The sequence below is a fragment of the Vulpes lagopus genome, chromosome 3, assembly GCF_018345385.1.
Source record: "Vulpes lagopus strain Blue_001 chromosome 3, ASM1834538v1, whole genome shotgun sequence".
Taxonomy (NCBI): Eukaryota; Metazoa; Chordata; class Mammalia; order Carnivora; family Canidae; genus Vulpes; species Vulpes lagopus.
In genome coordinates this window covers 160,585,611-160,657,189 of record NC_054826.1, presented here as the reverse complement: position 1 = coordinate 160,657,189, position 71,579 = coordinate 160,585,611, and the positions used below count along the sequence as shown (strand labels likewise).

The 71,579-nt window shown below is 44.5% G+C and overlaps 2 protein-coding genes across 3 annotated transcripts; one reads left to right on the top strand and one right to left on the bottom strand.

Moving 5' to 3' along the window:
• Positions 1-15,760: 15,760 nt before the first annotated feature.
• Positions 15,761-41,901, bottom strand: CRYZ (crystallin zeta). Of its 2 annotated transcripts, none has more exons than XM_041748784.1 (9): positions 41,774-41,901; positions 35,884-36,000; positions 34,354-34,506; positions 30,445-30,608; positions 25,819-25,870; positions 21,712-21,861; positions 17,719-17,820; positions 17,523-17,618; positions 15,761-16,894 (listed from the first exon to the last, which is right to left on the bottom strand). In XM_041748784.1, exons 2-9 carry the CDS (start codon positions 35,992-35,994, stop codon positions 16,730-16,732), a joined length of 993 nt encoding a protein of 330 aa, XP_041604718.1. In that variant the 5' UTR covers positions 35,995-36,000; positions 41,774-41,901; the 3' UTR covers positions 15,761-16,729. The 2 variants fall into 2 exon arrangements, with proteins under 2 accessions (XP_041604718.1, XP_041604719.1); XM_041748785.1 differs by lacking the exon at positions 41,774-41,901 and adding an exon at positions 37,043-37,150.
• Positions 41,902-41,932: 31 nt separating this feature from the next.
• Positions 41,933-58,714, top strand: TYW3 (tRNA-yW synthesizing protein 3 homolog). Its single transcript, XM_041748786.1, has 6 exons — positions 41,933-42,169; positions 45,624-45,704; positions 47,346-47,444; positions 47,662-47,733; positions 50,007-50,140; positions 58,261-58,714. The coding sequence occupies exons 1-6, from the start codon at positions 41,933-41,935 to the stop codon at positions 58,478-58,480; spliced, it is 843 nt and encodes a 280-aa protein (XP_041604720.1). The 3' UTR covers positions 58,481-58,714.
• Positions 58,715-71,579: the final 12,865 nt, after the last annotated feature.

Below are 71,579 nucleotides of genomic sequence, written 5' to 3'. Positions count from 1 at the left end.
CTTTTCCCTTCAAAAGGAAGCTTCCACCCGGCGTCTACTGGTGGGCAAACACACCCAGAGCTCCCCTAGAAGAACTCATTCAACTCCGCGCCGTCGCAGGGCATCTAGAAGCTGAGACCCACCAGTTCTGAGGAAGCCCACCCCTTGCGAAGATCCTTCAGGGTTAGGGACGGTACCTACAACCCTGCTGCCCGTTCTCTAGGGCATGTTTACTGGAACGCGGTGGCAGGCCCACGAAAGAAAGGGGACACGGGTAGGCGGAGGCCGTGGCTGCAGTTCATTGACTGGGGGAGAGTCCGGCCCCACTGGATGGAATCCGAGGTGTGTATTCTTTTTTTTTTTTTTAAGATTTTATGTATTTGGGGATCCCTGGGTGGCTCGGTTTAGCGTCTGCCTTTGGCCCAGGGCGTGATCCTGGAGTCCCAGGATGGAGTCCCGGGATCGAGTCCCACATTGGGCTCCCTGCATGGAGCCTGCATCTCCCTCCTCCTGTGTCTCTGCCTCTCTCTCTCTCTCTCTCTCTATGTCTATCATAAATAAATAAATAAATAAATAATAAATAAATAATAAATAAATAAATAAATAATTAAGAAAAAAGATGTTTTTTTTATCTTTTTTTTAATAAATAAATAAATAAATCTTTAAGAAAAAAAGATTTTATGTATTTATTCATGAGAGACACAGGCAGAGGGAGAAGCAGGCCCCCCGGGGGGGGACCCAGACATGGGACTCGATCCTGGGCCTCCAGGATCATGCCCTAAGCCGCCCAGGCATCCCCAGAGGCATGACTTGGTGTCGAGTCCCGCGCTCACCTGCCCCAGCGAGATGTTCAATGCTTGTCCCCCCCACTTCCCTCCTGCTTTATGTGAATGTAGCATTTTAATCCTGTTTACACACGTCCTCTTATTTGGTGCTCAGGCGCTGGAGATAAGCTCTATCTTCTGTTTGGCGACACGGATGGCCTGAGAGGTCAGGTCTACGCGGCCCTAGGTCCCACGGCCAGCGCGTTTTAGGGTCCGTAACCTTCTGGCCTGGAAGGCCTTCTCACCTTGGAGACCGTGTGACTCCAAGGACGCTCGCCCCCCGCTAGCGCTCTGAGCACCTGGCCCCTCTCTGGCTTGAAGCTCTCTTCACTGTGTCCTCGCACCCTCAAGGCGCTGATCTTCCCTCTTCCGCTTGCTTCCCCTTCGTGGCTGATGTTCACCGAGCCATGGGCAAGGGTTCCCCACGCAGCACCTCGAGCTCTTCCAAGTCAAAGAAACCCGGCAAACAAGGCGCCTTCCATTCCGGGCCTCAGTTTCCCTTTCAGCACTTCTGCTCAAACACCAAACACGATTTGCGTTTTGCTAGAGGTGGAAAGGATCCGTGGTGTAGCCGAAGCCGTGATGGGGCCATCACCCTGCCGGGGTGTGGGCTTCGTGCTTCGCATTTTTCCTGTGTTCTTCACTTGATTCCCTAGCTTGAATTTTTACCTAGAATTTCATTCTGATCATTATATATATATAATATATATTATATAATGTATATAATATATGTGGAGATATATATAAATATATTAGCAGACTTCCTTTTTTACTTTGGCAATTTCAGTTGGAACGCTGGGCTTGGAAAAAAAATGTTCACGGAAAAACTGAAGGTTAAATCAGTTTTATTCTGTAAACAGTGCCTAAATTATCATCTCCTTCCCATAACAACCCAATTAATACGTTAGAGCGAAGCTGGAAAAGCCAAAACCGGTGCTGAAAACGTAGAGTTAGTGTGACACCGTCTGGTGAGGAACATACTGCATTTCATCAACAGCAGCAAAACCTGATTCAGATGAGGGTCCCCCAGAGAGCTTTTATTCCAACAAATCCACCTTTAGTGAGTACCTGGTGTTGTCTCAGGCCCTGGGGCGACGGACAGGGGACGGTATGAGTCATACACCCAACCATCTAACCACCCCTTGGGGGAGAAAGATCTCTTATCTACACACTTATCCTTGATTACAGTCAAGGATGTCAGCTCTTACAGTTAGGCTGGGTGTTCCTAAGGTGCTATGGGGACGGGGCGCCTGGGGGGGCCCAGGGGTTGAGCATCTGCCTCTGGCTCAGGGCAGGACCCTGGGGTCCTGGGATCGAGTCTCCCGTCGGGCTCCCTGCATGGAGCCTGCTTCTCCCTCTGCCTGTGTCTCTGCCTCTCTCTCTCTCTCTCTGTGTCTCTCAGGAATAAATAAATAAAATCTTTAAACACACACACACACACACACACACACACACACACACACAAGATGCTAGGGGGGCCCGCAGAGCAAGCCGGGCCTCATAGATCAAGGACAGCCTCACAGAGGCGGTGACCCCGAAGTCTTGAAGGATGAACCGTTTTCGTGAGGCGACAAGGTAGGAGGTGAGCATGCAGTGGGGAAAGTGTCCCCCAGGGTAACGGGGGCAGCACACGGGCAAGGCTGAGAGGCTGGCAAGTGTGTGTGCACCGCCCAGAAGTTATTTCAGGCTCCCGGGGAAGACAGAGCATGGGCATGGGGAGAGCTGTGGCTAAGACCAGACAAGGGCCTCAACCCCAAAAGCTCTGGAAGCTTAGGTTAAGAAGTGGGGTTCCACGATCCAGGCTGCGGGGACCCCCTGGAGATGTCAGCACGACAAGGAGAGGATCAGATTTTCCCACTAGAGCAGTCAGCCTGGCTCCCCGGAGAGGGGGAGGGGGAGGACTAGTCCACGTGCTGGCCAGGTAGGAAGCTGTTAACATTGAAGAGAGGTTGACCTGGGCCCGGAAGGCGGGTGGGGGGGTGCACAGTGCTTTAGGAAGGGGCATCGGCAGGCCCGTGTGAGAGCACGTTGACATGCAGGCTCTGAGAAAAAAAGAAGGATTATGGGTTTATGCTTATATAGCCCCAAATGAAAGGGATATTTCTTTTCCTTAAACAAAGAGAGAAAGCCCCACCTTTTAATGCAGATGTCTTCCTTCTCTTTGTGTGTGGCCTTTGGAAAGAGTTAAAATATTTCTCATCATATGAGAGGATAATTGCTCCACAATCCAAGCATGCAATTTTACAAACTAAATTTGGAGACTTTCAAAAAAATATTGATCGCACCTGAAAACATTTAATGAATGCAATTTGGAAACAAGGGCCCAGAGACACCAATTTGAATCAACAGTGCTTAAATACTCCCATAAAAAAAAAAAAAAAAAAAAACACACCCAGGGCCTTGGGAAATTTGGAATAAAACTATAATGTGTTTTCAAAGAAAGATTTGAAATTTTTAGGTGAACAGCTATAATTATAAATTGAAATTAAATATAATGCAAAGGAGGCCACGACTTCCCTTGCTGTCAGAACAAATCTAAGGAATATGTTGTGTCCTGGGATGCCTGGGTGGCTTCCTTGTTAGGTGTCAGCCTTCAGCTCAGGTCATGATCCCCAGGTCCCGGGATCCAGCCCCACATGAGGCTCGCTGCTCACGGGGAGCCTGCTTCTCCCTCTCCTCCCGGCTCGTGCTCTCTCACTCTCTCTCCCTCAAATAAATAAATAAAATCTTTTTTTTTTTTTTTTTTATAAAAAAGCATCCCTTGTGTCCACCGAGTATCAGACAAGGGCATACGCTTATTCCCTACATAAACCACTTTCTGCTTATGTAGCAGAGGTTTTTACCTCCGTATCCAAATGCTAATGGATACATTTTTTTTTTCATCTAACTCAGATTTCAAATCTAAACATTTCCACTGATCTGAAAGGCTCCCTATGACCCTGCTGGTGTTATCTTCTGTTACCCTCCCACCCCCTCACTCCACCCTGGTCAGAGCACCTCGGCCCTCCCGAAATGCACCATAGATGTTCCTCAGGGCTTTTGCACCTGCTATTCCTTCTCCCTGGAAAGCTCTGTGTCCAGCTATCTATCTGCACAGCTGACCTCCTCCTTTCCTTTAGGTCCCTCATGTGAACATCACCTTCATCGGAAGGTTCCCCTGACCACACCACCTAAAGCAGCCCCTGCTCTCAACATTCTCTTGCCCTTTACTCCTCATGACTTCTCTGTGTGGCTCTTACCATCCCTCGACACCCCATGTACTTCACCTGTTGGTTTATCATTGCCTCTTTCCACCCAAATCCAAATGCTACGAAGCCACAGCTGCTGATGTATAACTCAGGGTAGAGAACAGTGGCTGGTTCAGAGGAGGGGCTTAACAAATATGTTAAATGAATGATGTTTATTTGAAGAATTTATTAAGTCTTTAGTCCAATGGGCGAGCTAGAGGTTTTCCATCAATTTACCAACCACCTGCTATGCGGCAGGTACTGTTCTCTACCTTTCATGAGACAAAAGACCACCCGTGGATCCCTGGATAAACAGAGCCGTGGGAGTCAGACAAGTCGGTTGATAAATATTGTCAATTATACTATGAAAAAGCCAGGAAAAGAAAAAAACAACCAGATAACTGCAATCATGTGCTCAACATATATTTATTGAGTGCCTAATGGAAGAGAGCTAAGTTTCTTTGCAGGCTTTTTTGGTGCCAACATTGTATGAAGGCATAGAAAGGTGCATCTAATAGATTTTTTATAGAACAACCAATAAGATAACTAGTATCCCTGACTGAGAACCATGAAACTTGAAACTCCTAAAGGCCCAAGGTTGCCACACTAGGGAAAGATGAAGGCTAGACCAGGTCTGGGTTTGTCTCACTCCATAGTGGTTGTTCTGCTAAAGGAACCAAGAGAAAAACATCTAACCTATTAGTGGGGTCAGAAGAGCCTTCCAAGGTACTTGCATCCAAGCAATGTAGTAGAATTGGGCAAGAGGGCAGGGGAGGGTGTGCTGAGCTGGGTGGACAGCACGTGTGGAGGATCGCGACATCGCACTTCCCATAGAGAAAGAAACTTCTGGGCCTTTGTTTTCACTAATAAAGTAGGTTAAAATTTTGGCTTTCTGAATTACCGAAATATAACAATACAACACACACACGCTCCCCGTTATACACAATAGCAAAATCAATTTAATATGTGATGTAACTCAATCCTGCAATGCAAATAATCAGCATGAAGGAATAATATCAACACAAGATTGAGGGAGATCTAGTATTCCAGATTTTAACAAAAGGGATGTGATTGCCTATAAACAACATTTTCCATTTATAGCATATAATTAAGTAACTTATGTGGCAATTAAATTACATGCCAATTAAATAGAATTGCAAGCTTTAATAAAACAAGTTAAAAACAAGTGGAAGTTATTACTGAAGCACATCAATTGCCTTTTTTCCTACGAAGTTGAATTGACATTTAAAAATTAATACTTACCTGTGTTAGGCACTTTGTATATTTAGAATATAAGTTTAAGAATTAGGCTGTCCAAGGTTTTCAAGCTAAAATTAAATAAGGTTAAGAGGTCTGGATGCTTGTTTCATTCAAATAAAATAATAAAGGAAAGTAAATGTTTTAATGGATCGATTTTACTTTTATTTTCTTTTAAAAAAAAATCCCTTTTCTTTTTTTTTTCCCTCTCTTCATCATCCAAAGTGAGATTTTCTTTGAAGCAAGATGGCAAGTACCCAGAGCTGAGCTTTGACAGTATATAAAGCCAGTTTTTTTGTACTTGATCCAAATGTTAAATCTGCAATTTACAGTTAATGTACCAATATGTTTACATATCTCTGTGGGTTCTTCTGCAATACAGTTTAAACTTCATTATATACATATATATACATAATATGCACTACATATACGTGCGTGTGTGTGTGTGCGTGTGTGTGTAATACTCGGGATACAGCATTATTTGTAATAACACTTGATAAACAAGTATTATTTCCGGGAGATGTGCTTCCCCCTTGTCTGTGGTTGCCCAGGGTTCTGTTGCGTACCTGGGACTTCATATGCTTCAAAGCGTTTAGATAAACACTGGCCAGGATGACTGGGAGCTAAATACACACCCACACACACGTAGGCACATATAAATATATATATATAAATATATATATATATAAATATATAAATACATAAATACATAAATATATAAATATATATAAATACATAAATATATATAAATATATAAATACATATATATATATATATGATCTCAAGGATGGAAAAGCCTGCACACAGAGCACTTGAACCTCCTTTGTACCTATCCGGAGCAAAAAATATCAATAGCGTACTAAACCTAACTGAGGCTATTACTTCTTTTTTAATATATTTTATTTATTTACTCATGAGAGACCCAGAGAGAGAGAGGCAGAGCCACAGGCAGAGGGAGAAGCAGGCTCCCTGCAGGGAGCCCGACGCGGGGACTCGATCCCAGGACCCTGGGGTCATGCCCTGAGCTGAGCACAGATGCTTAACCACTGGGCCCCCAGGCGTCCCCTACCTCAGGCTATTACAGTTGGTTGTTTGAAGCACCCTTTTCCCCTCCTCCTGTCTTTTTTGTTCCCACTTTCCAATCTACTCAAGAAAATGGGAAAATTGCCATGGATCAATTTAAAATATTTTATTTCCTAAGAGCCCTTTTCTTTCGGGCCTGTGGTAGGGTGCAGAGCACTTCCCCTTTGACAAGGGACAGGCAGTTCTCCGGATCCCGTCGAAAAAGTCGTGTAAAAGAGAAATTGTCATAAAAGGGATGCTCTGCTTTCCAGATCCTTGCTGTGTCTTCATCTAGGCGAGGCAGAGCCAAAGTAGACAGGTAAAGAACAGGAAAAAAAAAAAGTTGTCTTTATGGGAAAAATTGAAAAAGCTTAAAAAATACATATCTATATATTCACAACAAATGTAAATGGTGCGACAGGGAGACCAAGGCAGAGCAGCTGACCCGCTGTCGCTCCCCAGAGGCTTCGACCGGGCCTGGGCCGCCCGCGGGCAGCTTTGGATTCCTCACCTCCAGCAGCTTAAATTCTATTTAGGGCAAAAAGGGTCCGATCAGGTGGTGCGACTGCTCAGTGCCCGCGGGCGGCAGTGTCCCCCGAGCTCGGCCGCCCCGTCGCGGCATCGCGGCCACCTGCCCTCATCACCGGCCCGGCGGCCCCCACGTACCTTGCGGGGGGAGAGGCCTCACCCACCTCCTGGCGCTTCCCACGGGGACACGGAAGCAGCGTGGTGTCTTCCACCAGCCCCTCGGCCTCTCGGCGTGTCCGGAGCAGGGACGACAGGCCAGACGGCCGTGGCTCGCAGGACGCGGGCAGAAGGTTCTGGGCTCGGAAGGCAAGCGACAGGAGGCGCTCGGCAGCAGGTGCCACACCTGACTGGCCACACCGGGGGACGGAGTGAGGAGGCGACAGTGAGCTGGGGGGCGGGAAGCTCGGAGAGCGACTCGGGCCAGGAAAGCGGATGGGGCCACGCGACAGCAAGGACAGCCCTTCGGCTAGTTGGGTGGGACCAGTGTCCGGCCCCGACGTCGCTGGCCACATGCCTGGGGCCCGGGGGCAGCAGCCGGCCTCACGGTGCTGAGACAGTAAGGTGGCACACGGGCGCGGGACACAGTCGTCACCGCCAGCCTGGTCCCGTCAGGGCAGGGAGGCTACTCTGGCAGGTGTGACTGCAGAGCTTGGAGGGCGCCTTCGTCTCCAGTAGGCACTGAGCCGGGCTCTGCACCCACGTTTCCTGCCCCCCGGCTCCTGCCCCTGGCTCCTGTCCTCAGCTCCTGCCCTCGGATCCTGCCCCCTGGCTCCTGCCCCCCCTCAGCTCCTGCCCTCGGCTCTTGCCCCCCCAGCTCCTGCCCCCTCCCCTGGCTCCTGCCCCCCAGCTCCTGCCCTGGGCCTGGGCTCCATCCCGGCCCCGCACCCCCAGCCCGCGACCTCCCAGCGGGGCACAGCACTGGCCAAGGCCCGGGGGTCGGGCCGGGGCCGCACACATCCTCGGCAGGAGGCAAGGTCCATTCCAGAAGTCAGTGCACGTACAGGTTCATTAGCCGAGTCGCTAACCGTCTGCCGAGTCCCTCCCACCCTGCGGCACCGAGACAGCCCTAGGACACGGGACAGTCCCCGCAGAGAACCGCTCAGCCGGGACGTGCGGCAGTGCCAGGTGGCCGGTGCGCCCCGCGTACCCGTGCTCTTCTAAAGGGACGGCAGTGGCCCTGAGCAGGTGGCAAGCGTTCAGGTCCGTCCAAGGAGCCGGGAGGAGGGGAGCCTCCTGCCCCCCAGGGGGCCGAGTGGAGCAGCTTTCAGTGCCCGGCGGCCTCCAGGCCTGAAGGCTCAGCTGCGGGCCCCCTGTCCCCACAGCCTCATCCGGTGCCAAAGGCTCCCTGGCCGCCCAGCGGGCTCCTCTGTCCCCACCCGATGGCTTGTCCCTCTCCTCCAGCCTGTGAGGCTTTTCAAACCAATCGCATTCCCCGGGGGCACCGGGGGCTCCCCTGCCCACCTGTTACTGCGGGGCCTGCCCCCACAAGGCCCCCTTGGGTCGACTGGGCTCCCAGGTGCAGCCCCCGTGCGGCCCTGCACGGCTCTCAGCGCCCTCCTCCCTGGGCCCTGGGGGGTGACTAAGAACTCCTGCCCCCTCCTGTGATGAGCTTGGGGGCTGCACGTTTGGTGTCTCACACTATTTAGGGTGGGGGATCCCCCCTTCATCAATGAGGTGCAAATGGGGGGAGCCGCACAGTCGTGGTCATCGAGTCCTGAAGGACGAGCATGTGGGTAGGGGGGGACGTGGAGAGAAGCCCAGTGCAGGACAGAAGGGCCGGGTGGGTTCAAGGAAGGCCGAGCGGGCCGGCAGGATGGAGGTGCGGGGGGGCCAGGGAGGCAGGGCCCTGGGGAAAAGCTGGGCAGTTCATGGGGTCCTGATTTTGTTTCCTGAGCACAGTTACGGGATTTTAATCCGAGATTTCACAAAGGTCGCTCTGGCACTTTGTGGCCACTGGAGCCCGGGACAGCAAGAGGAGGCTGAGCCACCGCCGGGGCCTGGGCCCGAGGCGGGGTGTGTGGGCGCCGAGGCCAGAAGGCAGAGGGCAGCGGGGGGCGCGGGAGGGCCTGCTGGGCCTGGGCAGCTGGGAACAAGCTGTCCCCACGCACCCAGCGGGGGCAGGGGTCAACTCCGGACACGCTGATTCCCACCGGTTTGTGCAACACCCGAGCCCCGTGCCCACAGGGGCCTCAGAGCAGGCCGGGGAGCAAGGGGGGAGTGCACGGGGGGGACAGTGATGCCAGTCGGGGGTAGTGTATAGGGGGGAAGGCCGCAAAGCAAGGCACCAGGCACGCCAGCGTGTACAGCGGTGAGTGGAGGAGAGAGGCCTACGCGGGCAGCTGAGACGGGAGCAGGGGTATAGGAGGACGGTGGTCTAGAGGTCAGGGCAGGAAGGAGTGCGAGGTGTTCATGCGTCCGGGGACATGACGAAGCCCCAGGGTTCGGGGAAGACTTGAGGGCGAAGTTCCTGAAGAGGCCAGAGCAATGGGATTCAGGGAAACGAATGCTTCGGAAGCGGGATGGGCACCCGAACCAGGGGATGGAGACAAAAGGGGCAAAGGCATTTCCAAGTGTAAATAGCTTAGTGCTTTCTTCGTCGTGAAATAAAAATTCCAGAGAAATGAGTCCATCGGAGAAGGACAAACATTATATGGTCTCATTCATTTGGGGAATATAAAAAATAGTGAAAGGTAATAAAGGGGAAAGGAGAAAAAATGAGTGGGAAATACCAGAAAGGGAGACAGACCATGAGAGACTCCTAACTCTGGGAAATGAGCTAAGGGTGGGGGAAGGGGAGGTGGACAGGGGTGGGGGTGACTGAGTGGCGGGCACTGAGGGGGGCACTTGACGGGATGAGCACTGGGTGTTATTCTGTATGTTGGCAAATTGAACACCAATAAAAATAAATTTATTATAAAAATTTAAAAATTTAAAATTAAATTAAAAAAATTCCAGAGAAATTGCCTACCGCTGGGGGGGAGCAAAACGGGAAAACAGCACCCCTCACTTAGTTCCCCAGCGGGCTGCCCATAAGCAGGCAAAGGGTTCTTCATTTGCGTGGAAATGTAGTTTGATAGACATAAAAAAAGGAAGATAATCTGAGAAGCACTTAGAAGCTACAGCGATAGGTCTATAAACAAGACTATGTGAAACCAGCTAATAAACTCAAACCTACTTTAGGATAAAAGAAACTGCAAGACACGTAAAAAACCCAAATTACATGGATACACTGAGAAAGAGAATGACTGTTAATTCCTAAGCAAAATAGTATTTCACCCAATAATACGTGGCTACAATTTTGCTAAAATGCATCTGTCACACCTCCTACAAGTGCCTTTGATTACAAGTGATGCTTACAGTTGGATTTCAAACGTGATGCTGCAACCAAAACAAATATCCAAGACACAACCGATAAGCCCAAGTTCATCCAGGGTTTTTTATTAACCGTAAGTTAAATCTGAAAGTTCAAGTGTACACACAAAGTTCTTCCAAGAACAGATTATTTCTCACCCTCTGAAGAGTCTACATTTTTAAGACAAAAGTGGAGTATTTTCTGAGGACAATTTTATGATTTCAAAAACAAGCATGAGACTAATCATTACAATCCACTTAATACAAATTGAACACACGCCCTGCAATAATGTTTTACAGAGCATGTCATAAGAATAAAATACCAACATAGATAAAAAATAAATTACCAACACAGATAACATTAATTCTGAATATGCCGACATACAGCTGCGGAAGATTCAAAATAAGACATATATATGTACTCTGAAACTTCATAAGTCATTATTTTGATGTTTGATATTAAACTCTTTAGATCCTAACATTTATTATTTAGGGAAGCAGTTCTTTTAAATAGAATTTTGTGGGGCGCCCAGGTGGCTCAGTGGTTGAGAGTCTGCCTTCAGCTCAGGGCGTGATCCTGGGGTCCTGGGATCAAGTCCTTCATCAGGCTCCCTGCAGGGAGCCTGCTTCTCCCTCTGCTTATGTCTCTGCCTCTCTCTCTGAGTCTCTCATGAATAAATTTTAAAAATCTTTAAAAAAAATAGAATTTTGCTGCTGATTTGTTAGAAAATAACTTTGGCTAAAAAAATTTTTTTGAAAATGTTGAAAAAATGAAAGTATGAGGAGGGAATCTTGATGACTCTACTACTATATCAAAACCTTCTGCTAGGGATCCCTGGGTGGCTCAGTGGTTTAGCGTCTGCCTTTGGCCCAGGGCGTGATCCTGGAGACCCGGGATCGAGTCCCACGTCGGGCTCCCTGCACGGAGCCTGCTTCTCCCTCTGCCTGCGTCTCTGCCTCTCTTTTCTCTCTGTGTGTCTCTCATGAATAAATAAAATCTTAAAAAAAAAAAAAACCTTCTGCTAAATAGCTAAGGGGCATCTCTTGAAATGCATAGGTAAACCCAATGAAATAGAACCGTAATTATACATATTTTGTATCTTCTTTTTAAACTTAATATTCTTAATTCTGTGCCCTGCACGTCTTCCCATGTCAGCAGCTACATATCTCCACGATCGTTCTAACAGCTACATCATATTGCACTGTACAAATATATCAGCTTTTTAATCTCTTGAGGAAAATCTGGGTCATTTCCAGTATTTTACTATGACGAGCTAGGCCGCAGTGAACACATCTCGACACACGCCTCCACAGACACGTTCAGCTCGTTAGGATAAATTCCTGTAGTGGAATTTGTGAGTCAAAGGAGAGCCATATTTTAAACTTAAAGACACTGTCTATTCTCCAGAACAGAAGCAACTGTATGCTCCCAACAATAGTCCCCGAGTGCCCATTTCCTGTATCACTAATGAGGTGAACGACCCTTTCCCCGAGTTCGCCTGCCGTCTGCATCTATCCTTGCATGGATTATCAATTCATTTCCATGTCTCTTGTGGGGGGTGTTCCCCATTTACTAGTTTGAAGAACATTCTTTTTTAAAGAAGCTTGATTTTTTGTTACCACAGATCTTTCTCTACTTTTTCTATTTTGCTCTTTCTTTGATAGTTTGGGTTTCTGAGCAATGATATAAGGGGCTACTCACCTCTCAAGACTATCAAAAGGTATTCATACATCAGATTTTTGTTTTATACAATTTTGTTATTTTAAAAATTTTGAACTATCTCAAAGTTTATTGATGTTATATGTGAAGGAAGATGCTACTTTTTATTATTTTTTCCCAAATGGGTAGCCAGGTCTCTCTCTCTCTCTCTCTCTCTTTTTTTTTTTAAGATTTTATTTATTTATTCATGAGACACACAGAGAGAGGCAGAGACACAGGCAGAGGGAGAAGCAGGCCCCATGCAGGGAGCCCGATGTGGGACTCGATCCCGGGACCCCGAGGTCACGCCCTGGGCTGAAGGCTCAACCGCTGAGCCACCCGGGCGCCTGGTAGCCAGGTCTCTTAATAACTTTCTCCCCACTCAAAAGCCATATTTATCACCCCCCAAAGTGAGAAACATTTCTAGACTGTCTTGTTCCACTGAGCTTGGACTAATATTTTAGCAATTCTACCTTGGGAAAAAAATTTTTGTAACTGTTGAGACTTCTTCCCACCTTTTCTTTTTTGCCCTTTCTGAATTGTCTGGCTATTTGCCCACCTTTCTTTTTTTTCTTTTTTTTTCCCACAAAAGAAGCTTTAGAAACATTTTTTTTCAAGTTTCTAAAAAGCCCTATTGAGATTTTGATATGAATTACTTTTTGAATTTCCAGAGTATGAGGGGAAAATCTGTACGTGAACCTGACCAAGGTATCTTTGAGTATTACGTCCCCCGGGAGTTCTGCAATTCTTTTTGAGGATCCTATATGTTTCCTGTAAATTTGGTCACTTATATTTCACTACTTTTTAAATTGGTAATAGTACTTCTATTGTGAATAGACCATTCTTCCATTTTATTTTCTAACTGATCAACAGGTTTATATTAATCTTTGTATATTTGTTGTGCAATTAGCTACCTTTCTGAACTTAGTAGTCTTTCCATTTGTTCTCTTGCATTCTCTGGGTCTTGCACTGGAGATGATTCTTGTGTACGCTCCCCTCCAAGATCTGTGTGACTTTAAAATTTTTTAAAGGATATGTCTTATTACTAGTAGTTTCCATTAATTTAGTACAGACCCAATAAAAACTATCAGTAAATAAACTCAGCTCTTTGGGTTAGTTCAGGAAATCTTCTCAAGTCTTCTTTTTCTGTTTTCTTTGGGATGGCGCATGTATAATTCAATTTTTTTTCTTTTTCTTTCTTTTGTTTGCTATATCTTGATTTTTTCTCATCTTTTTTTCTTTTCTTTTTTTTTTTTTTTTTGAGTGATCAAATTTACCCATATGACCTATGAAGTTTTCAGTCGTGTCACTTGCGCTGACTCGTTCCTCCTACAGGAATTTGATTTTGGGGTTTCCTTTTATTTTTTTCGTATTTCAGGATACTCCTTTTGATTTCTTCTCTTTTTCTCAATTTATTCCTTCTTTAGGGCTAATTAAGATGAAAGTAATAATTTGAACACTTGTTTGTGCAAGCCAGAGCACTATGTACTTCACAGACTTTAACTTGCTTACTTCCTACAAATGCTTGAGGTAGATACCAGTCCCATGTTATGTGTGAGGAAATGGAAACTCAGGATGACTAGATAATTTGCGCAGGACTCTACTCTGGTCAGGAGGAGAGCCAGGACTTAAAGCCAGGTCTTCTACCCCTTAACTCATTCTTTTACCAACCCTACGAGAGGGTTTCACATGCCCTCGGGCCTCCTCCCTGTTCAAAGAGGAGTCCAGTTCCTTTTGAATCTGTATCTGGAATGAGGTGGCCTCCTCAGTGCCTGTGTCCATTCCAGTGCCTGCTGGACTAAGGCGTGAGCACCTTCTGCTCCAGTTCTCAGGTGATCTACCATCGCTACAGTCAGACCAATGTTCCTGGTACAAGTGCTATACTCCCCAGTATTTGCTACAATCTAGGGATCCCCCACTCTCCATCCAACCATCCATCCTCTATCTATTTGCAAAACTTCTTTGTGGTGACTGGTATATCCAGGGGTGCAAAGTCCCCCTCACTCCTGAATCTGTAGTTGTACCAAAAATTTAAATTTGTAGTTTCTATAATGCCGGTGAGAGAAAGGGGCTGAGGAATGCTGTTTGGGGGGCGCGGGGGTTGGGTTGGGCACAGATCTCAATTCTAGCTGCAGCTCCAATGATGTCCGGGCAACAGGGACTTGGTTTTCCAGGTGGTGTAGCTTCTGTGCCCTGAGTTAGGGATTGAGTTGGCTTTTTCATAACTTCTATCCAGCTAGTTTGGATCAGTGAATAAAAAGATGGACTCTAGAGCTGATGTAAATTCCCAGAGGATTTCGGCACCGGGTTTCCTCTTTGGTTTGTAGTATTGTTACAATCGTCGTGGGTGTTTATGCATGAAGCTCAGGAAGGATAAGCAGGGATTGCCAACCTCTGGCATGTTTAACACATTTAACAAGGATTTGTATCACACAGTAGGTTTGGAATTTAGACTCACTTTTTTTTAAGATTTTACTTGAGAGACAGAGTGAGCGAGTGAGAGAAAAATAAGAGGCAGACAGCACAAGCCAGAAGAAGAGGGAGACAGAGAGAGAGGGAGTAGACTTCCCACTGAGCAGGGAGCCTGATGTGGGGCTCTACCCCAGGACCCTGGGATCATGACCTGAGCCAAAGGCAGACATTTAACTGCCTGAATCCCCCCATGCGCCCCCTGGACTCATTCTTAAAGAGCACATGTGGGCTGTCACCATCAATGCCTCAGTCTGACTCTAGACCAAAGTGCATCTGGATTCCTTTTTTTAAAAATTTTTTTAAGATTGCTTTTTTATTTATTCATGAGAGACGCACACAGAGAGAGACAGAGGCAGAGACGCAGGCAGAGGGAGAAGCAGGCTCCATGCAGGGAGCGCGATGTGGGACTCGATCCTGGGACTCCAGGATCACGCTCTGGGACAAAGGCAGACGCTCAACCTCTAAGCCACCCAGGCGCCCCCAGATTCCTTTTCATGATATAACATTTCTGGGCTCTTTTCATGGATGTAGAAAGTTCCCAAAATATGAGTTATTCCTAAAGCCCTATGGTTTAGTCCGATTAGCCTAAGACAATTTTCAAATGATTTATTTTTTAAAAAATCCTTATACTAAAAAATGGTACTGTTGCAAAAAAATTAAGGTTTCAGCTGAGGTGTTTTCCTGTCTGTGAGATGTGGCTGAGGCGGCAGAGAGAGCCAGGTCAAAGCGACCCAGTAGGTTTTGCTATTCTTGAGCGATATTTTGCACAGAAAAAAAAGCTCTTGACACTGAGAATTGTGGAAGCCCCTTGGCACACACAGAATTCTCACTTCCGTAAAGTTAAGGACATTATAAAATGTTACCTCGCCCCCCCTCCATTTTTTTTTCCCTGTTCAGAAGCATGCAAGTTATTTTGTACTTCAATAGCCAAAACTACTCTGGATGGAGACAGCTAACAAATGCATCAAAAATATTAAATGTGTAATTGGAAATCCCAAGCTACAGTAAGGGCCCCTCATCCGTGTTCCTATGTCACCTTCTTGTGATGATTGGTTTTATATATCAACATAATGTCACCACATTTTGTTTACGTGTTTACAAAAAGTCACTGGGTGATTTTAGGTAGATTATCCTCAGTAATGCAAGTGGGCCTCAATGGGTTGAAAGCCTTCAGAATGGAAACTGAGGTTTCCTAGAGAAAGAATTCTGCAATGTAAAAACCCTGCTGGCCCACCCTATAGATCTAGGCTTATCAGCCCCCATAACTGTATGAGAAAATGCCTTAAATCTCTTTATACATACGTGTATGTGTTTGTACATATATGAGGCTATGCTCATATAAAGAAAAACAAGAACAAAAATAACAATCAAACTTTATTTCCTTGTACATAACATAGATTAACAGCAAGATTTCTAAGTAATCATCCCTTTATTTAGTTTAGATAAAGACTTCCAGCACAGAACTCTGTTAGAAATTAACCATTAGGAACCATGTAAAAGAGATGTAAGGCACGTACCATATAATGACCAAACAGCAGCTTTAATTTTTCTACAGAATTTACTGCAAGTTACCACATAATGAAAACAAAAGCAGGTTACTCTAAATGTGTTGAATTTGTTTAGTAATTTAAATAAAAACATATGACTCCCATTATACAGATAATTCTAAATCCTCTCTGAAAAACAAATCAAGAAATATCTATCGGGAGATGACATACCTATCCTAGCAAACCAAAAATTAGGCTGTTCTCTTCACAGAATATATGGAGAATGAGTAACTATCAACACAGTGAATGTTTTAATATTTGGGGGAATATTGGAAACCTATTTGTTAAAAAACAAATTTCTCTGGACATTGTTTATCTCGTCCTTGTAGATCCAGATGAGATTAGTTCAGAAAAGCAGTCTTCTTGAGTCTAGAAAATCTTCAGTCCAGGACAGTTCTGGGCTAATCAAAGAATCTTTACAAACAGGCTTGGATATCACATAGTAGTATTTTAAATTAGCTTGCTTAGCCAAAGGTATGGAATTAATGATCAAGTACCAGGATTTTCTGTTAAAGCACCCAATGCCAAACCACTACGGGCTGACATTCTACTTCCTACCATGATGAGTCTGATTAGAGGTAGATGGGAGGCATAAAGAATATGGTGAACTATAAATAAATTGTGCTCCAATGCCCATATCTCTAAAGATAAATCTTGTTTTTTTTTTTGTTTTAATATAAGAAATTCACTAAATCAAATGAATGCTGATTAGAGCAAAGGTAGTGTAAGTAAAACTGGGGGTAGGAGACCTCTATTTGCATTTGAAGTATATGAAAGAATGAATCATTCTAAGAGAAGAATCATTTTCCCAATAGTCCCACTGCTGTGGATGATATTTTCGTGAGCCTGGACCACCTTCTCCAGTGAATACTGAGAACCTATCACAGGTTTCAACCAACCGATTTCCATTCCAGCTTGAAGGGCCATTGCAAATTTCCTAAATTCCTCCTAAGTGGAAGAAAAAGGTCTTTTTGTTGAACATGTAAATTAATTTTCAGAAACATTAAATTTTTCAGATTCTAAGAGTTAGAACATAAACAGTTCCCTGCAAATATGTGGCTTTTGTCACTTATCCAGAACTACAGAAAAAGTAGTTTTCTACAGAGTAACCATAAGTCCAATTTGTCTGAGGCAGTGTCTGTTTACAAAAAAAGTACTGTCCTGAAATAATTTGTAATACTATCTCCTTTCTCACTCAAGAGTGTCTTGACTCGAAAACAAAACAAAACAAAAGGGACGCCTGGGTGGCTCAGCAGTTGAGTGTCTGCCTTCGGCTTAGGGCCTGATCCCGGATTCCCAGGATCAAGTCCCGCATCGGGCTCCCTGCATGGAGCCTGCTTCTCCCTCTGCCTGTGTCTCTCATGAATAAATAAATAGAATCTTAAAAAAAAAAAAAAAAAAAGAGTGGCTTGACTTGGAAAATTACATCCTCACCCTCGTTATCGTGTAGTGACTAATCCTTAACATACCCATCCTCTCAGATACCTTAAGTTTAACATCTACTTAAACTTTCCATCTGCCCGACTAGGCAAATTGTCTCCATGTTTCAGTTACCAAAATCAGACTCACTTCCTACCTTAGTTGATGAATAAAGAGCAGTTCCAATTATACTGGTTTCCTTTGGGATGGTGTCCCGTGGGTTTATTTCAATAGGACCTCTGCTGCCAACAACCTATTACGAAAAACAACTTGTCCATGGTGAAAGATTACTGCAAAATAGTGTTAAATTATGGTAAAGCCTCAAAGTGGTAGAAAGAAACCAAAATACTTACTATTACTCGTCCTCCATACGACAGAAGATCCAAATCATTACTAAGATTTACATTAGCTAGCATTTCAATGATCACGTCAATGCCTTTTTCACCAACAGATTTCTACATAATAAAAAAAAAAATGCAGAGTGAAGTAAGAAAACAAGGAAGAATCTGGTAAATAGTTATCATGGTCCCATATATTACAGAAACGTGTTTCAAAAGACATAAAATGCTACATTTTTAAGACGAATCATACACATTTTAAGTGATCTAATTATATAGTGATGATGTAATTCCAAGGTACCAGTCACAACACCTAAAGTGTTGATGAAGATTCATACTAAACAAATTTCAAGTGCTTCGACTCAACTTGACTATAAAATATTTTTTCCAAAAAAAAAAAAAATAAAAAAAAAAAAAATAAAATATTTTTTCCTTGGTTGAAATTTTTCTGTCTTCAAAATGTATTTTCACAGAGAAACCAACAACAAATCCCAAATCCCAAAAAGGCTTCTACTTTTGTTAAGACTCAAAAAACAAAGGAAGAAAATCATTGGCTGCTTGGTGTTGCAGCATTTTTTGGTGCGCACTCAGTTTCGTTCCAAGGGGTTCCCACTCAGCGTGGTGTACTTCTGGGTTTTCAGAGACGTTGGTTTGCAACATCCAAAACTGGCTCTTAAATAAGGCACACATATCTACCTGCTACCTGCTATATTTTATGACAAAATGAATACCCGGGTCAGGCATTGTGAAGTACTGGGAATTCACAGGTGGACACGGGGACTCCAAACAAAACTAGGGAGGAGGAGGAGGGGAACGGCGCAGTCACAGCTGCGGGATGGGCTAATGTGGCGGTTAGAGGTCAGAGGAATTAGACTATAGGTTATAGGGAAAGACGGGGCTCTAACTCTGATCACCTGTAAGGAGCAGAGGAAGCTCCAGAGAGATGAGGACCTGGGCTCTGAGGAATGAACGGGAGATCCTTAAGCAAAAAGGAAGGAGGAGAAACAACCAGAAGTTACCCTGGAGGTGGAGTCGCTAGGGCAGGAGAAACAGAAAAGGGAAGAGTGAGGGGCTGGGAGTCCAAGTGGAGATTGGGGCTGAGGCTCCGTCTGGGAAGGCGGGGGGTGGGGAAGAGGAAGAGGAAGAGCGGTGAGGCAGCTGGTGTGGCCTGGGAGCGTGCAGCCAACGCTCTGCTAAAGGACAGACCTCTGGGGGGCAGGTGCTTGTTAATTAATTTTTGTGCCAGACCCTACTTTAGATGCGGGAGGTGCAGCAGGGAACAGGAGACAAAAATTCCTATCCTCATGCAGCTCCCATTTTAGTTATTGCTGAAGGCTTTTTTTTTTTTCTTTTAAAGGAAACCCGGGAACTCTGGGGACTGAGGATAGAAGTGGTGTCACATCGGTTATAAAGGGCAGCCAAAGCTGGAGAAGACGACGATTAAATAAGCCACAGCAGGGAAGGGAGCAAAAAGGGAGATGTATGTGAACGGCATGTCAGAGGACAGTGACACAGGGAGGTGTCCTGACGGGAAGGAGAATGGGGGTTTAAGGACAGGAGTAAAAAAAAAAAATGCAAGGGAGTCTCGGTGAGCAGATGCGACAATGGCAGGCTGATGGCATGAAGGAGGGGAACTCGGGCCACAGACGGTGCTGGGAACCAGCAGGATGTGGGCATGAACGGGAGTCATGGGCGTGGAGGAGACCCGTGAGGAGGGCGGTCCAGCACCGGGGAAGGTTTGAGACTAAGGGGGAAAGGCTAAGGGATGGCAACATCCAAGTAACACCAGGAGAAAGGGGGCGGAAAATGCAGTGAGGGAGGTAGGAAGAGAACCGGCTTCCAGGAGATGTGGTCAGGGTCAGTGGCTGCCAAGAAATCACCCGGGCTGAAGGCTAAGCCCAAAGCAGCAGATGGGCCCCTAGGGGCTCATGGGTGGCCGCTGACGAGCAAGATGCAGTGGGAGGCGGTGGGAGGCGAGGAGGTAAGAGTAGGTACTACTGCTTTTTCAACAAGCGTGGTGGCAGAGGGGGTGGAGGGTTTGACAAAAGGGGAAGGGAAAGATCTGGGGAAATGAGAGACGGAAGCGGGAGGAACCAGTAGGAGAGAAAGAAGCCACAAGACCTCAGGGTCTCGGAGTGAGATTTCTGCAAAACAAAAACATATTTTTTTAAAAGATTTTATTTATTTATTCATGAAAGATGCAGAGAGAGAGAGAGAGAGGCAGAGACACAAGCAGAGGGAGAAGCAGGCTCCATGCAGGGAGCCCAACGTGGGACTGGATCCAGGGTCTCCAGGATCATGTCCTGGGCTGAAGGCGGCACTAAACCGCTGAGCCACCCGGGCTGCCCCAGAAACCTATTCTTAAAATAACTGGCCATTTCTGATCATGGTAAATAAATACTCTTGGATGATGGCCTCAGGAGAGAATATTCGATGGATTTTAGGTTTCCTAGGCCTGTTTAGTGGTAATAAACTCTCACTCGTATTTTCCTCAATTTGTAATGATGAGTACCTGGAAAATTCTAAGTCTTTCTCAACATAAGCAAGTAAGGTTTAGCAAAGTAATCAGAGTTTGGTGAATTGTTACTACAGTACAAACGGAGACCTTCAGAACCTGCTCGAATTTGTTTGACGATGGGATGGAATATATGCAACTAACTAAAGCCGACCTCACCCTCCGGGTAAGGCAATGATTATCTCTCCATGGCATCCAATTAACAAATAAACTTTGTTCCTTACACCAGACAGATCCAGTCTGTAATCTGTAGATACCTCAACCTTCGATCTGAAAGGTTACACCAACAGAAATTATATTAAGAAAACCTCGTGGTTGGGGCCCCTGGGTGGCTCAGTGGTTGAGTATCTGCCTTGGGCTCGGGGCATGATCCCAGGGTCCCGGGATCGAGTCCCACATCGGACTCCCCGCAGGGAGCCTGCTTCTCCTTCTGCCTATATCTCTGCTTCTCTGTGTGTCTCATGAACAAATAAAACCTTAAAAAAAGGAAAGAAAGAAAGAAAGAAAGAAAGAAAGAAAGAAAGAAAGAAAGAAAGAAAGAAAGAAAGAAAGAAAGAAAGAAAGAAAAGAAAGAAAAGAAAGAAAGAAAGAAAGAAAGAAAGAAAGAAAGAAAGAAAGAAAAAAAGAAAAAGAAAAAGAAAAAGAAAAAGAAAAAGAAAAAGAGAAAAAGAAAAAAAAGAAAGAAAAGAAAGAAAACCTCATGGTTGCCAGAGGCAGGGAGTGGGAAACAGGTAAAATGCGTCAGTGTGGTCAAAATGTACAAATTTCCAGTTATAAAAAAAAATAATAATAAGTCACAGGGATATAAAGTACAGCAGGGCAGCCACAGTTAATAATACTGTGTCACAGATCTAAAAGTTGCTAAGAGTAGATCTTGAAAGTTCTCATCAGAAGAAGAAAAAGGTTTTGTAACTATGTATGGTGACGGATGTTGAGGAGACTCACTGTGCTGATCATTTCACAATATCTACAAATATCAAAAAGGAAGGGGTGTCTGGCTGGTGCAGTTAAGTGTCTGACTCTTGACTGCAGCTCAAGTCATGATCTCAGGGTCATGAGATCAAGCCCCATGTGAGTGGCCCTGTCCCTCTCCCTCTGCTCCTCCCCCATCACCTCTGCCACACTCACTCTGTCCCTAAAATAAATAAATAGGTCTTGAATATTTAAAAAAAAAAAAAAAAGAACACCCCCAGGGCTCTAAATACAAATCTGTGACTTTACTTAAAATGTGACTACATTAAAAAGTACCAATTGTTATAGGCTAGATTCTATGTGATAAGACAAATCAGAGTGAAGGCTCGGAAATTAGGCATCTCTTTTTTTTTAATCTGTTAAAACTGTAAAACACATATAGGCATAAAAAGAGAAAAAAAAAAAAAGAAAGAAGCAAACAATGTTAAGAGAGTGGTTGGTAAGAAAAAAAGAATTTACCAAAAAAAGTAAGTCTCCCAAGAAATAAAATCTACTTCTATGAAATTGTGGAATAATTTTACCTTGATTTTATCAATATAATTAAGTTCTCTGTGATTAAACACTTCATGGGCTCCATTCTGCAAGACAATGTTTTGTCCTTCCTCGGTACCAGCCGTACCCAAAACTTTTAGGCCGTAAGCCCTGGCAATCTGGCACGCTGCTATTCCAACCTGAAAACCAAAATATAAAACCATAGTTTTAGATTCTTTGCATCCTTCCAAGTATTTATTAAATATAGGTAATACACTTAAGGTTCTCCTGGGTCCTACCCAATCCTTCAGGAATTTCAAGTCTGAATCAAGAAATAAGAACAACAATCGCTAACTTTTATTGAGCATTTATAATGTACCAGGTGCCACACCAAACACTTTCTATGCGTTGCTTTATTTTATCCTCACAGTAAGCCTATAACATAGATATTATTATTGTCCATATTCCAGAGATGAGGAAACTGAGGCTGATAAAGATGTAAGTTGCTGAGGTCACAGAGATGGGAACGGGGCCAGATCACACAGGGCTGGATCAATTCGGTCTGTAGAGCTTGAGCTTTTAACCACTGTATCAAAATGTTTACTCAGCATCGGCTTTGTGCAGAAGGTGAGGGGTTTAAGGATAATCAAAACTCACTGAGTTCATACTTCAACTGTACACATAAAATACTAAATAACAAATGTGACACCGTTTAAGTGGGAGAGATGGGTATAGGAGCAAATTAATTTATCCATCCATACGATGACCGTTTATTGAGTGTTTATTATGTGCTAGACGTGGTACTTCACATAAGAAAATGCTGCTCTGAGAAAAGAGAAAAATAATAAACCCACAAACAAATAAATGAGTAAAGTAAATTCAGAGAATAAAAAGTGCTAGGAACAAACCCAGCCTATTGGGTTACAAGGAGACAGGGAGAGGGGCTGGTTCGGTCATCGGGAAAGGCCACAGAGGAGACTGCGTGAAGAGAGGGACAAGCCACGCAAAGATCTCGACAGCCTGGTGGAGAACGTTGTAGGCAGAATGGTCAGGGCTCACCTGGTGACATGGGAATGACCCTGGGGCATTAAAGGACAGAAAGACGGTCACCGTGGCTCTCAGCAGGGCTCTCGGCAGACGGTGCCAGATGCAGGCAGAGGGGCACCCAGGGCCCTGCAGGTAAAGGCTTTGGGTTGTATTTAAGAGCTCTTCAGAACGGTGAGAGCTTCAGCAGGAGAGTCATACGATCCAACTTAGGCTTTAAGAAGAACACTAATTAGATGGGGGACACAAATGGGAGGCAACGGGAGTAGGAGGGGCCTTCAACATAGACTGAATGTGAGAGGCGAGCAGAGAAAAATCAAGGATGTCTCCTGGGGCTCCGGCCGGGGTAACCGGGTAGACGAACAGGGCTGCAGATTAGAGGGTCAAGCTTGTGAGAGTATCAAGAATTTACTTCGAACGGGCTGGGCTGTATTTGCTCACTTAGGATGTGCAGCGATTAGGCGACTCTGCATACGGCCTTGGGAGAGTCCAGGGTGCGAAACATAAATCTGAGACTCGTCAGTTCATAGATGGTATTTAAAGCCACGGATTGGATGAGGTCACTACATGAACGTGCTTAGGATAAGGGAGAAAGAAAAGCATGTGAGGAATACAGAGAGGAGCGCGGATTTGATCGCGACACCAGGGAACCGGTGCTCTGTGAGCGGGCCGGGCAGGTGGCACACCAGGTGGCACACCGCAGGGCGGGGCACTTCCGACATCTGGGGCTGGACAGCTGTTGTGGGGCTGCCCTGTGCTTCGGAGGGTGCTCGCGGCATGTCTGCTACCTACCCCGTCACCCAACGCCCCAGACGCTGGCCCGGGTGTTCACGGGGAGAGGAGGGACACAGACCACCCCTCACTGACAACCAACGATTCAGAAGAAGGGAAACTCGGTACGTACGGATCGGGCATGAGAGAAGAGAACCGAAGCGAAAACTATGATGAAAAACGGACTAAAACTGCAACAGAATCACAGACTCCCAGGCCTGAAATAGGCTTTAAAGACTGTTCGGCATATGGGAGCCACGAGCCCGCAGTCCGTTGGGTTTTGCAGGGATTTGTTGGATTGAACCGAAACAAACAGACGCGTGGAGCTCGCGGTCTCATGACTCAGAGAGACGTTCAATTCCGTGGAATGCAAGATACTGTGGACTTCCCGATTTTTGTTACTTTAAATTAAAAAAAACAAAAACAAAAACAGGCCTCTAATAAAACGATACCCGAAGACTTAATGTAAATATACCTTCTAAAAAAAATAAAAATAAAATAAAATAAAATAAAAATAAATAAATATATCTCCTTCTGCTCCACTTTAAAGAGGCATTTAATAGCTATTTTGAAGGTGCTGTTTATGCTGTTCTTGTCAACAATTACACCAGCCACAGTACTTCGGATTATATATCATTATGCGTCAATCGTTTTTCTTCTATGGACTCTGCCGATACTAAAATGGGGCGCTCCCCACCAGCATATCTGGGTAACAGCTGTGTTCATAAATTCCACCCCATTTCAAATACACAACATAATCCCAAAGGAACTTGAATTAAATGAGGACAGAAAGTACAAACAGAAGCAAGACAAAACCCAGTACTATTTCCCTCTGGTAGGGCAGGGAGGATCAGAAGCGCTGCTCACACCAGGCTGCCAGCCTATCCCTGCCAGCCAAGGATTTAACAAACTCAGCCAGCTCAGAGGACAGTGTGGATTTTGCCTTAAAAAAAAAAAAAAAATATCATGGTGAAGTGACTGGGCTTTTCACGAGAGGGTAAATGGAATAAAAGGAGATTCTCTTTAGATTCTTCTCTCCCCTTCCTACTGAAACCTCTCCGTTTTATACAGAGCACCAGGTTAGCTCTCTGGAAGCCAAAACAATTTAAATAAATGCATGTTGGACAGATCCTCCTGTAGTTCTGGGTTACACTTAATTTAACCCCAAAATAGCCTCTTTGGTGGAGCTAAGCAATGGGAGTTTTGGACGAGGTGTATCTGGCATGTTTTCTCAAGCCCCCCAAAAGACAATCTTAGGCTTTTTAGTAAAAACTCTGATTTGTGAGATGGAGGCTAAGCGTGGAAGTTTGTGCTTCATCTATTTCATGTAACGGAAACACAACGGGCTGAACGCTCTGTGTTACCTGGCACCGTTAGAGGTAAATTCGCATTTTCAGGGTGCCACTCCTCACTCCAGGAACAATGTGCCCTTTAACAGGGGACTTCTTTCGACGACTGTGGCATCACGATGCTCTGCAAGGGTTAACCGGCTCCCTCAAGGTGAGCCATCTCGCCCCAGGGCCTGTATTTTAAGAATGTTGAAATCTCATCCCCAAAATTTCTAAAGCCTCTACACGCAGGATAGAGGTCATGCGGATTTCTTGTTAAATTCCAACCTCAGAGCTCTAACTCTTCCTCTAAGCTCCTCGGAGGCAGAGTGACAGCCAGTTTCTTGAAGAAGCTTCTGACAGCCCTGTGTTGGGTTATTTCACTGAAGGGCTTATTTTAAAGTTCCCAGTCCTCTCCCACCCCAGCCCCCACGCCTCACATTAGCATTTTAAGCCATGGGTTGTGGTGTTAAGGACACAGCTGTACACTGTGCATTCCACGAATGTCATCAAAGCGCAGCAGGCCAGCCGTGGAAGGGGGTAGAAGGGGCTGAGAATTCACAGTGTGGCTTTGCAGTGCTGTCTGGGGCAACACAGGTAAAGCTTTAATGAGCCTTAGTTTCCTTATCTAAGGGAATATGGAATCATGTTAACTTTAAGAAACTGTTTAAAATTCCAAATAAATATTCTAACTACATATGCTACTTGAAGGCGAAAACAAAGCCAGTTTATTTTGGCCCACACCCAACACAGGTGGAAAACGTAATACATACATTTTTAATGGGGTCATCTGTTGAATCTATTAACCAAAAAATGCTAATGACAAGGAATTAGCTTCAGAAGACAGCATTTAAAGAAGCTTTACTACAGAAGGGAATACATGTACCGACTATGAATATTGACTGTATTTCTTCATTTGGCTTTTAAAAATGACTTAAATATAACGTGAAACCCACAAACACGAGCTCATTTAAACGTACCCTTAAAAACGACAACGACAAAAAAAATACTTACTCCTCCACTAGCCCCATGAACCAGAACACTTTCTCCGGCTTTCGCGCGGGCACTGCAAAAGAAGGCAGGGTTCATCGTCTTACTTTGAAGCTGATGAAGCTCAGGTGTTTTGTCATTCTCGAGGAAACTCCTACCCCCCTGGTTCGGCCATCACGTCCCCAAACAGGAAATGCACTCTGCTTTACAGCCCAAAATACTCTCCAAGATTCACAGGGTCAAACGAGGGTTCTTCGAAGCCACAGGCAGAAGAAAACATTAAATTCACTTGTTCATTCAACAAATGTTTAACGGGAACCTACTGGGTGCCGGGCACCGTGAGGGCTGCTGGTGGCCCATCATGGTGCTACCTTCCTTCTGGAAGGCTACATACAGTCTTTGGAGGGATGTAGGGTGAGAGAGCTCAAGCTAGAGGACCCGAGTCTCATGCATTCCCACAGAAAGGGTCTCAAAACAGGCTTATTGTCACCCCGTCTTTATTCTGTGACCCAGGGTGATCCCCAATGGAAACACAGAAGTTAAATGATGGAAGAAAACCTTTTTCCTTGGAACATGAGGCCGCGCAGCCTCTAAGCCCACATTTCAGAGAGCAATGCTAAATCAGCAAGTGGTAAGAAATACAATAAATCCTGTCACAGAGGTTTCCATGTCACACCAAGAAATGTCTAGATCCTCTGGAGAAACGACATCTTCTTTTGGCTTCTGGTTCATCCCACTACTTGTCCGTTATACCAAAAATAAGGCACGTGCAGCAAGATAGACGGGAGATGCCTTCTGAGTCCAGACGGACAAGTGCTAACGTCACAGGCCGGCAGGTGTTCTGTGATCCAGAGCTGACTCTCAGGGAGGATCTCTCACTCCCCAGAACAACAGGGGAGGCCACGCTGCACAGACACATGTTCAATCTGGGAGTAAGCACCCAATGTGACCCAGAGTCCTGCTCAAGGCGGTGCGCCGACAGCTGACAAATGGCAATTATGAGCAGTAAGCAGAGCTCTTGCCTACATTCTTGCTTAGAGATAAGGGGACTAAGGGCAGGGAGTTAAATGGAGAGTCTGAAATGATAAACTAAGGTAACTATTACCAAAACTCTTTGGCATTTTAAACAGTAAAATATAAATGTGAGGGAACAGGATTACTAACATCATTCTATGGGATTTGACCTACTTTCCCCAATGATGTTGCTTTTAAAAATCTTACCAACGACCCCTCCAACACAGAGTGCCTTCTCCTAAACCACTGGGCCGGGGGTGGGTGGGGCGTAAACAAGCGAGCTAACCCTCCCCAGGATCCCACTGCTATGATCCTTCTACTCTTGCACAGTCATCGTGACACTTCATTTTATGTGTCAACTTGGGCATGGGGCCAGATAGCTGGTTAAACATTATTCTGGATGAATCTGTGAAGGGCCTTATCCAAGTGGCTGGAGGCCTTAAAAGAACCAAAACTGACTTTTGGAATAAGAACAGATTCAGCTAGATGACCTTTGAACTTGAACCGCAACTCTTTCCTGACCTACAACAGCCAGCTTACCCTCTCAGGCTTTAAACTCCCCAAGCCTCCACATCCAATGTCTCTCTCTCTCTCTCTCTCTCTCTCTCTCTGTGCGTCTATGTAAATAATAGGTACATATGCACGCACACTTTCTGCTGTTCTGTTCCCCTGGGCGGCCCCAATTAATACAGCCACGTCCCCCGGGGGCTCGCGGCAGGGGCTCAAGCCTTGGCCTGGCCTTCCGCGCTGCTGTGGCTGAAGCCACTGAGGGTTTTCTCTCCCACCCCAAATCTAAAAGATTTCAATACTCCCTGGGAAGGAAACCTTGAGCCCAATTCCTGAACTCTCCACTGTAGCCCATCTCTCCCAAGGCTGAACCTGGTAACCTGCCCCGACCACCCTACTTGAGAAGTATCGGACCCTAATGCCTCCTGCTATGGCAGTGATCTCCCGTCCCGATCCTGTAAGCCTACATTCTCTCAAAATCGCTTCTTCAACCTCCCAGAGATTGCGGCCTCTGGATGACTCAGATTCTGCCCACGTGTTGCTCCTGGCCCTGTTGCATCACTAGCCAGGGGGACCCCGTGTAGGTTGCCCCAACTCCTCTCTCTTCCTCTCTTGTGCTCTCATTTCCTTCTAGTCCATTCTGCTGCTAATTCTCCAGCCCTGGATTAATGTTAAAATCTAACTTCCTTGATAATCTATCCAAATGGCTAAAAACTATAAAAAAGAAAAAAACTGAAAACTATAAAAAAGGGAAAAAAAATCAAGTCACCATGCATCTTGGTGCCACTTCAGTTCTGATTCTCAGAAGATCACTTGGCCTCCTATTTAATTATGAAAAGTGAGGCAATCCCACGAGTTCCCTCAGCAGTCCACCTCCCTACCCACAAACCCTTCCACGATTATACCACGTTTACCTCTCCTAGGTTTAGCAGACGAGCTGGCCCTTTGATACCAGAGGCCAATCTCTCCACACATGTCCTAAGTCCTTTCCATCCAGCCACCTGACACTCCACCATCTCTCCCAAACCTTCCATCGCTTTCTCTCTGCTGGATCTTTTCTCAGCCATAAACATGTTCAACTCCCGTCCAGCCTTCTGTCCCCACACTCTCAGGTACCCTTCTCCTCTCCCCTCCCTGACCACCTCCATTCCAGGAACCAAATTCCGCCTCCTTGCTCAGCGCTCAATCAAGCTTCTGTCCTACCACGCTACTGAAAGTGACCTGACTCAAGTCACCAATCACCTCTCAACGGCTAGGCCCGACTGTTTGTTTGTTTGTTTGTTTTTCCCAAACACACCACATTGCTGCATCTGACAGCTAGCTTCCTCTCTTGGTAGCAACACCAACTACCACCCCTAACACTACCCACACCGCCGGAGTACTGACTCCGCGCCAGACTCTGTACTAAGCTTCACAGGTATTACCTCCCTGAGTTCTCACCACACCCCTAGGAGGTAGGTGCTACTAGTATTCAGGTTTTTCTAACCAGTAAACTGCAGCTGAGACAGGGAGGTAACTGGACCACAGTCGTACAGCTGGTAGAAGAGAGCAGTGTAAGCCGAGTCTTCCTGTCTTCCTGAAAGACCACGAACTTAACAGGTGTTTAACAGACACCGTGACCTCTCGACTCCCTTGGCCTTGACATGTGGCCTCTTAGCACTCTGTGCCCACCCTGACTACACCCTACATGCTGATGTTTTCTGGTGTTCTATCCTCGCTCCACTGTCTTCACTCCCTGGACACTTCCAGTCACTTCCATCTTGTCAACTCCCACCCACAGGCTGATAGCCCCGTGTTGACATCTTTAGCCTTCAGGCTTCAGATTCATTCACCCAGCAGGTTGCTGGTCTTCTCTGTCACGATGCCTATCTTGCTTTCCATGCCTAAACTGGACTAAGTTTCCCTGTGAAACTTCTTCCTTCTTCTCTTTGTCACAGTTAAACATAATCCAAATGAAAGAGCTAAAAGTCACCAAATAGACCTGATTTTACCCTCTAAAAGTTGTCTTTTCCCTTCCACCTATTCTACCATGACCCTTGCTCTGGCCCCTGAGTGTTCTGCCTAAAGGATACTCGTAGAAGACCCTCCCATCTCTTTCTCCATTCCTGTCATCAAATCCATCCTTCACACAGCTGGTAGGTGATCTTAATGAAACACTCATATAACAGTATCACTCTTCTGAATAAAACATTTCACGACCCCTAATCCCTGAAGGAACAGTGCACGAGCCCTATCATCTTGCTTTTTACAACCTGAAACCTACCTATTTCGTGTGACAGCTAACAGTTGTTAAAAGATTACTATACTCCAACCTGATTCTGTGCCACTCTTTGCCTTGAAATCTTCTATCCAACAAAACCAGATTGCTATAACTCTCCTTAAATATCATGGTTTTTTCCCCCTGACACCAGGATATTCCCATTGCCTAGAATTTCCTCTCCCCTCCAACGTATCCTTCCTTAAGATAACTCCCTGACTGAAATATAGATTCTCAGAGGGGCACCTGGCTGGCTCAGTTGGTGGAGCATGTGACTTTCGATTTTGGAGTTGTGAAGGAGCCCCACGTTGGGTGTAGAGATTACTTAAAAATAAAATGTTAAAAAAATACATATATATAGAGATAGATAGATAGATAGATACAGATATATGGATTCTCAGATCCCAGCCATGGTAGCTGACCAGTGGGTCTAAGGTAGGGCCCTACACTGTATTTCTAAATTGCAGCAATTAGTTTCTAGGGCTGGGTAATAAGATTTCTGAACCATGACTTTAAAATAATCCAAGCTTTACATCTTGGCAGGAAGCCCTATCCCATCACCACTGTTACATCCCTTATGATCCCATAAACCCCTATGCGCATCCATACCACTGCACTTTCCACGTTATACATCAATATTATTACTCTTATGTCTCTCTTTTACTAGACTGTCAGCATCTTAAAGACAAAGACGGCGTTTTGCTCTTCTTTGTATCCCCAGTGATTAAAATAATTTCCCAAATTAGCACAGTTTCTACTCCATAAATGCTTAATGGTAACTAAATGGTAACCAAATATGAGAGATGGATATGTGTACGAGAGGCAGGAAGGCACGTAATACTGGCTGTGTACCCGACCGTGTCTGTCATTACCTGTGGAGCAGAGCTCGGTACGCGGTAAAATACGGGATGCCGATGGCAGCTCCTTGTTTCAAGTCCAGTTTCTCCGGCAGTATGTACACAGTGTGATCTGAAGCAAGGGCATACTCAGCATAGCCCCCAGAGATGGTGGCGGTAGTGAAAACTCTGTCACCTTTCTGGGGAAAGCAATAAATTAATAAATATGCCAGGGATTAAAAAGGATGTCAAATGGGTATAATCCTTTTATAATGCAACTTTTATAACAACAAATAAGTATGTATTGTTTACTAGGTTGGAGGGTCTTATCGAAATAACTTCAGAATACTGAACATTTTTAAATGTTTTAGTAAGGGAAACCAAAAAGAAAACTTAAGGGAAATAGGGGGGAGAAAAAAGGAAAGAGAACCTCCAGAATGGTATAATGAGGAAACCATGGGGAGCTCACTGCACAAGACACTGGATCAGGTGTCTGACAAGTACTACCTAATTTGATCTTCTCCAGAGCCGATGAGATAAGTACTTTTCTTATCACCACTTTGGATTAGTTCCACTATACACATGAGGAGATTGGGGGACAAAGAAGTTCAATAATTTGCTCATGTGAAGCAGTTAGTAAGCAGCAGTTAATACAATCATTTTTTTTCTCCGAAATACTAGGAAAAAGAAACAAGTAAGATGTAAGGTTTCCTCTAAACACCAAATACCTGCCCTAAGTCCTTTCCATAGGTGCTTCACCCCTGCATTTGTTCCCTCATTTTTTATACATACACCAGGAGCAGGAAACTATGCCCAGGTCCTGACAGCAAGATGAGCCAGGACAGGCTTCCTCCCTTGTTACAGTTCGAGAAACACAGTAAACTCTCAGCAAACTCTGCTGGGCCCTTGCTATTGAAAAGGCAAGTGAAAGTGAAGGTGAGGTAAGGTGCTACACAAGCGTTCACACCTGCCCAGTATGACCTGCACACTAGGGATGGCAGACCATCTACTACAAACACCTGCCTGAGCATTAAAAAAAAAAAAAAAGTAAACATTCTTTGGAATAAGTGAAACACTAAGGCAATAACTCTCAATCTACTTAAATTTGTCCTATAAAAAAAAAAGAAACAAAGAAAAAAGATTCAAAAGGCACCCAGCAGTCAAAGACAAGCATCACTGCTTACCAGTGCCACTTGCAAATGGTCAAATATGACCATGTTATGATTAGTCCTGTTTTTAGGGCTTAAAAAGATGTCGCACAGATTGCAATATAATTCAAACGTGTTCTAAGAATTCACTATGGAAAGCAGTACTTGGGAGTTCTGGGATAGATAATCAATAACAAAACATCTTCCACCATCGAAAGAACCTTAAAGTCTAGGAAGAGAGAAAAGGATAGGAATAACTACAATGCAAGCAAACATGATGAACCCACAAAGGCAAGTGCCAAAAAGAGAAAGGAATTGTTTCTAAGTTGAAGGAATCAAAAATAGCTTCGTTGAGGTGCTAAAATTTAAGGAAGGTCTTGGAGAATCCAACAAGATTTTGAAAACTAGGACTGAGATGAGTCTTGATGAGTGAGGAACACTCAAAATAAGTAAAGGAACAGTGGCAGGAATAAATTCTGAGAAAGTGCTAGCATTTGTGCCCAATAAGTAAGTAGTCCAATGCATGGAAGGTAATCGTTACAGAGGTACGAAGAAAAGGAACCAAGGCCGGGGATCCCTGGGTGGCTCAGCGGTTAAGCATCTGCCTTGGGCCCAGGGCATGATCCTGGAGACCTGGGATCGAGTCCCACATCGGGCTCCCTGCATGGAGCCTGCTTCTCCCTCTGCCTGTGTCTCTGCCTCTCTCCCTCTCTGTGTCTCTCATAAAGAAAATCTTAAAAAAAAAAAAAAAAAAAAAAGGAACCAAGGCCAGAAGGTAAAAGTCCCCGCACCTATGTTCATAAATTTCATTTTAATTCTGCCAAGCAGAAGAACTAATGTGAGCAAAGAGAAGAGGGAAGCAAGCATGGGGCGCGCGGGAAAGGAGAGCTTTACCAACATACGGACCGAAAAGCAAGGAGGAATAGAGCCCAGAATGGAAGGATGGTGGGAAGAGCAGGAACAGAAGCACTCGGCGACCCTGACATCTACGGGGAACTAAGGCAGGCATTAGACTGTAGGACCACCACGACATTTTAGAAAACACCCCTTGTCGACCCAGGATAGATTCGGGGAGGAAGGAGGGCAGGTGTTAAGGATCCGCTACAGACCTCCAGGTAAGGACCTCACGGAGTAACCTGCCCTGGGCACGGACGGAGGAGAGGGAAGCCCGTTCTAGCTAGGGAAAGCTGCAAGAGGGGGGGACTGAAGCCACAGGAGTCCCAGGGACAGTCGCACCAGGGAGGAGATCTGATGTGACAAGAGATGAGCTCGGTTTTAGACGCACTGAGTAAGAGGGGACCGGGGTTGGCTGGGTGGCTCCAGGGCTCTCCCAGGACTTTCGCTGATGATGCCAATGGTGCACAGCAGCACCGTCCAGAAGGGTGGCCGCGGAAACGGGCCTACTCGGCCTCTGAAGGGTCATTGGTGTGACTGGGGAACCGACTTTCTTTATTTTGCTTTACGTTCACAGGAATCTTAAATCGGCACATGTGGCGAGCGGCTACCTTGCTGGATAGCACGGGTCCAGGGCCTCGTAGAAAATTCTAAGCTAACGCCATCACGGACGATCACGAAACTGTGGGCGGGCATGAGCTCGTGGGGAAGAAGGTAGAGAACACAAAGAGCGAGGTCAAAGGAGGGACGGAGAACCAGAGAACAGTGGGCAACACTAGAACCTGAGGAGCCTCCCAAGAAGATGCTTGAGAAACAACACCCGGGAGGAAGTGGGGAAGAGGATGGGAGAAAATGATGTCATAGAAGCCGAAGGAAAAAAAAAAAATTAAGAAAAAGTAAGTGGCTGAAAGTGTAAAATGTCACCAAGAAGTCAAGAGGGATAATGACATAAAAGGGCCCATTAACTCCAGCAATAGAGGCCATTAGTGACATGAGCAAGCAGCGCTTCATGGGGGCGCTGGGGGCAGAAGCCAGGCGCCGGGAGCAGTGCGAAGCTGCAGGAATCGGCCTCCTGGGCAGAGGCCACGGTAATCTTCTCTGTCTCAGTCCAATTTTGGTAAATGTGCTGCCAAAGTTGAGCAGGTCAAGGAATTATGAGGAAAGATGGGAGAACATGAATATACTATCTATGTTTTAGATTTCTTTTGGCGTGCAAAGAACAAAAGCCCCGATTAGAACACGAGCATGGACTCAGTCACCTCGATCTGAGTCAGGGCTCTAAAAATGTACAGTTGACCTTGCATTTTTTTCATCTTCTACTTATTATTCAAAAGAATCGGCCCTCCCTTTATCTTGTGAAACGAGATTAATTATAAAACTAGATAATTATAAACAAGGAATTTATAGAAGGAATGAAACATTATGTTGGCTTGTGTATTACTGAGGGTCAGGAAACAGTATAACTTCCTTATTTTCTTTTCTTACGTTTTTCTGCTACATCGAAAGGACCCCAGTTGAATTTCCGAGAGGATGTGAAGATACAGAATTTACACAGCGACTGTCCCCAGCAATGCAAACAAGGAAGACCTCTAGATAAAAGGCAATCTCTTTTTTGAATAGAGGAGTCCCCCAAGTGGCAGAAATTGTGTAATGGGGCCTTCCATTTTTTTTTAAGTTTTTATTTAAATTCCAGTTAGTTAACACGCAGTGCAGTATCGGTTCCAGGTGTACAATGCAGTGATTCGACACTTCTATACAACACCCGGTGTGCATCCCACCGCGGGCTCTCCTTCATCTGTAAGGGGGCCTTTTGAAGACTTACATACAGACACGTTTTAAAGCTACGTTAAAATATTTTAAGGAAAATATTAAGGCAAAATAGAAACAACTCAAAACGGAATACCTTGAAAGTAGATACATTCTCTCCAATAGCTTCTATTATCCCAGCCACGTCTGAACCCGGCGTGTAGGGTAAGAGTGGTTTTCTTCTGTAAGTACCAGACCGAATATATGTTTCCACGGGGTTTACACCACATGCGTGGACTTTGATCAGAACCTGCAAGGCCAATGTGCTTTTAGTTCACACAGAACACTCAGGCGTTCATCCAGCGTTAGGACAGGGCTGTACTGATGATGGGGACTGTAAACCCAGAGGGGAAACCCTCACCTTCAAGGGACTCACATCACAGTTTTGCAAACCAACACAGACATAAAAAAGGTAAGACACAAAGGCCTATGGGCTACATAAAACATATTTTGGGAAAACAGTAGCGGAAATACTTGAGAGGACGCGTGGCACAACCTCTCCACGCTCATCAAACTCTCTTCCTCCCGGGTACGCAGGAAGAACAGGATTTCTTGGCGCCTGCAGTTATGAGCAGCCAAAAGACTGAGTTTTGGGCAATGGGATGTGAACAAAAGTGATCAGAGCCACTTTCAGGGCTGGCCCATAAAGACGTCCTGGGCAATCCACACTGTGCCTCCCTCCCTTTCATAGGAGTGACGTCAGAAGACAGGCATCGAAGGTGGCAGAGCCACATGATGGAGGAAGGCTGGGTCCACAAATCACCCTGAGAAGTTACGGAATGAGACATACTTTGCTATTGCCGAACCCTTGAGATTTTGAGGTTACATCTACCATAGCTGCTAATTTTACCGTAATTAATACATAATGATTGCTTCTGTTGCAGGAGTAAGAGAAGACCTTGCAAAGGAAGTGGTATTTGAGGTAGGCACTAAGAGCAGACATTCTTTCAGAATGGGAGGAAAGGGTATTTCAGGTAGAAGGAATAGCAGGTGCAAAAGCAGAAGAAATAAAAGGGCCTCTTGGGGAAGCCAGATAATGCTGCTTGTTACAGCCCAGTCTACTGAGAAGCAGCAGTAAGAAATGAATCTCTCAAGCTAGGCTATGGCCAAATTGTAAAAACTCTCATAAGGTTCAAGGTTCGCTAAGGAAATGAGACTTGGGAGTCATGGAAGGCACAGTAATAAAAATACATAATTTTTAATGAGAAAGCATATTGTTAAAGTCACCGGAAATGATTAAACTCTTCATTTGAATTCTCTTAAGTCATACGTGGAAGGGCATGTATGCAGAAGAGAACGATTTTCCTACTGTGCACAAAATAGAAATCATGAAAGTTTGTAATAGGATAACTTGTTCAAAACTACTTATGACCCCATGCAGAAAAATTCAATTACTGCACCGCACAGATGGTCCTCAACCTCAAAAATTTCCTTACAGCAAGATATTTTTTTCCTTTTCACAGATCCACCTCACTGTTACAATTATGCTCTCTTTGTCAGACCTTGCACGTATCATCAGTGTAAACTCTGTCCTAATTCAGTGTCTCTACGAATTACTGTGAGCCTGCTTCTTTTTTGAACATTAACCTGATATAATTATTGCCTGTTTTTATGTAATTATTTCCACCTGATGGTCTTTTGGAATTGGTACTGCAACATCCGACTGGAGTTTCAGCACTTCTGGTCCACCAAATTCAAAAACTCGAATCGCTCTCATCAACTTCCCTGCAGTCGCCATGGTGATCTAGACACCAAGAAAAAAAAAAAAAAGAAAAAAAGATTGTACTGTCATATGGTATCTAGCCTATATCACTCTGTTTTGTTGTTGTTGTTTTTTTTATTTTCCCCTGGAGGGGGCAGATCAAAACAATTTTTCAAACAACAATTTAAATCATGAGCTTACACAGATCTCATTTCATGTTTAAGGACCTTTCATCTTACAAATCCTTCAGCTACAAAGCAAAATACTTCGTATTGCTTCCTGTAGGGATTCGGTGCCTTCCACAAGAGAATCAAACATGCAAACAAAAACATCTGGCTAGACATAGCATGATACGGTATCTTAGGCTCCTTTTTTGTGTAAGCTGGTGCTGCCACAGAGCTTAGAAATTTTAGGAGATAATGTTAAGTTTTACTAACATTAGATATATAGACCTTCTGTTGGGTTATGAAATATTTCAAATATATAGAGAAATATAAATATAAATGAACACATTTACCTGCTTCCCTGCTTTAACAAATCTTAACATTTTGAAAACCTAGAATATTATAGACATAACTGAAGCCTTCTGTACCCATCCCCAAACCCACTTCTGGCCCACCCTTTTAAGAGGTGGTTTTTACCATGAACCCAGTGCTCAACATCCCCAGGCATGATGTCGTATCACTACTCCAGGCATACACATGACGTCAACAACATGCCCTATGGTGTTGCATGTTCTCAAACTTCATTTAGATTGGATCGTACTGTTCTTAATTCTGCAACACGCTTTTTCCTCTCTGCATTAAATTTTTGAGATTGATCAATGGCGAAACACTTAGCTTTATGACGTTTGTTCATTTTAACAAAGGAGGAAACCATTAAAGGACTAATGCTTTGGACACAATGTAAGGACACTGCTTTGTATGTGACCTTGTATAAATTATAAGGGTCATTTACAGCTAACCTTTTTGCCCTACCACTGTTATTATTATTTTTTCTATCACTGTTACTATTGACCTGAACACTTAGAAAAGGTAAAGAACATTTGAATATAAAAATAGCCAATTACGGAAACCTACCATACCTACAGGGATGTAATGAAAGGGTTTTGACTCTATCTCCACTATTTTGCAGGTGTGTTATCACGATTTCTTGAAATTAGCCACGTCAAATATTTAGTTAGGCTCTGTCACCACTCAGAACATCATTGTTAACTTCTGGAATAATAATAATTATTATTATTTTAAATATCTTATATATTCATGAGAGACACAGAGAGAGAGAGAGAGAGAGAGAGAGAGAGAGAGAGAGGCAGAGACACAGGCAGAGGGAGAAGCAGGCTCCATGCAGGGAGCCCGACGTGGGACTCGATCCCGGGAGCTCCAGGATCAGGCCCCTGGGCTGAAGGCAGGCGCTAAACCGCTGAGCCACCCAGGTGTCCCAACTTCTGGAATAATTATATTCATCAAGCATGAGTTGGTGAAAGATGAAACAGAGTCGCAGAAACTAGGACTTGAAAGAATTCAGACTTTTACTATACGGAAGCTCAACACAGGCTGCTCAGAACAGAGCTCGTGCCAACTGTCAATGTCAATCCATGTACACGGGGTAATCGAAAGCATTTTGACGGTGTCACTAGTGGAAAGTTCTTGATAGAATGAATCGAGAGTTGTATCATTTTAAAACCCTTTAATTTTAAGAGCTGCCGTGTAGTACCTAGCCCAGAGGAGACCGCAAACTGTCCATCGCTAGAAGGCCGCCTGGCAATGCTGTGTTCTGAAGGGCAGACCTCAAACACGAGGGGGCAGAAACAGGTGGAGACCTAAACCTAAGGTCGCCTAGAGCGGCGGGGCGGTCCCTGAGGGGGACACCCGTGCAGTGCCAGGACCCCGAGGAAGCAGCTCGCTCCGCTCCGTGCCTACCAGCAGTCTCGCCCCCGGGTTTCCATCTGGGTCTTCACTCGCGCTGGCTATTTCTCAAGACAAGAAAGTGCAAATACAAAGACAAAGAAACCCAAAACAAAAACAAAAACAAAAAACCCACCACCAAGAACAACAAAACAAGGTTGCCCAGCTCAGAGTTTTCCACTCTGGAAATAAGAACGTGGCTTTTTTTTTCCTTTTTGTTGTCAGCGTGGAGTTACCGAGCGAGCCCGGGTTTTGGAATCCGACAGCCTCAGCAGCAGGAGTCCCCGCTCCATCAGCTACCAGGCCCATAGGGCCTCCCTGGGGGTGGGGGTGGGGGGCTCGCTGAGCTTCTGCACCTGAAAATGGCTCGCACCCTGCACCCCAAAATGTCCCAGCCCCTCTCCCAGCTCCTGTTCACTGTGCTCTCATGCTTGCACACAGCTACACAAGATCTGAAGCTCCTGTTCCACTTCCCAACTATTTATTTCCTCCTACTATTTCTTTCTTTCATTTCTTGCATCTACCTTTTTACCAACAGACATGATTATCCCCAAAGAACTGCAGCAGTAGTAAAAGCAAAACTACCGTGAAATAGGATGTGTCAAAATTATCTAACACATACATTTCCCGCCCCCCACCCCTACATTTTGACATCTGCTAAGCTTCGGGAAAAGAACAAAGGAAGGAGGAAATTCTTCCTTAATACTGGATTTAGAAACCCTGCTGCCTTGCCTAGAGTACCATCCTGTCCTACTGAGCTTGTAAGGACGTTAGGCACACCCTTGACAGCGTGCCTCCTACTTTGCTCTGTCCATATTATTTCCCATTGAGCCTTTATTACTAGGATCGATCAGGCTCCAATCTGCACAAACTGCCTTTGAAAACCCCCTCCACTACCCACAGGATCATTACCTGCTTCGTAATACATAAGGTGATATGTCAAAGGGAATAATAAAAAGATTAAAATAATACAACACACTAATTATCATCCTTAAACCCCTAATACCCGGTTTCTTCTAAAAAGCACGTTTTTGGATTTTTATTTTTTAAAGGTTTTACTTATTTATTCATGAGACACACACAGAGAGGCAGAGCCACAGGCAGAGGGAGAAGTAGGCTCCCTGCAGGGGGAGCCTGATGTGGGACTCGATCCCAGGACCCCCCGGATCACGCCCTGAGCCGAAGGCAGACGCTCAACCGCTGAGCCACCCAGGTGCCCTAAAAAGCACACTTTTATCTCCACTGGCATAATTATTTTCACGACAGGTAGAAAAGCAACCACTTAATTGTATGTAGAAATGGAAATAAAATCACCATCCATTTTACGGATGAGAAAACATTCCAAGAGGTTAAGAGAATCACCGGGTCGCACAGAAGCAGAACTAGAACCTAAGCCCTCTATCTTAAATGCTGGTAGGAGATTTTTTTTTTTTTCCCCTTAGTGTACAATCCTTTTCATGTCACCCTTTGAAATGTTGGCATAGAGGGCCCTTCGCTTCTTAAAAATATACTTTTTAATGATGATAGTGAGGCAAGCTGTGCTAGAAACACGAAATTCAACTAACCTGCAGGTAGGATCACCTATTTTATGATTAAGGTATCTGCTCAGAGTGTGAGATTTTTCACATGCCTCTAAGTTAGGAGGATCCACTAGTGATACCCACTAGTGATTCTATTCGGAAAACTAATCATTTCCTGGTCTGTAAAATGGGGCCAGCACTCCCTAGCATAGGATTCTTGTGAGGATGAACTGCAACAGCACAGGGGGGAGCTTCACAGCACGCCCAGCGGGCAATAAGCTCCATTATTCAGACTAAACCATTTGCATGTCAGCAGGCCCCTCACCTTGCAACCAGTGTTTTCAAACAGATTTTTTTTGTATTTGTCAGACATGAACTTTAAATTAGAGGACCTGGTTTTTAAGTTTTGGTTGTACTTTTGACCTATAAAAAGTTGCCAAGCATACTTTGGAAATCTGGGAAACACAGGACTTACAATTCCTCCTTAAACTGTGATTGTTTCCATGCTCTGTTTCAATCTGTTCGGTTTAAATAAAAACTTAAGGGGATAAGGAAAATGTCAGAAATTGTACTTTAGCACAGAATGAAAAAAATCAAGTCACAAAGCCAGAGCAGGGCACTTAGGAGAGAAGAATGTAAGTAAAATTAAATAAGAATTTCTGGCAAGACATGAAAAAATAAGAACTTGGAAAGAGAATCATCGTTACCAAGCGTGCTGCTGTTGACCAAGAATGCCTCACTGTTAACCGTTTTTGTTGTTTTTATTAGCCTTAAGCCAGAAATGCAAAACAACAGCAAAAAACAAAACTTAAAAGTAGCCTAAGAAAAGTGTGTTCCCGGCTGTGCGCCCCGGTGAGGTCACTTGTCTGGGGTGGATCTCGGGGCCCACCCGAGAGGGGGTCCGGGTGGCCGAGGAAGGGCTGGGCCGGTGGTTCTAAAGCCCCCGGGGTCCTGGAGGGACGGCGGGGGGGGGGGGGGCGGCCCGCAGCGCCCCAGGGGCCCGGCGGGGGGGGGTCTCCGGGGCCGCAGTGGGGGCCGCAGAGGGACCCGCACAGTCCGAGGTCCCTGCTCACCGGGGCTCCGCGAACACCCAGTGAACCCAGCTATACCTTTACGCCGTTTTGTGATTTTTTTTTTCTTTTGAAAATTATTCGGGGCGGGGGAGGGGGGGGTAAGGGAGTCAAAGAAACTTTCTCTCCAAAATTAGGACCGCAGCTCGGAAGGCAGGGGAGCGCGGGAGCCCCGCGGTCGCAGGAGCCCTAGAGGGGAACCCGGGGGGGGGTGAGGGGGGGCACGGGGGGGCGGGGCTGGGCGCCGGGGGAGCGGGGTGCGCTCCGAGATGGGCACGGGGGGGCGGGGGCTGGGCGCCGGGGGAGCGGGGTGCGCTCCGAGATGGGCACTGGGGGAGCGGGGCTGGGCGCCGGGGGAGCGGGGTGCGCTCCGAGATGGGCGGAGCGGGGCTGGGCGCCGGGGGAGCGGGGTGCGCTCCGAGCTGGGCACGGGGGGGCGGGGCTGGGCGCCGGGGGAGCGGGGTGCGCTCCGAGCTGGGCACGGGGGGGCGGGGCTGGGCGCCGGGGGAGCGGGGTGCGCTCCGAGATGGGCACGGGGGGGCGGGGCTGGGCGCCGGGGAGCGGGGCTGGCGCCAGGGAGCGGGGTGCGCTCCGAGATCGGCACGGGGGGGCGGGGCTGGGCGCCGGGGGAGCGGGGTGCTACTCGGAGCTGAGCACTGGGAGGGGGCACGGGGCCCTGCGCCGGGAGGGGGGGCGGGGCCGCCTGTGGAAGGGGAGCGGGGGGCTGGGCGCGGGGGTGGGGCGGGCCGGGGGCCTCGGGCGGAGCGGGGTGCGCTCGGAGCGGGGCACGGGGGGAGGGCACCGGGCCATGTGCCAGGAGGAGGCGCGGGCCCTGGGGGGGCGAGGTGCGCTCGGACCTGAGCACTGGGGTGGGGGAGCTGGAGGGGCCGCGGGGGGCGGGCCCTGGGGGGATCGGGGTGCGCTCGGAGCTGGGCACGGGGGTGAGGACGGGCGCCAGGAGGGGGCGCGGGAGCCTGGGGGGCGGGGGGCGCTCGGAGCTGGGCACTGGGGGGGGGCCTGGAGGGGTCGCGGGGGGCGCCCGGGGGTGGGGGTCCGGGCGGGGGCGCCCCCGCGGGGACGGCCGAGCCCGGGGCCCGGCGGCGGGAGCAGGGCGCCTCTCGGTGGAGGCCGGGCTGGGAGGGCCTGGCGGCCGAGCAGCCTGCAGCCCCGCGGGGGCGCCCCCGGCCGGCAGCTGTCGCGGGCTCCGCCGGACACACGCGGGGCGGGCGCGTGACCGCAGCCGCGCTCGGCTGCTCCGGGGACGCGCGCAGGGCGCCCCCGCGGCCTCCACGGACGGGGACGTCCGCGCGGCACTTACCGGCTCCGGGGCGAGCTCCCGCCGGAGGGGGGACGGGCCTGGGTACTTAACCGGCCGGCCCCGCCTCGCCCGCGCCTGCCCCGCCCCCGGGGACCCAGCGCCGCCCGGGGCGCGCGCCGACGAGGAGGTTTGGGCCTTCCCGGCCGCCGCCGCCGCAACATGGCGGCCCCCAGGGAGCGGCCAGGGCCGCGGTCCGCGCCGAGCCTCCGAGGCCTCCCCGGCACGGATCGCGCTGCAGAATTCGGGAGATGGAAGGCGCAGTGCCTGGGCCGAGCGGACCTCAGCCGGAAGGGCAGCGTGGACGAGGGTGCGGCGGGACTCGTGCAGCTGCTGAACGGGCGCGAGCAGTACTTCACCACCAGCTCCTGCGCCGGGCGCATCGTCCTCCTGGACGGGGTGAGGCCCCGCGTCCCGGCGGCGGCCCCGGGCTGCGCTCCGCGGGGTGCTCCGGGCGCCTAGGGTGCAGCCCAGCGGTGGAGCCGGGCCGGTGCCCTGGGGACCGAACGTGCCCGCCAACCCCGGTGCTGGCTCATAAGCCGGGGTGAGGCGGCCCCTGCGCCCGACCAGCCCCCGGGGGACGGCGACGCCGCAGGCCCGGGGCTTCGGGGGCTGCCTCGCAAGGCGAGGAGCCTTCCTCTGCGGTGGCGCCGCGACCCCCGGACGGCCGCCCCCGGGAGACGGGTGGAGGCGGGGCTGCGGCCTGGGGCTTGGGGGCGGGGCCTGGGGCTGGGGGCGGAGCTTGGGGGCGGGCCCTGGGGGCTGGAGGCGGGGCTGCGGCCGGGGGGGGCTTCGGGGCGGAGCCTGGGGGCTGGAGGCGGGGCTGGAGGCGGGGCCTAGGAGCTGGAGGCGGGGCTGCGGCCTGAGGCTTGGGGGCGGGGCCTGGGGGCTGGGGATTGGGGGCGGGGCCTGTGGGCTGGAGGTGGGGCGAGGCCTGGGGCTTGGGGGCGAGGCCTGGGGGCTGGAGGCGGGGCTGCGGCGGGGGGGGGGCTTTGGGGGCGGAGCCTGGGGCCTGGAGGCGGGGCTGCGGCGGGGGGGGGCTTGGGGGCGGAGCCTGGGGCGGGGCTGGGGCCTGGGGGCGGGGCCTGTGGGCTGGAGGCGGGGCTGCGGCCTGGGGCTTGGGGGCGAGGCCTGGGGGCTGGAGGCGAGGCCTGGGGCCTGGAGGCAGGGCTGCGGCCTGGGGCGAGGGCGGAGCTTGGGACGGGGCGGGGGGCTGGGGCCTGGGCGTGGCCGGGGGCCGGGGGGGGCTGGGTGCTGGGCGGGGGGGGGGCTGGGGGCGGGGGGGGGGGGCTGGGTGCTGGGCCGGGGGGGGGGGGGGGGGGCTGGGTGCTGGGCCGGGGGGGGGGGGGCTGGGTGCTGGGGCCGGGGTCCGCGCTGCCCCCAGCGGCCGGCCCCGTTAGTGCGGCGCCGGTCACTTACCTGAGGCCGCTGGGCGCTGGGGTGGGTCTGAGCCGGCGGCCGGGCCCCAGGCTTTGCAGGGATGCTGCTTGGACTCGAGGCTAACTGTGGGACTTCCTGGCTCTGTGGCTTCGGGAGGGTCACCTGAACTCGGCCCCCTCCCTGTTGCATGAACTGGGGATCGTAGACCATCAGCTTCCTCGGGATTGCCGGGTACCTGGAGGCGCTTGGCGTCCCCTGGCCGTGTCCAGGGCGCTGCAGGAGTCACCTGCGTGTCAGTGTTAGGTCAGATTCAGTGCAGAGCATGGAAACACAGCATGCTCGTGAATTCGCGTTCAGATTTAGATCATTTGCTGCCCCCCCCCAGCTTAGCAGGGTCTGTATATATATATATATATATATATATATATATATATATATATAAATAAAGATTTATTTATTTATTTATTCATAGAGACACAGAGACAGAGAGGCAGAGACACAGGCAGAGGCAGAAGCAGGCTCCATGCAGAGAGCCCGACGTGGGACTCGATCCAGGGTCCCCAGGATCAGGCCCCGGGCTGCAGGCCTGTATATTTTTATATGGCCTCCACTGCATCATAAGCCGTGGCACCAGCTGGGCTTGCTCTCTGCCTCCCCCTATTTCTACTGCCTTATTTTATCTGGATTTCTGTAGTGTTTTCCTAAGGCCACTCACCTACCTTCTCTGCCCCAAACTATGCTACATGCTGTTAACAGATTCACCTCCTTAAAGACAACTCTGTGCATGTCACTTACCTGTGCTGAAATCCTTTATTACATCAGAAAATCTAAACCAAAAAAAAAAAAAAAAAAGAAAATCTAAACCCCTACTCTGATACACCTTCCAACCCTTCTGCTGCTCTCTTATTTCCTACTCCATGTTTATCCAATTACCCAAATATTACATTTTCCTCTTGTATTTAACCTGCCTTTGCCCTTATTCATATTTACTTCTCCTGAAATGTTCCCCGCCCCCCATCTCTGTGTATTTGAGATGTGACTCCCAAAACTCTCTCATGGAAACACAGGCGGACAGGCCCACTTGTCACGACTGCTTCTTCTGAACTGCCTTAGGATTTTTTGAGAACCTCCTTTCATGTTATGTATATTATTTGTCTTCACTTAGCCTTGTTTCAGAAAGGATTTGCATCAACTTACTGAAAAGCAATACAAGAGGAAAAATTGAAAGTGGGAAAATCTGGATGAAGGAAGTATGGATAAGATGAAGCTACAGACAGCATTAGTTCCCAGACAGGCCCTCTAGGTTCTATAAATTTGCTAGAGGTGGGTTAGCATCAGATCAGATCAGTGCTCTAACATTTAGAGCAGCCAGCATAAGGTCCAATAAACGTCACAGAGGTCATTCAATGAAAGCAAACCAGTTATTTAGGACCAGCACAGCTCTTCCCCCTTCCAGAGCTAGACAGCCAAATCTCCTGTGAACTCATTGTAAAAAATAGTTACTTTGTAAAAATATAGGGATTTAAGAATAAGTGTGCTCTCCTACATCCTTTTTCCAGCCTCCCAGAGGGTAGGATCTGCTTATCCCCAGAGTCTAATAGAACTTTACAAATAAACCTTTTTTTCCAGTTAATAAACAAAAGATATTATGTGAAGGTATTGGCTTCTTGAAGCTTTGACTTTTGCAGCCCTAGCTCTGCCCTTTGGGACTCTATATAGTCTGGCCTAGATATTACAAATGTATGCCTTTAGAGACTAGAGATATAGGGTGTGAACAGCTCACTTGTCAGTAAAAAGTAATAAGTCCTCTGTGGGATTGGGACAGTGCCTTATTACAAAGAGAATTCCATGGTTTTTTGTTTTTAAATATTGTACAAGCCAAGGGGCGCCTGGGTGGCTCATTCAGTGGAGCATGTGACTTGATTTTGGATGAGGTCATGATCTTAGGGTCGTGGAGCCTGCTTAAGATTCTCTTTCCATCTCCCTCTGCCCTGTCCACCTCCCTACCCCCATCCCCAGCTCTTGTGCTCTCTCCTCTCTCTCACACAAACACACCTCTTTCTCTCTCTCTCTCTCTCTCTCACACACACACAAATATATATGTATATGTATATGTATATGTATATGTATATGTATATGTATATGTATACATATATAGTGCAAGCCAAATAAAACAGAGTGCAACTCACGGCCGCTAGCATACAACCCCTTACAAGAATCCCTTTTCTCCTGACAAAATCACAACCATATTTCAGAAAATACTAAGTTCTCATACCTTAAACTATTTTCTTTCCATCTCAAGTAATATGGTTCATTTTTGTTTTGGGCTAACTTTACCCAAAGCCTCGTGAACTGTTCTCAGTAATACTTAAAATTACTACTAATTAAGAAAGCTTACAATCATGCCAAGCATTGTATTTATTATTTGTATAAATATTACATGATTAAATTACATTTTTTTTTTATATTTCAGGGTATAAATGGTTTTGAAGTTCAAAAGCAAAACTGTTGCTGGCTACTGGTTACACACAAACCTTGCGTAAAGGATGATGTGGTAAGTTTTTATGTGTAAACTTAGAAATAAACTTGCAACTCATAATCACATTAAATACATTTGAAAAGAATAAGACATTCAAGGTGGATTTATGTGCATAATTACAATGACTGAAGATTAGAAAGCCTGAAGAGAATTATTACAGTGTTTTTTTTTTTAATTTATAGGAGATAAAATATAAATATGTATATAAGCATTACTTATTGCTTAAGAAAACACATCCTCTTGGACATAGGGAGTGCATGGATGTTGGACACATATATAGATGGAAGATTTGAGTTTCATTTCGACCATTCGATAACTCTGTAACCTGGAACAAATTATACAAGGAGAAAGGAGCTAGGAGAAAGGGATTAGTACTATCTATATATTGCCAGCATACTGATAGAAATAAATTATGCATTACTTACCTGGATTGCTTCTTGTAAATCTTCCTATCTGTCCTGGGTTATTTAGTTTCAGAAATTAAAATCTTGAAATGAGTTCATGTAAGTCTGTATCATTCAGGCACTTTACCTGTTCAGGTGCTCATATGTCTTAGGGTACTCACTCACTCTTCATCTCCTTCTGTGGGGACTGGTTCTTTCTGTGTAGTTGCCCTTGTCCTCTTCTGCTGCAGACAGTCTTTGTGGCAGGAAAGATAGCTGCCAGCAGCCCCAGCAGAAAAAGACTTCTTTGGGATCCCTGGGTGGCGCAGCGGTTTGGCGCCTGCCTTTGGCCCAGGGCGTGATCCTGGAGACCCAGGATCGAATCCCACATCAGGCTCCCGGTGCATGGAGCCTGCTTCTCCCTCTGCCTATGTCTCTGCCTCCCTCTCTTTCTCTCTCTGTGACTATCATAAATAAATAAAAATTAAATAAAAAAAAAAAAGATTTCTTGCTGATAGTCAGATATCATTCCCAGAGGAGCCTGAGTCATCCTGCGTGGGTGAGATGTCTTCCCCCTGAGATCAGTAATTTTTGCCAGTAGAGTGGAATACTGTCCTTCCTCAGACCTAGGCACTTGGCATGTCTGCTATTATGATAGCAGGAGTCATGAGTGATAGGGTCACAATTGGCAGTCCCATCGAAATCAAATGGTATGAAGAAGAGAGGATACTGCCCAAGGATACGAGGTGGACAGAAATAGCAACCACCTCGTATAAATTCTAACTCAGACATACATGTGTCTCAAACTTCAATCTAATAACAAAGCATTTAAACAGAACTTTCATATCATATTCCTTTATTTATTTTTTTAAGTAGGCTTTATGCCCCACATGGGGCTTGAACTCATGACCTCAGGATCGAGAGTCACGTCCTCTAGAGAATGAGCGAGCCCGACGCCCTCAGACCATATTCCTTAATGAAAATCTGTTATGGAGTTACATAGAGTAGTAGTTTACTTTTCAAGGTATGGCTGGAAAGAAAGACACAAGAGGTTTATGGGAGAACGAGAAATCAGGTCTTTGAAAAGAATAAGCAGATTAATCAGTTTTTGGAGAACGAGGACTGAGAAAGCAGAGTGAAAAGTTATTGCAGAAAAAGGATGCTGGATGATTCTGAATGTTTCTGGGAAAAACTGAAGTTGCACATGGTAAAGGGTCACCAATGAAAAGAATCGTATATTGGTGTCTGATACCAATATTTTTCATTTGTTTAGCTTGCGGCTCTGAAGAAAGCAAATGGCGATGCCATTTTGAAATTTGAACCGCTTGTTCTTCATGTGCAGTGTCGACAGTTGCAGGATGCACAGATTCTGGTAAAATTGTATGATTATACTTGAATTTAGTATGTGGGTAGACTTGATTCTAAGCTTTAAATCTACCAAAAAAATAATGTGATATTAGTTTTTTAGTTGACGACTTTTTTAATTTAATTGTAGGTTTGGGGTGACATATGTTTCTGCAATTTGTAGAGCTAACCAGTTTATCTGATTAGCCAGATTATCAGAATTTAACCAATTCATTTTCTTACAGCATTCAGTGGCAATAGATTCTGGTTTCAGGAACTCTGGCATAACCGTGGGAAAGAGAGGAAAGACTATGTTGGTAAGATAACTTTTGACAAAAAACAATTCTTTGGGCATGAAGTGATTCATACTATTGAATAACTTCATTAGACTCCTCTGCTTCTAATCTCTCCCTCCTCAAATCTTCTTGCCATTCCCTTGCTCAGAAATCTTCAGTACCTTAGTCTTTCCTATAGACAAGAATACAGAGTTCTTAGATTTGCGTTTGAGCTCTTATTTTATAGAATCCTCCTCTGCTTACTTTCAGCCTGATTCCTAAATAGTCAAGACTCCATTTAATAAGCACCATGATATAGTGGAAAGAATCATAGGCAGGGGGTCTAAAGTCCTCTACACGGATACTGGCTGCACCACAGCCATGGCTGTATGAACTTGGGGAAGCTCCTTAATCCCTCAGCTCTGACTTTTCTTGGCCATATCAGGAGTCCAGCAAACTACTGCGTGGGGGCCAAGTCCAGTCCACGGAAGGTCAAATCCCACTACTCTCACTTGGTAAATTACTATCACAGGTTGCTTTTGTGCTACGGTGGTAAAACTGAGCAGTTGTGATAACATATGGCCGCAAAGTCAGAAATATTTACTCTCTATCCTTTTACAAAAAAAGTTTGCCAGCCCTGGACTAGATGATCTTTACAGCCCTTTCTAAGCCTCCAGCTGAGTCCTTTCCTGGCCAAGTCAGCGCCTAGTGATTTTGCCCTGTTCTGATCTGTGGTATTTACTATTTGTAATGGTCTATGTTCTTTGCTTTTGACCTATTTCAGGTTTTCTCCGATGCTAGCTCCCTCAACTTTTCCTATTTTCTATTTATTTTTTAACAAATTGCTCATTCCCCGTATAGAGATGGCTTACAAAAGAAGACACCTACAAAAAAGCGTACCTAAATAGAAAGTCAAAGCACACAGTACTGGTTTGTGTCCATCTCCTTCCCCTACACTCCATCAGGTAGCCCAAGCAAGAAAGAACCGTTCGTTCGCTTTCCATTCCTTTGCCTTCTACATTCAGTTAGTTACACGTCCTGTCACATCTGCCTCTAACTTCCTAACGCCCAGCTCCACCTTTCCTCTCCCTCTGTCCCTGCCTCTACTTAAGCCATCATGGTCCCTCCCCTCGGTCTTTACAGTGGTCTGCGACTGGTCTTCGGGCTACCCATCCTCTCCTTCGGTGCCCCTAAGCCAACACTATCCGAATCCCCCTTTTAGAAAAGTCAGGGTCTCCCTATATTTCCCCTGGTATTTAAGGCCTTACCCAAATATTTTCCATTTACCTTATTCATGCTCATTTCCTGCTAGCATACTTATGCTCCAGCCAGAGAGAAAACTATTAGTTATTTCCCAAATGTATCATGTTCTTTCATGTCTCCGTGACTATAGGTAAGTCATTTTCTGGCTGGAATGTCCCCTGACCCCATTCTTACATTGCACTTAAAAAAATCCTAACTCAAATGCTATCTTTCCCATAAAGCCGAGGCATGAGCCCCAACTAGTTGTTCCTCTTCCACAGTTCCTTAGCCCCGCATGGGTGTATATATGTACATGTACGTGTCTATCTCTTTCCTGGCGTAGGACCTATGTTGTGATTCTTTGTTCACTTGTTTATTTCCTGTTTTAAAGTGTTGGCTCTTAAAGGCAGGGATCATATTATATTTATCTTGTGTCTTCCCACCTCTTATAGGGCCTAGAACCCTGTAGATGCTCAGTAAAAGTCCACTGAAAGAAGTTGTATCTCTCCTAATAGTTTTCATTGCTGGTTCTCAACCTGTTTGCACTGTTTGGATTTACTTGGAACACATTGACTGTTTCAGGAACAGGTTCACTAAGATGGGCGACCCTAAAGCACGGAGAAAGCAGCCACTTCGTGAGATAGAACAGGCACTGCTTATTCTTACAGCCACACGCTCTGCTCAGGCAGCAGTGAGTGGCTCTTCCGCAGCCAGTCCCCTTCGATTTTCCCTTGAAGCTTTTGTTGAGCTTGCATTTATTTCTTCTCTTTAACTAGTGTATTAAAGCTTTCTAGGCTTTAGTGAGACTGAAACTTAAACAGTGATGGGATTTTTGGATATTATCTGCTTCTCTGAAAGACAATGCGTAGAACGACTTTCTTAAGAAATAACTTCATGTGATGGGAAACCCTAATCTTCAGTTCCGCTGTGTTTAGCTAAAGGATATTAAAGCGTCAAATCCTGTAATAGAACCAAACTATGTTTAAACACAGCCCTGACTGGGACTTGTCTGTAGTTATCTTCAGTGTCTCTAGTACATAAGTGATCATATCTAAGTCGTTTGTTCCCTGTAGGCTGTCCGGAGCACCCATGGCTTAGAAGTTCCATTAAGCCATAAGGGAAAACTGATGGTGACCGAGGAATATATCGACTTCCTGTTAAAGGTAGCAAATCAAAAGATGGAGGAAAACAAGAAGAGGATTGAAAGGTATATTAATTGGATATTTCTGTCTTACTCTTATCTATCTAGGTCATCTTTGAAAATATCGATACACGCCGCCTTCAGTTTATACTCCCAACTGCTTTTGTATTTGTAGTCTTATCACAGATAATAAAAAAAAGGATCAAAGTAATAAATGAGAGTAGTCCAGACTGTAACGGGTCCTACATGGCGTGTAAAGGGGAAGCGCCGTGGAGGATAGCGGGACAGGACTGCCGGCAGCCGGCCTAAGGGAGAGAAACCCAATCCCTCCGGTGAGAGAGCCCAGCGGCGGTGACAGGGACCGTAACCGATCAAGTCGAAGGCAGCCAGGAAGCGGTGCACACTCCCCCCTGGATGTGATCCACTGGACAGTATCAAGAATCTCCTTTTGGGGAGAGCAACCTGGTTAATTTTAGCGTAATAAATATTTTCCATATGCGGCTGGTTCGTATGGACTGGATCTAGAATTGCCGTAATTGTCCCAGGAGGAAGGATTGTGGCTGTCAATTCACATCTCTCTACTTCTCTTCTCCTTTAACTTTACCTCCTCTCGCATGACTTTCTTTTCAACTTTTTCATAAAAATAAGAGTTTTTGACATAAAGAAGTGACTGTAGTGTTGCCTTTCTTATATGAAAGCGAGGCCAGCAATCTACCATCAGCAAGACGTATGCCCCCGAGTTCTTCAAGGAGTAACGGCCGACGTGTTGTCATTTCCCCTTCTCCCCATCCCCTTGCTTACCTCACAACCAGTCAGTCACTGCCCAAGTAATTCTTAAATCGTTCTCTTCCCATCTGTACTTGTCACACTGTTTATTCCACATCTGCAATAGCCTTGTTACCTGTCTCATAATAGAAGGTTTCTAGCGTGTCTCTGCCACGCCATACTCTGTATCACCATCCGAATCCTGTCTGTATAGTGCAGAGAAATCCTATTATTTAACTTGCCTGCTTAAAATTCCTTAATACCTACTTTTTTTTTTTTTTTTTGAGGTAGCTAAGGCTATCGGCGCCAGTGGTAGCAGTATACGATGGTGGGAAGAGGTATACCACTTAGTTAGTGAATCAGGAAGCCGGTGACTGTGTAGGAGAAGCTTGTGTTGGGACGGCTCCCATAGCTCTGTCTAGAACCCAGGGAGAAAGTGGTCTAAATGTGGTGTGTCTCACTCACACTGGAAAGGCAGGAATGGGAGACCCAAAGGTCTGATGTGATACTGTTGGTCCAAACACATTTAAAACCAATAGGTCTGGGATTATGTGGCCTTAGCTAGCTGGCTGTATATCTTTCCCTAATTCAGTCCATTACCACACAGTGGTTTTAGTTTTAGTTATTTAGAATAACTAATATTAAAATGTTTGCTGTGTGCAAGGGTGTTGAAGTTCATACGACTACAGATCATCAGTACTGTTGTCTTCTGTAACACTAAAACTGAAATGGTCTGTTTGAATTGTTAAGTCTTATAACAGAACGAGTGCTGTTATGTAGGAAACTACATTGTTCATGATGAGTGCCAAAAACCGTCCTGAAGGCAGCTAAACTTTGACATGGTCTTTGAATACTTTTAATAAATTTATTTTGATAAAAACAAAAAACAAAAAAAAAAAAACTCAGTCAAACTCAGTTCTGCTCCACATTCAGGAGCAGAACTGAGTTTGACTCCAGCTTCCACCACAACTTACTCAACTCTCTTGATGTCACTTTTCTTCTCTCTAACTTGGGAGATGTACATATCTTAAATAACAACTTTAGTATACATTAAACAGCATCTACCTAATGACCGGCCCTATCCCTGTCACGTCATGGATTCTCAGGGTAGGGTAGTTCTTTTCCTCCTCCATCGGCACATACAGAAAATAAACCTGTGATCACGTCGGTACCACCGTCCGGGCTCTCTTAACGAGGACTTCTCATTTCAACCACAGAATTCACAAAATTATTCAAGCGACTGTTTCAACAATGGTACACATCTTCCATTCTAGATACATGGGAGAGACGTTAACTCATTATATACATTGGATTTCTTAGGGCATGAGAGCTTAATTTTCCAGTAGGAAGGACCCTGGTTGAAAACCGCTGTGGGGTGACCTGGCTACAAGGTGCTTTGAGCAAACATTCTGAATGAAGTGACAATATCCAGTAAGTGCTGAGGAGCACCCAGCCGCTTCACCAGACTAGGAGTCTGAACTACATGTAGGTACTTACAGTAACATTCCACAAGTTGACTACATTTCCTAGACTGTATTCCAGTGAGGCTCTTTGCTAAAATATAGGAAGTAACAAATCAGTTTCTCTGTTTCCTTACTTGAATTTCAACAAGATTATAAATATAGCCCAAGAGCAACTAACTATACACCTGGTGAAGTTAATTGAGCCACGTTCACTAACTATAAAATCAAATTATACTTTAAATCCATTGACTCAAAAATATGTTTTGAGATTATAGTGTGCATGCTGCTATCAAGAGAGCCATGCTCATCATATAAAATCAGGGAAAAATTAAAGAAGGGTAAAAAGTGTCTTAAGATACTGATTAGAAGATTACATGTGAATTCAGAAAGGGGGAACAAATTAGAAAGCTCCCTTGGGAACAGCTGTACTTTCAACCAAATGCAGAAAAAAAGTTACCCTTCTGATGTGGAAAAGTGAAAAAATAAACATTGGAGGTGATAAGTTCTGCAGTCAGACCTTGAGTACTAAAAATGGGTTCGTCATAGGACCAAAGTTTCACAATTCAAATAACTATGGTAGAATTTTTAAAAGTCAAATCCTAATGAGTCACATTTCAGCAATAAGAAATGATCTAGGGGCAGCCTGGGTGGCTCAGGGGTTTAGCGCCGCCTTCAGCCCAGGGCATGATCCTGGAGACCCGGGATCGAGTCCCACGTCGGGCTCCCTGCATGGAGCCTGCTTCTCCCTGCCTGTGTCTCTGCCTCTCTCTCTCTCTCTTTTTGTCTTTCGTGAATAAATAAATAAAATCTTTAATAAAAAAAAAAAAAAGAAAAGAAATGATCTAGAAACATAAAAGTCAGAGTTAAATGGTAAAATGTTCTTAATATAAAAAAGGTCTTGTTTCTGTAAAACAATTCCCAAGGCCACTTGTTAGTGGGAAGAATAAAATAAATTTATATATAATGATTTCCAGGTAAAAAATACAAAAGTTTGGAGATCTATTTACCAATTATAAGAAGGAGACTATCTTTGGACCTGTTAATAAGAGATCAGGACTGACTTGTGTCAGATGAAACCACACATTTGACTATGAGCAAAACGAAATTAGCCATGTTCTGTGTTCCTCTCTTCACTAACTTGTAGTAAGAAAATGCTAAGAGTAAAGGGGCTGAATCAATTGGCATATAATACTGTTGGACAGAAAAAGTCCAACAGTGGACAGATGGACAGAAAAAGTAAATGAACCTATTTCCAATGGTTGGTTGGTTTTTATTAAACTCTTCTTTTTTATGGTAAAATATATATGACATAAAATTGGCCATTTTAACCATATATTTCAATAGCATTATGTACACTCACATGTAATGCAGCCCCCACCATCGCCACTGTCCATCTTGAGAACCTTTTTGTCATCCAGACTCCCAGCCTCTGGTAACCACTATTCTGTTTTCTGTTACGATGAGCTGGTCTGTTCTTGGTCCCTCAGGTAAGTGCAGTCTTACCATACTTGCCCTTTCGTGTCGGCGTATTTCACTTGTGTACCATCTTCAGAGTTTATCCATGTTGTAGCAAGTATCACAGTTCTTTTTAAGACTAAATAATACTCCATTGTGTTTATATACCACATTTTATTTATCCATTCACTCATCAATGGACATTTGGGATTTCTCCATCTTTAAGTCATTGTGACTAATGCTGCCATGAACACATGTGTACAAATGTCTGAGTCCTGCTTTCCGTTCTTGTGGGCGTATACCCAGAAGTGGAATTGCCAGGTCGTATGGTAGCTCTGTGTTTAATTCTTTGAAGGACTGCCATGCGGTTTTATATTCCCACCAGCAACGCACAAGGGTCCCCTTTTCTCAGCACCTTTGCCAACGCTTGTTTCTTGTGGGATTTATTTATTTATTTATTTAATCACTTATTTATTTATTTATTTATTTATTTATTTATTTATTTATTTATTTTTGAGGATTGCTATGCTGACAGGTGTGAGATGGTACCTCTGTGGTTCTGATTTGTGTTTCCTTGATGGTTCATGACATGGAGCATTTTTTCATACACCTGTGGGGAGGTATATGAAACTCTATCACTTTGCTGCTTTCCTTCCTGCTTGTGGTAGCTTCCTCCTTAGCTTCCTTCTGGATTCTCCTTATGATTCTGTCTCTTGGTTAATTATTGTTCTCTAAGGTACCGTTCCTTGGCCCATTGCTTCAGCTACGTCCCCACATAGCGATAGGTCTTCCAAATCTCTCTCAAGTCCTGAGCCTACATATCCAATAACTTTTTGAACATATCTAATTAGAATACTCATCAGCCTTTCCTGATTAGCTTTCTTGTCCTAGTCTCAACCCTATCTCCATTTCCTTGGTTCAGATTCTTATTGTCAGTATCGTTACAGTTTATATTCCTCAGTGCAAAACAGAAATAGGAACCATATTGAATTACATTAATTGTATGTATATCCTTTTTATTCCTACTGCAGTGTGCTCCCATTGAAAATAGGACTGACTTCTCCCTGCCACCAACCGTACACATTCACGCTTTAAGTGTTTCTTATCCCAAAACCTAACCTAGTGTCCAGCTCATAGTAGAGAACTAGTACATGTTTCTTGAATTAATAATAAACCATAAATGGACTTAGAAGCTAACCCATTAAGTTGAGTTCCCCAAAGTCATTGACAGTTTCTTATTTCTTATTTATATTTTTTGAGCGGCTAGCATGAGAATAGTGCTTAATAAATGTTCGCTACATTTGGTAACTGACTTTTTCCATCAATAGTGCTACTTACAAGGCTTCAAAGTAGATTATTCCGGAGGACGTGTAAGACGACTTTGAGATAAGAGCGAGTGGGTGTAGGCTTTTGCGCCATAGTCCAGGTGAGAAGGAACAGGAGCTTGAATAGCAAGATGAATGGGACTGATAGTGCAGAATGTAAACCGGACATGGGGACAGCCTGGAAATTGGGGTAGAAAGTAGGAGGGGGCAAGGATAACAGATGTCTTCGACTCCTCGTAGTCACTAGTCTTATTTTTAACAATGGAACTAAAGCAGGTAAATAATAAGTCACACATTTCCCTATGCATTTAAGATCAAAGAAATAAATAATAAAAAGTGAAAACACATACTTTATTTTTGTACAGTTCCCCCTTGGATATCTAGTCCCCTCATTTTTTTCCTCTCCCCTACCTTGCCAGCTTCCGTCCGTTGTTGCAATTCAGCCCGGGCATTGGGTTGTTTTCCAAGGAGCATTTCATGATGTCACTGGAAGCAGGGTTCCCCCAGGGGGCGGGCCCCAACTTTGGTCTTTCTCAGGGCATGCTGAATGTGTCTTTACAGTTCTGCAGCTCCCATTAAATACTGAGCTTGAGGGCACGACCAGGTCTTTTACCTCTCTTTCCACCGCCTGGCACAGGCTCTGTCACATACCTGTTTTTTAATAAAAATGCTAGAGTTTAATCAAAGTAAAATCTAAATACGTATATATGAAAATAGCCTTATTTGTTATTTGTGAATAATGGAAGCCTAAAAGGGTATGCAATTGTGCCTAGATCTCATTATTTTTATGTTCCTGTTTCAGAAATCAGAGAAATATCATATATTTTTGCAAGTGGTCCTCTAACTGACCTGAAAAACAAGAATTCATTTTCCTAGGGCTGCTCTAAAAAGTTCTGTCTGGAAGAGAAGGAAGTACAAGTTGCCCTGGGGCATGATGCTCTTGACTGCAGAAGTAGAGAAACTGAAGACAATTTGATTTTCTTTGGGGTTGGGAAGACCATTGCCTGTGCATACCTTTCTTTTTATATTCTGAATTCTTTTTGTTGCCTGTGAGAGCTGAGAAAATCTCACTTTAAGAATTGGGCTTTAGAATTCATGGAGAGCATGTAATTGCAAAACAAATTTCTGACTTCTTGAGAGAGATAGTTTTGCAAAGAACCTTTTTTTTTTTTCTTTTTTTGCAAAGAACCTTTTAAAAATTCCCTTTAAAAAGGACAAGGAAAAAGTATTTGAAGGAATTATTCTTGGCTTTCAGACAACAGGGTCTTTGTTCCATTTTACCAGTTGTTTTGGGGTACCCCAAAGATGTAGCTTTGAACTCTTAAGTTCTTTAGTGGAAGATTAATTAAAGTAAGGCACCTATTCCTCTTTAATTACTTTTTTAATGTGATAGACAAAATACTTTACATAAGCTATTAATTCTCTGTGGTCATAAAAGAGCAATTTAATCTTTAATTTCCTAGGAATAAAGTATAATCCAGAAAAAAGACTTGGTTATCTGAGTCTAAAGTTCAGGGTTGGGAGGGGGACGGTAGGAAATGAAGTTGCACATCACGGATGGCCTCTTATGAGTTCAAATAGGGGCGCTTCACAGCATTTGATGGCATTAAGTTTTGGACTTAGCTGTTTTACGTAAGTCATGCTACTGGGTCATTTTGTTGATATTCCAAACGGGCAGTGTGCAAGATGAAAGAAAGCCAGTCATTGACATCACCTGGGATGATGGTAGGACCTGGAGAGAAAGATCATGCCAAGTGTAGGGGTTTCCATGAATGTAAGAGACTGAACAAAATACTGGTAGATGGCATGAGGGGCAGCTAAAGGAGTTCGGTCTGGCGAAGCCTTGGTGAGCCAGCTAAATTCTGACATCTCAACTCTGCGTCAAGTGGGATACAGAAAAATAAGCATCTCCACTTGAGAGGAATGCAGAGCAGATGGTGTCTCTGTGGGGGAACCAGGTTTCAGTTAAGCGAGGATGGGGCGGTGTGCATTAAATTAAAAGGTTGTTACCACAGAACAGGATCTAAGAAGTCACCAATCAGTATTTTTCAAAGCCTTTTGCTGTGCCTCCTACTATTATGTTTATCCTCATACTGTTACTTCCCCCTTGAGATTCATTTATTCACCGAGGAAATGTCTGTTGAGCACCTAGTATCTGCCAAGTGTGGTGCTGGGTATCAAGGTATACATGAGTGGTGAGTCCTTGAAATATGGACAGGATATGTTGTGATCAGGTCAGGTGTGCATTAGAATTGTGTGGAATATTTGGAAGCAGATGAATATCTTGGGGTTTTTTTTTTAGGGGAGTTTCAGAGTCTTTACAAGTAGAACTTAGCCTGGTTATTGAATTAAAGAAAGAAAAAAATTGGTCCAAACAGCAATCTATTCAGTAGGTGTCAAAAATTCTGTGACACTTTGCCATTATAATAGAATATATGGGCATGATGAGATCCTCACAGTGGCAAGGGAGGTCTCAGCGTCCGGATGACTATACTTGGGGATCTAGGATATGATATCCATACTCACCTTTTTGTTCAGTGGTTATTTATTCACTTACTTTTACCGAGTGTGTCAGCATTGTACTACTTGCTAAGGATATCTTTTTTTTTTTAAGTTTATTTTATGATAAAAAATGTTTTCAATAAATACTAAATTTGATAAAACAATGTATAAGTATAGTAATTCTGTAAAAGTAAGTATATGGGTACATGTATAAATACATTAATTGAGAATACATTAATAAATTAGAAAGAATAAAAATACTGAGAGGTTATTTCTAGGTAGTTCTGTAGAGGTAGTCCGTATTTGTAACCTCATATTTTTGCTGAATTCTCTAAAGTGAGATTTTATTACGTTTATGATTTTTTATAAAGAAAAATAATTTCTCTGTTTTTACCGTTTTGTTTGACTCCTACATCTGGAATAGAAATTGAGAGATAGATTACAGATTGTCAAGAGATGTTTCCAACCCAATTTTCAGCAGTGTTCTCGAAGAACTGGAAACACATCTCCTTAAATGATCATATAAAAGCAAGAAGCATATTATTTCTCCAATTCAGTTTATATTTTAAGATTCATATGAAACACTATCAAATTTATATAATTTATAACCTCTGGATGTATTTCAGTCCTTCTGTTTGAAAACACAGATATGACAGTAGTACTTATCTCTCTGCAGGTTTTACAACTGCCTACAACATGCTTTGGAAAAAGAAACTATTACTAACTCACATGCAAAAGAGAAAATCAAAGATAAAAGTAATTCATCCTATACTCATAAGAAGAAGAGAAACCCAGAAGCAGCATGTGGCAAATGTATTACTGAAGAAAATGCTAAAGAATGTGAAAATGATGATGACCCAGGAATGAGTGTTACCATCTTCCCTGAAGATTACTAAGATTCGGTCTTGGTAGAATAATGTGTCTAATAGACATTACAGAGCTGCTCTTTATAAGAGTACTTTAGTTTCTTGAGTGTATGAGCCACTCGGAAAACCAAGATTTCTTCTCTCTGTATATTTTAGAGAAATCCTGAATTTTTAAAAATAACTGTATAATATTTGCTCATTAGATACCATCTGTTTTAGTCACATAGAGATTCATTGCAAAAATAAAATGGACTTCTTAATGCCTCTCTTTTTTAAGTTTCAACTTCTACTTCTGCAAAACAAAATTGTAATACTCTTTCAAGGGAAACTTGACATTGGAAATGTTTGAGTAAAAATCATCACAACACTTAATTTCGTTTTTCACTTTGAAATCTCCAGCCTTTTAAAGGGGATGAGTTTGCTTTTTGTTGCCGTGATGTCCGGTAAGAAGACCTTCCTCTTTTTTTGACCTTGTGGAGAAAGCAACTGATAACGTTTTTTGTTCAGGACAAAATACGTGAACCGTCTTTTCTCGTTATTTCTCACAAACCAGAGCTTGCCACTGGCACAATCCCTGCCACACAGGTAGGCCTGGTATTTCACTAAGCCTGGTCAGAAATGGTGACTTAAGACCTGGGAATCTTTATAGCATCCTTATATACTTTTTTGCAAAATTTCAAGGACTTGAGTTCTTTTTTTTTTTTTTTTTTTTTTTTAATTTGTATTTATTTATGATAGTCACAGAGAGATAGAGAGAGAGGCAGAGACACAGGCAGAGGGAGAAGCAGGCTCCATGCACCGGGAGCCCGACGTGGGACTCGATCCCGGGTCTCCAGGATCGCGCCCTGGACCAAAGGCAGGCGCCAAACCGCTGTGCCACCCAGGGATCCCAAGGACTTGAGTTCTTAAGGCTGCATAGAAATTGGGAGGCAGGGTTGGTCCTTGAACAAATCACAGAATTTTCAAGGCCTCCCATTTCCTCTTCAGCATAATAGTTCTGATACCTGCTGTGTTGACATAACAGGAGTGCTGACAGCATCACGTTAAATAAAAATGAGAAAGTTACTAATAGACTTTTGCGTATGTGTTACTGTTTCTCATTTTCATTATAAAATGATGCTTTCATACTGTGTTTTCAGAAAATATCAAATCATATAAAAGAGAAATCACTAGTTGATCTCAGAACTAATAAATGCTAGGATAAAATTACCAGAATGTCGGGACGCCTGGGTGGTTCAGTGGTTGAGCATCTGCCTTCGGCCCAGGGCGTGATCCCGGAGTCCTGGGATCGAGTTCCGCATCGGGCTCCCTGCATGGACCTGCTTCTCCCTCTGCCTCTCAGGAATAAATAAATAAAATCTTTTAAAAAAAAATTACCAGAATGTCAAAAAAATTACACAAGATAGTAAACACTGAGTTGTGATTTGGCATTTCCTAATATTTTCACAATTTATCCAAGTTTTTATGTAGATCATGTTTAGATTGGCATTGCAGATGCTTGCCCTCTGACACACCATTTCACACTCCCATTTTTCAAATAGACGGACTTCAAAAATATCTTATCTCTAAATAAATTAATCCGGATGTTGTCCAAGGAGTTTTAAAGTTACTGAGAGATTTTTCTTCCCTCCCTTTTTCTATCGCATCTCTGAACCACTCTCTTTTAGGCCTTTATAATAAGATGCTGTTTACTTTTCTAATCTCTATTAGCAACCCCACAACTTTTAGGAAGCTTCCGACACAACCTTCTCTTCCACATTCCAGAAAGCAGGTCCTTTGAGTTCTCAATCCCCTTGCTGCCCTGCAGCATTTGATGCTGTTAATCACCTTGCGCCCAGGGGCCTCCCAAAAGCTTTCTTCTAAATCATTTCCCTGATTATGGCAAATCCTTCTCAGTTCTTTTTCTCTCCAACCATTTAACAGTTCTCAACATTTACTGAGCTTTAGATTTAGAATCTTTGGAAAACTTTGAACTTTGGGAAAATACAGAAAGCATCTGAGACTCTCCGGGGAGGGACGGTAAGCATGTGTATTTTCTTTTTTTAAACTACCAAGTTGTTCTCTCGTCGTAAACCGAAGGGCAACAACATGTGGGCACTCCCTTATTTCTGTCTTTGGTTTTCTTGCCTTTCTCTCTTGGCCCCAGCCACCTCACCCATTGCAGCAGCTCTGACCTCTGAGAACAAGAACTCCCACCTCCCTCCCGGCCCTGCCCGTCTGCTAAGCTCCAGCTACTACGGGCTTCTGCAGTTCAGCTTTACTCTCTAAATTTTCTCTGGTTACATGGTTTCTTGGTTTCTGGGCTAAAGAGGGCTTTTACCAGGACTAGTTTGGGGGGTTGGGTTTTGTTGTTTTGGTTTTGGGTTTTTTTGTTTTGTTTTGTTTTGTTTTGTTTTAGTCTGAGCCCACTGGGATTTCTGGGTCCTGGCTTTTCCAGTCACCAATCCAGGGTATGTGAGGGCTGAAGAAACCCCAGAGAACTTACCACTGTGCTGTTCTTTAGGTCCCGGCATGCCTAGTTGGTCCACCTTCCCCTCTTCACCTTTTAGTCTTCTTATGTTTCTGTTATATATAATGTCCAGAGTTTTTAGTTACTCTTAGTAGACGGAATGGGAAAAAGTGTATCTACTCCATCTTCCAGGATTATTAAATCATTGGTAATATCATCTTGTTGGGATATTATTGGCACCTCTGGAATTTATCCAGACAGACACCCCTTTATTTAGTGCTGTGCCCCATCTCCCAGCTCATATGCTTTGCTGCTCTTGCTTTAGGTTTCTGGAGCCTCTCTATGAGAAAGAAAAAGCCTGGAAGTCTGTTTGCTATCCACCTCCCACCCTGCCACATACACACCCACTGTCTCATGGCCAATAATGACAAGTGCAGAGCTTCAAAAGGCAACTCTGTTGCCCAGACATGGGATAAACCTGGAGATGCAATTGCCATTTAAGCTCCCAGCAGTGTCAGGCTGAGGCTGGGACTGCACCTGAATCCTATCATGTTTTTCCCATTTCCTAACCCGTTTCCCCTGGGAGCACCTGCTTAATAAATCCCTTGCACTAGAACGGTGTCTTCTGCAAGAACCTAACATAAGACAGGTATTGCGATGACTTTGGATCTATTTTTTTTTTAAGTGATGGCATATTGTTTATTGTAAAGAGTTGATGTCTTACTATGTTAGAAATTATGTCATTGGTAGTGATTAAAGTTATAATGTAAACATGATGCAAATAAACGTATGTTAAGCACATAGTTTTGAAAATTATTTGAGGGGGAGTATCTGACCAACAATTTTTGAAGATCACTTTTTCAAAAAAAAGTATTTACTTGAGAGAGAGAGAGCAAGAGGAGAGGCAGAAGGGGAGGAAGAAGAAAAGAATCTTAAACTCTGCGCTCAGTGCAGAGCCCGACACAGGGCAGGACTCCGTCTCACCACCCTGAGGCTGACCTGAGCTGAAACTAAGAGTCACACGCTTAACCCACTGGGCCACCCAGGCGCCCCAAGGATCGCCTCTATAATACATACTGTTGTAAGATCCTAGAGGCAGGAATAACTGATTCTAGGTGAGAGAGCACTAGAAATCCAATTCAAGAGGATGCCATTTTGCTTAGGTCTTAAATGTCAAGAATCGAGTTCAGTTGACTGAAAAAAAAATCCAAGAAAAGCTCTTGCAGACAGAAAGAAGGTGCAACGTAAGTGACGCACCAAAGAGCATGGTATGTTCAGTGATGGTGAATATTCCAGAAAAGCTGAAAGGCAATAATATATGGCATGAAACGAGTCAAGTTGGTTAAAGCCCAAATGTGAAGGGCCTTGCCGTCCACCATGGACATAGACCCGTGTCGCCTAACACGACTGTGCGTTAGAAATGCCCAGGCTGGCAGTGGCTGGGGGGGCCGCTTTTTAGAAACCTGACTCCTAGACTTTGCTCGAGATCTTTCAAGCCAGAATCTTCAACATGGAGTCCAGGAATCTTTTTTTAAGCTCCTCCAAGTGATCATGACAAAATCAGCCCAAATCAGCCCAACGCTTTTTTGAATCCACTGGTAACAGACTTAATCCTGAAGGCACTAGAGAGAAATTAAAGGTTTTTTTAAGGAAAAAAAAAATAGTAACATGATCAGACGTTGCAATGTACCTATGTCACAGATTTTGTGTACATACATTACAGGAGGGTAAGCAGGAGGTTCCAATATATTGATTAAGTCACCGTCCTTATCCTTAGGTCTAGAGCCAGGAGGGATGACAACACGTACAGCTGTGCCATTGGAACTCGGTTCAGCTCCAGGCGGGGACATTCCCCACGGATGACAATATGAATGGCACCCCTTAAAGGTATGCAGTGCACATTCTTATGTACTAACATACACAGCAGTCCCGCCAAAAGGGAATTTGGGCAGGAAAGAAGTCTTATGGTCTCAGAATGTCTGGAACATTTCTTCTAATTTAATGAATAAAATGTGGAAATACCTGCCAGTAGGTAGATGGAAAGAGAAGAGAAACAATAAAAAAATAAGCCCTAAAATAAGAACTGTAGGAAAAGGCGGCGGTGGGTGGGGTGGGGGGTGGGGGGAGCGATGTGGAATGGGGGAGGGGATCCCATGGTGCCTATGCATTCTGTTCTTTAAAAGTATTTCTAAAGAACCTATAATCCATTTGGTTTTCATATTCCTTCACTCATTTGAACTGAGCCCGTAGGGACTTATGTGTCCAAAACTTTTTATAAACTGAGTATATGCATGAGAATCAGGAAGAGAGGTGCTGCCTCCTAATCCCTTTATCTAAGGTAACAGAACTTGCCTGCACCTCTTAGATGAGCAGTGGAGGGAACCCGGGTGCCGGCCAATCAGCCCAAAAAGACATCGAATCCCACTCGCTCCTTAGCATAGTGTATTGTTTTATATCCAATTCACAGGCCCGATCAAGAATATGAAGAACCGCGGCAGGGAAATTAGTAAAAATTTAACATGCAAGATAACCTCTTGAGAATCACCGTGTGGTGTGACTTCCTTGTTGTTGATCCAAACGAAATGAAGAGAATGCTTCTCTCCTCCAGGGTGGAGGCAGGCATTTTATTCCTAAGGCCTGGATTCATTTCTCCACGTCGTCTACATGTTGCCTAACTTTTTTGTTCTAAGAGAGAAAAAAAAAAAAAAAAAAGATTAAGTTTACTGATAAACAGGAAGGGAAATTTATTTTATTTATTTATTTATTTATTTATTTATGGAAGGGAAATTTATTTTATTTTATTTTATTTTATTTTTCATTTTTTTAACTTTTTTTAAATTATTTTTTTAATAATAAATTTATTTTTTATTGGCGTTCAATTTACCAACATACAGAATAACACCCAGTGCTTTTGTTTTTGAAATTCTAGGCCAGAGGTCATAAACTAGTGATGTAGATATGGCCAAACAGAGGTGTTTTGGCCTACACAGAATATATTTTTTTCCTGATTGAGCCAACATTGTACAACAGGATGAGGTTTTTTTAAGTACATCTCTAGTTTTTCTTTAAAAATTGGAAGATCTGACTCTCCTGGGTCAGGGACAACACTGAGCAGAGGCAAGTGCTGGCTGCGGTGAGGCTTTCTGCCCTCTGGCTCTCTGACTCCCCAGCTGCAATCTTCCCCACTTCAGGGCTTGTCCCTGTGGGCACCAGCACTGGCAGCTCCTGGTTGGAACTTCGGGGAGAACTAACCTCTACGTGATGTTAGTTAACAATATCACACAATAAATGACACATCAGAGCAGGACTGGCGACGGAATTGGCAGAGGATAGTGCAAACATGAAGACCGGGAGAGGGGACCCTGTTGAACGTTCAATTATAAAATGGCAACGATAGGGGATCCCCGGGTGGCTCAGTGGTTGAGTGTCTGCCTTTGGCTCAGGTCATGACCTGGGGTCCCCGGATCAAGTCCCACATTGGGCTCCCTGCATGGAGCCTGCTTCTCCCTCTGCCTGTGTCTCTGCCTCTCTCTCTCTCTCTCTGTCTCTCATGAATAAATAAAGTATTTTAAAAGATAAATAAAATAAAATAAAATAAAATAAAATGGCAACATGCAGGATGCTTCCAAACACAGGGCCCGTGCAGCTGCGCAGGTTGTACAGCATGAGGCTGGCCCTGGGTTGGAGGCCGGTGCCCCACGTGTCCCTCCCCACCCAGGCGGCAGGGCCTCGGGCAGCCGTTTGGGCACACGCATACCGCGACTGAATACCCATCACTGATGTTTTGAAAGGCAAGCAAGGGGCTCAGGGGCTAAACTCAGGCCAAGGGAAATGAAGCCTTTTTCAGCGCCCCCTGATTCCAGAGGCAAAGGCGGCGAGGAGCACCATGTTCTGAAAACACAGGCTTTCCCCATTTTGACGGGAGTTGTGCAAGCTCATGGGTGAGGTGTTGAAGAACCCTGAGAAATGGCACCCATCGTCCTTCCGTGGGTGGCCCCTGAACTGCTTGAACTTGGTTGGGCGGTGGCAGGGGTGCGGGAAGTAAATCTAACCCTGCCATATAGGGTGTATATAAGGAATGTTTGGCTAGGATTTTTGGATTTTAAAAATGAGCTTTGACCCTCAAGTCTCTCCTTTCCCTTATCTTCCATGCTGCTCTCAACAGGCAGGTTTCTCTTAGTGCAAAAGAACTGCAACACTCTTAAATGCCTATGTCTTTAACCCCAACAGTTTAATGTATTGGATTTTTATGCATTCGGTTCTTGCGGATAATTTAGCTCTCATCCCTTTGTGTTTTTGCCTTTAAAATGCTGCAGCTTAAACTTTAATTTTAACTCATTGCACATGTATTTACTTATTTTAATTATTACTTTTAGTTTATTTATTTTTGTAAATTTTATTTCTTTGGAGCAGTTTTAGATTTCTAGAAAAATTAAGAAGAGGGCAGCCCAAGTGGCTCGGCGGTTTAGCTCTGCCTTCAGCCCAGGGCGTGATCCTGGAGAGAGTCCCACATCAGGCTCCCTGCATGGAGCCTGCTGCTTCCTCTGCCTGTGTCTCTGTCTCTCTCTCGGTCTCTCTCATGAATAAATAAATAAAATATTTTTTAAAAAATTAAGATGAAAATACAGGGGCGCCTGGGGGGCTCAGTTGGTTAACTGTGCGGCTCTTGGTTTTGGATCAGATGATGATCTCAGGGTCATGAGATCAAGCCCCGCATCGGGCTCTGAGCTCAGTGTGGATTCTGCTTGGATGTTGTTTCCCTCTGTCCCTTCCTTCGCTCATCCCCTCTCTCTCTTTCAAATAAATAAATAAATAAATTGTTAAAAAAATAAAAAAGAAGGAAGTACAGAGAGTTCTCCTGCACTTCCCTCACCCTCTGTTCCCCCACCTCAGTTTCCATTTGGAACATCTTACACTAGCGAGGTGCTTTCGTTACAGGGGACGCACCAATACGGATGCACTATTATTAACTAAGATCCGTCACAGACTCCTCCCCTCATCTCTAGCCTCTCCTTTTGAACTATTAGTCGTATACTGGTCCTTCTTTATCTATCTCTGCTCCATCTCTTTGCAGCCACCCCTCCCCTCCATCTCTTTATGTTCATGCACTGTCTTCTGGGTCTGTGTCATTTACTCAGATTACCTTTCAGCAAACCCATTCACAGACACTCAGCTGTGTCTCATCTGTCGAGTTGGCCTGCTGAGTCTTACATTTCAAAGACGATGTTTTATCCCTAAAAATTATGTTTGGTTCATCTTCACATCAGCAGCAGATTATTTCAAGGTTCCAGAATTTGAAGTCCCTTTCCCTAACACCCTTTTCCTGATATTTCTGTCAAATTTGCCAACACAAACATTTCATACATCTGTATGTCATAGAAATGACCTACTTTCTTTAGCTTTTGCCACAAATGCCCACGATGATGAAAAAGAAACTCCTTCTTCCAAATAGGAGTCTCAGAAGAGGAAAGTGAAATCTTTCTCAATGACCAAATTGCTTCCTGGCCATTCACACATGTTACACCAATTGCACAATGGTTACTTAACCAACAGGTGAGGAGAGGCTGACTAGGTGTCAGTCATGTAGAGACGAGACAAAGCCCTGCTTGGGCAGACCTTTCCGTCCCGTAACGCTATTAAAGTCTGTTTGGATTGTGGACAGCATCACATAGGGGCCTGGGGTCTCCCACACTCCTGAGGTTCCACTCATCAATTCGAGCCCAGCTCAAATGTTGCATCTTCCCAGAAGCCTTCCTGACGGCCCATTTCAGAAGCAGCACCTTCCACCTCTGGCTTCTTAGCACTTCCCCACAGTGCTTCAGTACATCTCTGGAATCACACAAAGCATCCATATCAGACAAACTTGGATGACATAAGTGGAAAAGGTGCGTCTCTAAGATGTTTGTATCTCCGAGGCCTTGCCCATCGTGCGTTTCTAACAAGCGCTTTCTAACCTATTTCAGTGTATAAACACGCTGTTATGTGTGAGAGTCCAGAGCATTACCTAATTTATTACTTTACAGACAAATGACAAGTACCTAAGCAGACCCTATTCCTGTTTGTTTCTTGGAAAAATATTTATATGATTGATAAAAATCAAGGGATGGGGTGACAAGATAGGCTGAGGGGACACTCTGTGCATAACATCGTGCTTTATATCTGACAAGATATCCACATTTCCAGATCCAGCATTCCAAGATTCCAAGATATGGCTCGTGACTGAAGGTCAGAGGTCCTGTCTGTGTTTATAGAAAGCCTTTTGGAAGCTTTTTATTGTGAAATAATTTCAAATATACAGAGAAGCTACGCCAGTATAAAGAACTTCTGGATACACGTTGCCCATATTGACTACTCCATCTCCCTCTGGCTCTCTCTCTTTTTATGCATATGGGTATATACATACGTACCCATAAATATAAACAGTTTTTTTCTGAACCATTCAAGGGTAAGTTGAAGTTCATTATCCTTAAATACTTCAATGCATATTTCCTTAGGACAAGGACAGTCTCATGTAATCTCAACACAAATATAAAAATCAGGAAATTTGAAACTTATATGACTTAATTATATAATCTACAAGTCTCATTCAAATTTTATCAGTTGTTTCAGTGATATGCTTTTTAGTAATTTTTTTTCTCACCCAGGAGCCAATTTAGGAACCTAAACTGCATTTAGTTTCTATGTTTCTTTAGACTCTTTTAAAATTTTTTTTAAAGATTTTTATTTACTTATTCATGAGAGACACAGAGAGAGAGGCAGAGGGAGAAGCAGGCTCCCTGTGGGGAGCCGGAGGCAGGACTCGATCCCAGGACCCTGGGGCCACACCCTGAGCCAAAAGCAGATGCTCAACCACTGAGCCACCCAGGTGCCCTGACTCCTGTGTTCTTTTGACAGGTTCCCATCAAGTTTTAAGCATTTCCTTATTATTTTTCATTAGATGTTCCAGATTTTTCGTGTACCACTGCCAGCCATAGAATCAGCTGAAGAGCCCAGTTCCTTGACATTTAGAAATTACGTTCTGAACGTTAGGTGTGCTCATGACAGCAAGTTAAAAAAAAAACATATAATATGCATATAATTATGGAATAGATTCATCAGTGTATAATAATCAGTTAGTAAGTGATCATTATTCAAAGGCTGAATCTCGTAGTTTACATCATCCGTGAGATGTATTGACAGAAATGACACCTCCAAGTGTCTCCTAGGTTTATCTCCCTGTAATGTAGCAGCAGGAATGCTCATATTAATACACAGAAATGCTGTCTCATATTCTTTTCAATGAACTCCTTTGTTCCTCACTTTTTCGTAACTTAATATCTTCCTCTACCTATTTCCTAGGGTCTGTTAAGACTTAAACAAATGATTTTTAATTCCTTGGGTAAAAAAGCACTGTGCAGAAATCAAGAAGTTCTGGCTAATTTCATTTGACTTAGTGATTGCCAATAAATCACTCAAACCTCCTGTTCACCTTGGGGCCCACGGGCCCTGATGCTGTGAAATGAGGCAAAAGAGACCTCGTGAGGCGCGTGGGCCAGCCAATGTTTCCCACAGCAACAGGCCTATTGTCGAACTGAAGTTTAATTCATTAGTTCCATGAATGGGAGGGGAAAGAGAAAGAAACAGGACGCCCAGGAGCCTGGGGGTTGAGCATCTGCCTTGGGCCCAGGGCGTGACCCCGGGGTCCTGGGATCGAGTCCCGCATCGGGCTCCCTGCATGGAGCCTGCTTCTCCCTCTTCCTGTGTCTCTGCCTCTCTCTGTGTGTCTCCCATGAATAAATAAATAAATAAAATTTTTTACAAAAAAAAGAAAAGAAAGAAAGAAAAGGAAGAAACAGAGCATCCAAACACGTTGTCTAGAGCTTTTACAAGCAGCCACCAGATGGCAGGACCTACACACAGTGGACTTGGTGGAGCAGTTTGAGCATCATTTAAAACAAATGGTGAGTGTGGGCTTTGGTTTGTTTTCTTCTCTTTATAAAACCAATCCCAGAATATTTTGGTGTTTTTATTTCTAAGGGAAAAAATGACATAAGAACAAATAACTCTGCGACTTACTCATCTAATAATGAAATCATGTAACTCCAAATGACATCTGGCTTTTTTACTCAGAAGTTTTCCACCTTTGTTGATTCAATATGCCATTAAATTATATCGTGTCTACGGCATAAAAGGAGAGAGATATTGGAATCAAATTTTACTTCAAAGTTTTAGTCTGCTTGAATCTGAAATCTACATAGAACGGTAAGATCCTCTTCATGACTTTATTTTCAAACACATGTAAGTAAAATGTGTAAAGAACAATCAACATAATTTTGTACAAATTCAAAAAATGAATCTATATTTTTATATAGGACTCTATACAGGCCTCAAAGAAAATTCCTGTGTCTCTCTGTATATTCGCATTAAGTCTATCCGTATCCTACAGAAAAAGGGAATAATCATAATTGCATTTATTTGAATTACAGATTCCCACGTCAAATATTTTTCTTTAGCCTTTTTAATCTTATTATTCCTCATGCGATCGTGTCTATTCTTTATGTGAAATATAAGTTCGACACTAAGCAATTAGTTACAAAATTTAAGTAGACAATCACCAAGTCTATAAATGATCCATTGCTATTGGTTTTAAAAGAATCATTCTAAGATGGAGGTTCGTTGATTCCTGATGACTTAGACAACATAGTCTAGATCTTGTACAACTGCTTACAAGTTTTTTTGATCCCTTTTGTTTTGAGGGGCTTTTGTGACACCGGGTTCCCTTTGTGAGTGCATAGGTAAAATGTCAAACAGCACACTTTCAATTTAGAGTGCAGTAGAGAGGGTTTCAAAATACAGCACAGCCAGGTATTTGGAACTACAGCTGTGGTTTGGTGGTCAAAAGTAGAAATAAGAGAATCTGAAGGTAAAGCCCAGCGAGGAAGAGTGTTCTTATGTCAAAGGTGAAGATAATCCAATGCTGAGAGATCTTTAGCGATTGGTCTCCTTCCTCCTGCTATTGTGTGTTATAGATGTGGTCTCAGGAACGTCTGCTTTAACCTTGTAATCTCTAGTTTACACTCCGTATTTGAAAAAACAGAGGAGCATTTTTTTTCTTAAATATCGCATTTGCATTTTCACTTAAAAACTTCTGGAGGTACTTGGCATGTGCTCCTCTGCGAACGTACGTTTTTGCTTTCTTGCCTGGATCTCTTTTTTGGATGCTAAACTTAACTATTTCCCCAGACTTCTCAATGCTGCACTCTAAGCAAATCAATCCTCTAAGTGGGAAAATACTATCTGAGGGGACACTCTTTCACTCAAGGAATGAAGAATAGTTCTTTAAAAGGGTTGCATTTCATCAGCCATTTCTACAATCCCTTCTTTTTTTCTGTCCTTCCATAATTTTAAAATTGAGAAGCTACCTAAGATGCCTTAAGTCTTGGTTGGTCGGTCAGTGCCCTGTTGACGTCGAGCAGCCTAAATATAGAAATGAGCATATAGCTTGCATCAGTTCCAGTATCATGCCTTGTTTCTATGGAAAATACACGATTCAACTTAATTACATAATCTGTCGTTCTCTAAGACAGGGCTTCCAACAGGGCCAAACAATTCTAAAGCGAGTTCGTCTCTTTTTTAAAGAGGGCTAATCAGAAGGGATTTGTGATATTGAAATCACTAAGAGGTAATTATAAATGATTTTGTGCAATTCAGAAATGAAAAATTCCTCCCCAAAGCCCCAAATCTTTGAGTCGATTTTGTTTTGAAATAATGGAAGTTTGTTTCTTCACTTACCTATCACGCTTGCGTTGTGCATGGATTTCTTAAATGCCAAAAATGAAAATATGTTCCTATAAAGAAAGATGAATGGATTCCAAGGGACAATAGGAAATGACATGTAATATACTTCTGGAAGCTGACATTTTTACAATGACGAAAGACAAGGGGATTTATTCCATGAAAATAATATTAATGATGGGTTTCAACACTGATATTTTTCATTGTTTCTTTACAATCAAGGAAGAAAAACATTTTCCAGAAAACTTCCCATAGTCTGTTGAAATGCACATCATTTTTTGCTATTAAAGTAGAAACTAGTAATTACATTTTTAAAAATGACACTCTGGTAATTATATATTTTAAATATGAATCTCGATGTTTAATTAGGTCATATGACTGTAATATTAGCTTGCGTTAGCAGCAGATTATCAAATCCTAGCAATTCATCCCATAGGGAAATACAAGAAGAAAAGGCTGCTATAATTGTGAGATTTAAATAGAATAAACCATAATGCGTACAATATTCTTTAAATATTTTAATGTTTACTAATGTTATTGAGTAATGAAGTTTATCATCATGGCATATTCTTTGTAGATAATTACTGTGGTAGCAATAAACACATAAGAAGAAGCTTCGTGTTTGTTTGTTTTTTTTTTTTCTCTTTCCAGGAAAGCTTTCAAATTAAGCTCTCAATAGAATTCAAAACATATATTTGAAAATGCTTTTGTTTATTTTTAATGTGCATATGTATGTGGCATTAATTTTTTCCTGAAATTAATTACATTGTGCTTGGATGTTAGCTTAACAATTTTTATTTTTTAACCTATATCATAAATCTGTATTTTATCAGCTCCTACTTTCACTTTTTTTCCTAATTACCATTGATAAATTATGCAGTGCAGATAAAACCCATTTTTACCAGA

Coding starts and splice junctions, on each gene's coding strand:
- TYW3 (XM_041748786.1), top strand. CDS start 41,933: ATGGCGGCCCCCAGGGAGCGGCCAGGGCCGCGGTCCGCGCCGAGCCTC. Junction 47,445..47,661: donor TGCAGGATGCACAGATTCTG/GTAAAATTGTAT, acceptor ATTTTCTTACAG/CATTCAGTGGCAATAGATTC. Junction 47,734..50,006: donor AGAGAGGAAAGACTATGTTG/GTAAGATAACTT, acceptor TGTTCCCTGTAG/GCTGTCCGGAGCACCCATGG.
- CRYZ (XM_041748784.1), bottom strand. CDS start 35,994: ATGGCGACTGCAGGGAAGTTGATGAGAGCGATTCGAGTTTTTGAATTT. Junction 34,507..35,883: donor CAATTCCAAAAGACCATCAG/GTGGAAATAATT, acceptor TTGGCCTTGCAG/GTTCTGATCAAAGTCCACGC. Junction 17,619..17,718: donor CGTATGGAGGACGAGTAATA/GTAAGTATTTTG, acceptor TTTTCGTAATAG/GTTGTTGGCAGCAGAGGTCC.